General features: G+C 46.4%; 3 protein-coding genes and 2 long non-coding RNA genes across 6 annotated transcripts; 1 reads left to right on the forward strand and 4 right to left on the reverse strand.

Annotated features, from left to right (window-relative positions):
• The first annotated feature begins 19,998 nt into the window (after nucleotides 1-19,998).
• Nucleotides 19,999-22,157, forward strand: LOC127332118 (uncharacterized). The gene is made up of 4 exons (XR_007870213.2): nucleotides 19,999-20,192; nucleotides 20,270-20,644; nucleotides 20,758-21,455; nucleotides 21,694-22,157. It is a non-coding gene; the product is annotated as an uncharacterized lncRNA (long non-coding RNA).
• Nucleotides 22,158-22,440: 283 nt separating this feature from the next.
• Nucleotides 22,441-28,403, reverse strand: LOC127332117 (uncharacterized). Its single transcript, XM_071829387.1, has 12 exons — nucleotides 27,773-28,403; nucleotides 27,421-27,664; nucleotides 26,965-27,281; nucleotides 25,978-26,854; nucleotides 25,571-25,768; nucleotides 25,319-25,475; nucleotides 24,803-24,993; nucleotides 24,672-24,720; nucleotides 24,498-24,574; nucleotides 23,462-24,287; nucleotides 23,236-23,360; nucleotides 22,441-23,083 (listed from the first exon to the last, which is right to left on the reverse strand). The coding sequence occupies exons 1-4, from the start codon at nucleotides 28,401-28,403 to the stop codon at nucleotides 26,844-26,846; spliced, it is 1,203 nt and encodes a 400-aa protein (XP_071685488.1). The 3' UTR covers nucleotides 22,441-23,083; nucleotides 23,236-23,360; nucleotides 23,462-24,287; nucleotides 24,498-24,574; nucleotides 24,672-24,720; nucleotides 24,803-24,993; nucleotides 25,319-25,475; nucleotides 25,571-25,768; nucleotides 25,978-26,843.
• Nucleotides 28,404-28,962: 559 nt separating this feature from the next.
• Nucleotides 28,963-30,156, reverse strand: LOC127328442 (uncharacterized). Its single transcript, XM_051355040.1, has 4 exons — nucleotides 30,081-30,156; nucleotides 29,806-29,984; nucleotides 29,451-29,723; nucleotides 28,963-29,331 (listed from the first exon to the last, which is right to left on the reverse strand). The coding sequence occupies exons 1-4, from the start codon at nucleotides 30,154-30,156 to the stop codon at nucleotides 28,963-28,965; spliced, it is 897 nt and encodes a 298-aa protein (XP_051211000.1).
• Nucleotides 30,157-33,628: 3,472 nt separating this feature from the next.
• LOC139839338 (uncharacterized) lies at nucleotides 33,629-34,069 on the reverse strand. Its single transcript, XM_071829388.1, has one exon. It carries the CDS (start codon nucleotides 34,067-34,069, stop codon nucleotides 33,629-33,631), a length of 441 nt encoding a protein of 146 aa, XP_071685489.1.
• Nucleotides 34,070-42,263: 8,194 nt separating this feature from the next.
• Nucleotides 42,264-44,845, reverse strand: LOC127329932 (uncharacterized). 2 transcript variants are annotated; one of them, XR_011756774.1, is made up of 5 exons: nucleotides 44,762-44,845; nucleotides 43,738-43,856; nucleotides 43,441-43,496; nucleotides 42,551-42,733; nucleotides 42,264-42,441 (listed from the first exon to the last, which is right to left on the reverse strand). It is a non-coding gene; the product is annotated as an uncharacterized lncRNA (long non-coding RNA). The 2 variants fall into 2 exon arrangements; XR_007869057.2 differs by lacking the exon at nucleotides 43,441-43,496.
• Between the last annotated feature and the right edge of the window lie 18,821 nt (nucleotides 44,846-63,666).

Here is a 63,666-nt window from a genome sequence, read left to right on the forward strand (position 1 = left end):
TTGATACGCGTACAACACGCGTCCGTTGGGAACCCCAAGAGGAAGGTGTGATGCGTACAATGGCAAGTTTTCCCTCAGTAAGAAACCAAGGTTTATCGAACCAGTAGGAACCAAGAAGCACGTTGAAGGTTGATGGCGGCGAGATGTAGTGCGGCGCAACACCAGGGATTCCGGCGCCAACGTGGAACCTGCACAACACAACCAAAGTACTTTGCCCCAACGAAACAGTGAGGTTGTCAATCTCACCGGCTTGCTGTAACAAAGGATTAGATGTATAGTGTGGATGATGATTGTTTGCAGAGAACAGTAGAATAATTACAGTAGATTGTATTTCAGATGTAAAGAATGGACCGGGGTCCACAGTTCACTAGAGGTGTCTCTCCCATAAGATAAATAGCATGTTGGGTGAACAAATTACAGTTGGGCAATTGACAAATAGAGAGGGCATGACCATGCACATACATGATATGATGAGTATTGTGAGATTTAATTGGGCATTACGACAAAGTACATAGACCGCTATCCAGCATGCATCTATGCCTAAAAAGTCCACCTTCAGGTTATCATCCGAACCCCTTCCAGTATTAAGTTGAAAACAACAGACAATTGCATTAAGTATGGTGCGTAATGTAATCAATAACTGCATCCTCGGACATAGCATCAATGTTTTATTCCTAGTGGCAACAGTATATCCATAACCTTAGAGGTTTCTCTCACTCCCCCAGATTCACGGAGACATGAACCCACTATCGAGCATAAATACTCCCTCTTGGAGTTAAGAGTAAAAACTTGGCCAGAGCCTCTACTAATAACGGAGAGCATGCAAGATCATAAACAACACATAGATATAAATTGATAATCAACATAACATAGTATTCTCTATCCATCGGATCCCAACAAACACAACATATAGCATTACAGATAGATGATCTTGATCATGTTCGGCAGCTCACAAGATCCGACAATGAAGCACATAAGGAGAAGACAACCATCTAGCTACTGCTATGGACCCATAGTCCAGGGGTAGACTACTCACTCATCACTCCGGAGGCGACCATGGCGGTGTAGAGTCCTCCGGGAGATGAATCCCCTCTTCGGCAGGGTGCCGGCGGCGATCTCCTGAATCCCCCGAGATGGGATTGGCGGCGGCGGCGTCTCTGGAAGGTTTTCCGTATCGTGGCTCTCGGTACTGGGGGTTTTGCGATGAAGGCTATTTGTAGGCGGAAGGGCAGGTCAAGGGGCGTCACGAGGGGCCCACACAGTAGGTCGGCGCGGCCAAGGCCCAGGCCGCGCCGCCCTAGCGTGTCGCCGCCTCGTGGCCCCACTTCGTTAGCTCTCCGGTCTTCTGGAAGCTTCGTGTGAAAATAGGCCCCTGGGCATTGATTTCGTCCAATTCCGAGAATATTTCCTTACTAGGATTTCTGAAACCAAAAACAGCAGAAAACAGCAACTGGCTCTTCGGCATCTCGTTAATAGGTTAGTTCCAGAAAATGCATAAATATGACATAAAGTATGCATAAAAAATGTAGATATCATCAATAATGTGGCATGGAACATAAGAAATTATCGATACGTCGGAGACGTATCAGCATCCCCAAGCTTAGTTTCTACTCGTCCCAAGCAGGTAAACGATAACAAAGATAATTTCTGGAGTGACATGCCATCATAACCTTGATCATACTATTGTAAGCATATGTAATGAATGCAGCGATCAAAACAATGTAAATGACATGAGTAAACAACTGAATCATATAGCAAAGACTTTTCATGAATAGTACTTCAAGACAAGCATCAATAAGTCATGCATAAGAGTTAACTCATAAAGCAATAATTCATAGTAAAGGCATTGAAGCAACACAAAGGAAGATGAAGTTTCAGCGGTTGCTTTCAACTTATAACATGTATATCTCATGGATAATTGTCAATGCAAAGTAATATAACAAGTGCAATATGCAAATATGTAGGAATCAATGCACAGTTCACACAAGTGTTTGCTTCTTGAGGTGGAGAGAGATAGGTGAACTGACTCAACATAAAAGTAAAAGAAAGGCCCTTCGCAGAGGGAAGCATTGATTGCTATATTTGTGCTAGAGCTTTGATTTTAAAAACAAGAAACAATTTTGTCAACGGTAGTAATAAAGCATATGTGTTATGTAAATTATATCTTACAAGTTGCAAGCCTCATGCATAGTATACTAATAGTGCCCGCACCTTGTCCTAATTAGCTTGGATTACCGGGATTATCGCAATGCACATGTTTTAACCAAGTGTCACAAAGGGGTACCTCTATGCCGCCTGTACAAAGGTCTAAGGAGAAAGCTCGCATTGGATTTCTCGCTATTGATTATTCTCAACTTAGACATCCATACCGGGACAACATAGACAACAGATAATGGACTCCTCTTATATGCATAAGCATGTAGCAACAATTAATTTTCTCATATGAGATTGAGGATATATGTCCAAAACTGAAACTTCCACCATGATTCATGGCTTTAGTTAGCGGCCCAATGTTCTTCTCTAACAATATGCATGCTCTAACCATTAAATGAGTAGTAAATCGCCCTTACTTCAGACAAGACGGACATGCATAGCAACTCACATGATATCCAAGAAAGAGTAGTTGATGGCGTCCCCAGGAACATGGTTATCGCACAACAAGCAACTTAATAAGAGATAAAGTGCATAAGTACATATTCAATACCACAATAGTTTTTAGGATATTTGTCCCATGAGCTATATATTGCAAAGGTAGAGGATTAGAAATTTTAAAGGTAGCACTCAAGAAATTTACTTTGGAATGGCGGAGAAATACCATGTAGTAGGTAGGTATGGTGGACACAAATGGCATAGTGGTTGGCTCAAGTATTTTGGATGCATGAGAAGTATTCCCTCTCGATACAAGGTTTAGGCTAGCAAGGCTATTTGAAACAAACACAAGGATGAAGCGGTGCAGCAAAACTCACATAAAAGACATATTGTAAACATTATAAGACTCTACACCGTCTTCCTTGTTGTTCAAACTCAATACTAGAAATTATCTAGACCTTAGAGAGACCAAATATGCAAACCAAATTTTAGCATACTCTATGTATTTCTTCATTAATAGGTGCAAAGTATATGATGCAAGAGCTTAAACATGAGCACAACAATTGCCAAGTATCACATTATCCAAGACATTTTAGCAATTACTACATGTAGCATTTCCCAATTCCAACCATATAACAATTTAACGAAGAAGAAACTTCGCAATGAATACAATGAGTAAAGCCTAAGGACATATTTGTCCATATGCAACAGCGGAGCGTGTCTCTCTCCCACACAAAGAATGCTAGGATCAATTTTATTCAAACAAAACAAAAACAAACCGACGCTCCAAGCAAAGCACATAAGATGTGATGGAATAAAAATATAGTATCAAGGGAGGAACCTGATAATGTTGTCGATGAAGAAGGGGATGCCCAAGCTTAGACGCTTGAGTATTCTTGATATATGCAGGGGTGAACCACCGGGGCATCCCCAAGCTTAGAGCTTTCACTCTCCTTGATCATGTTGTATCATCTCCCTCTCTTGATCCTTGAAAACTTCCTCCACACCAAACTCAAAACAACTCATTAGAGAGTTAGTGCACAATCAAAATATACATGTTCAGAGGTGACATAATCATTCTTAACACTTCTGGACATTGCACAAAGCTACTGAAAGTCAATGGAATCGAAATATCCATCGAGCATAGCAAAACAGGCAATGCGAAATAAAATGCAGAATCTGTCAAAACAGAACAGTTCGTAAATACGAATTTTATTGAGGCACCAGACTTGCTCAAATGAAAATGCTCAAATTGAATGAAAGTTGCGTACATATCTGAGGATCAGTCACGTAAATTGGCATAATTTTCTGAGTTACCTACATAGAATTAGGCCCAGATTCGTGACAGCAAAGAAATCTGTTTCTGCGCAGTAATCCAAATCTAGTATGAACCTTACTATCAACGACTTTACTTGGCACAACAATGCACAAAACTAAGATAAGGAGAGGTTGCTACAGTAGTAAACAACTTCCAAGACACAAATATAAAATAAAGGTACTGTAGTAAAAACATGGGTTATCTCCCATAAGCGCTTTTCTTTAACGCCTTTCAGCTAGGCGCAGAAAGTGTATATCAAGTATTATCAAGAGACGAAGCATCAACATCATAATTTGTTCTAATGATAGAATCAAAAGGTAACTTCATTCTCTTTCTAGGGAAGTGTTCCATACCTTTCTTGAGAGGAAATTGATATTTAATATTACCTTTCTTCATATCAATGATAGCACCAACAGTTCGAAGAAAAGGTCTTCCCAATATAATGGGACAAGATGCATTGCATTCAATATCCAAGACAACAAAATCAACGGGGACATGGTTATTGTTAACATTAATGCGAACATTATCAACTTTCCCCAAAGGTTTCTTTGTAGAATGATCAGCAAGATTAACATCCAAATAACAATTTTTCAATGGTGGCAAGTCAAGCATATTATAAATCTTCTTAGACATAACAGAAATACTTGCACCAAGATCACATAAAGCATTACAATCAAAGTCATTGACCTTCATCTTAATGATGGTCTCCCAACCATCCTCTAGCTTCCTAGGGATAGAAGCTTCGCGTTCTAATTTCTCTTCTCTAGCTTTTATGAGAGCATTTGTAATATGTTTCGTGAAAGCCAAATTTATAGCACTAGCATTAGGACTCTTAGCAAGTTTTTGTAAGAACTTTATAACTTCAGAGATGTGGCAATCATCAAAATCTAAACCATTATAATCTAAAGCAATGGGATCATCATCCCCAATGTTGGAAAAAATTTCAGCAGATTTATCATGCAGTTCCAAAGCTTTTAGCAGTTTCAGGCAGTTTTTCGCGCTTTGCATTTGAAGTGGAAACATTGCTAACACCAATTCTTTTACCATTATTAGTAGGAGGTGCAGCAACATGTGGAGCATTAGCATTGCTAGTGGTGGTAATAGTCCAAACTTTAGCTATATTATCTTCTTTAGTATTATCTTCTTTTTCATTTTCTTCTCTTTCCCACCTAGCACGCAATTTGGCCATCAATCTTATATTCTCATTAATTCTAACTTGGATGGAATTTGTTGTAGTAACAATTTTATTATTATGATTTTCATTAGGCATAAATTTTGATTTCAAAAGATCAACATCAGCAGCAAGACTATCGACTTTAGAAGCAAGTATATCAATTTTCCCAAGCTTTTCTTCAACAGATTTGTTAAAAGCAGTTTGTGTACTAATAAATTCTTTAAGCATAGCTTCAAGTCCAGGGGGTGTGTTCCTATTATTGTTGTAAGAATTCCCATAAGAATTACCATAGCCGTTACTATTATTATAAGGATATGGCCTATAGTTGTTACTAGAATTGTTCCGGTAAGCATTGTTGTTGAAATTATTATTTTTAATGTAGTTTACATCAACATGTTCTTCTTGAGCAACCAATGAAGCTAACGGAACATTATTAGGATCAACATTTGTCCTACCATTCACAAGCATAGACATAATAGCATCAATCTTATCATTCAAGGAAGAGGTTTCTTCGACAGAATTTACCTTCTTACCTTGTGGAGCTCTTTCCGTGTGCCATTCAGAGTAATTAATTATCATATTATCAAGAAGCTTTGTCGCCTCGCCAAGAATGATGGACATAAAGGTACCTCCAGCAGCTGAATCCAATAGGTTCCGCGAAGAAAAATTTAATCCTGCATAAAAGGTTTGGATGATCATCCAAGTAGTCAGTCCATGGGTTGGGCAATTTTTAACCAAAGATTTCATTCTTTCCCATGCTTGTGCAACATGCTCATTATCCAATTGTTTAAAATTCATTATGCAACTCCTCAAAGATATAATTTTAGAAGGGGGATAATATCTACCAATGAAAGCATCCTTGCATTTAGTCCATGAATCAATACTATTCTTAGGCAGAGATAGCAACCAATCTTTAGCTCTTCCTCTTAGTGAGAAAGGGAACAATTTTAATTTTATAATGTCACCATCTACATCTTTATACTTTTGCATTTCACATAGTTCAACAAAATTATTGAGATGGGCAGCAGCATCATCAGAACTAACACCAGAAAATTGCTCTCTCATAACAAGATTCAGTAAAGCAGGTTTAATTTCAAAGAATTCTGCTGTAGTAGCAGGTGGAGCAATAGGTGTGCATAAGATATCATTATTATTTGTGGTTCTGAAGTCACACAACTTAGTATTTTCAGGAGTACCTATTTTAGCAATAGTAAATAAAGCAAACTAGATAAAGTAAATGCAAGTAACTAATTTTTTTGTGTTTTTGATATAGCAAACAAGATAGCAAATAAAGTAAAACTAGCAACTAATTTTTTTGTGTTTTGATTTAGTGCAGCAAACAAAGTAGTAAATAAAATAAAGCAAGACAAAAACAAAGTAAAGAGATTGCGATGTGGAGACTCCCCTTGCAGCGTGTCTTGATCTCCCCGGCAACGGCGCCAGAAAAAGAGCTGCTGGCGCAAAGTTGACGTGGGAGTTAGAGATCTCTGTGGTGTAACTTTTCTTCAGGTCCCCGGCAACGGCGCCAGAAAAAGAGCTTGATACGCGTACATCACGCGTTCGTTGGGAACCCCAAGAGGAAGGTGTGATGCGTACAGCGGCAAGTTTTCCCTCAGTAAGAAACCAAGGTTTATCGAACCAGTAGGAGCCAAGAAGCACGTTGAAGGTTGATGGCGGCGAGATGTAGTGCGGCGCAACACCAGGGATTCCGGCGCCAACGTGGAACCTGCACAACACAACCAAAGTACTTTGCCCCAACGAAACAGTGAGGTTGTCAATCTCACCGGCTTGCTGTAACAAAGGATTAAATGTATAGTGTGGATGATGATTGTTTGCAGAGAACAGTAGAACAATTGCAGTAGATTGTATTTCAGATGTAAAGAATGGACCGGGGTCCACAGTTCACTAGAGGTGTCTCTCCCATAAGATAAATAGCATGTTGGGTGAACAAATTACAGTTGGGCAATTGACAAATAGAGAGGGCATGACCATGCACATACATGATATGATGAGTATTGTGAGATTTAATTGGGCATTACGACAAAGTACATAGACCGCTATCCAGCATGCATCTATGCCTAAAAAGTCCACCTTCAGGTTATCATCCGAACCCCTTCCAGTATTAAGTTGCAAACAACAGACAATTGCATTAAGTATGGTGCGTAATGTAATCAATAACTACATCCTCGGACATAGCATCAATGTTTTATCCCTAGTGGCAACAGTACATCCATAACCTTAGAGGTTTCTCTCACTCCCCCAGATTCACGGAGACATGAACCCACTATCGAGCATAAATACTCCCTCTTGGAGTTAAGAGTAAAAACTTGTCCAGAGCCTCTACTAATAACGGAGAGCATGCAAGATCATAAACAACACATAGATATAAATTGATAATCAACATAACATAGTATTCTCTATCCATCGGATCCCAACAAACACAACATATAGCATTACAGATAGATGATCTTGATCATGTTCGGCAGCTCACAAGATCCGACAATGAAGCACATAAGGAGATGACAACCATCTAGCTACTGCTATGGACCCATAGTCCAGGGGTAGACTACTCACTCATCACTCCGGAGGCGACCATGGCGGTGTAGAGTCCTCCGGGAGATGAATCCCCTCTTCGGCAGGGTGCCGGAGGTGATCTCCTGAATCCCCCGAGATGGGATTGGCGGCGTCTCTAGAAGGTTTTCCGTATCGTGGCTCTCGGTACTGGGGGTTTTGCGACGAAGGCTATTTGTAGGCGGAAGGGCAGGTCAAGGGCCGTCACGAGGGGCCCACACAGTAGGTCGGCGCGGCCAAGGCCCAGGCCGCGCCGCCCTAGCGTGTCGCCGCCTCGTGGCCCCACTTCGTTAGCTCTCCGGTCTTCTGGAAGCTTCGTGTGAAAATAGGCCCCTGGGCGTTGATTTCGTCCAATTCCGAGAATATTTCCTTACTAGGATTTCTAAAACCAAAAATAGCAGAAAACAGCAACTGGCTCTTCGGCATCTCGTTAATAGGTTAGTTCCAGAAAATGCATAAATATGACATAAAGTATGCATAAAACATGTAGATATCATCAATAATGTGGCATGGAACATAAGAAATTATCGATACGTCGGAGACGTATCAGGCGACGCAAAGTGATCGGGCCGTCTGCGGAGACGCAAACCTGGCCCAAATATGCGCCAGGTTTGCGTCTCCGCGGACGCTCGGCGGTCGCGGAAAATGTCCGCGTTGGGTACATCCGGGCCCGGTCGGCAGTGACTAGGTGATACGCGTACATCACGCGTCCGTTGGGAACCCCAAGAGGAAAGTGTGATGCGTACAGCGGCAAGTTTTCCCTTAGTAAGAAACCAAGGTTTATCGAACCAGTAGGAGCCAAGAAGCACGTTGAAGGTTGATGGCGGCGACATGTAGTGCGGCGCAACACCAGGGATTCCGGCGCCAACGTGGAACCTGCACAACACAACCAAAGTACTTTGCCCCAACGAAACAGTGAGGTTGTCAATCTCACCGGCTTGCTGTAACAAAGGATTAGATGTATAGTGTGGATGATGATTGTTTGCAGAAAACAGTAGAACAAGTATTGCAGCAGATTGTATTCAATGTAAAAGAATGGACCGAGGTCCACAGTTCACTAGAGGCGTCTCTCCGATAAGAATAAGCATGTTGGGTGAACAAATTACAGTTGGGCAATTGACAAATAAAGAGGGCATGACCATGCACATACATGATATGATGAGTATAGTGAGATTTAATTGGGCATTACGACAAAGTACATAGACCGCTATCCAGCATGCATCTATGCCTAAAAAGTCCACCTTCAGGTTATCATCCGAACCCCTTCCAGTATTAAGTTGCAAACAACAGACAATTTCATTAAGTATGGTGCGTAATGTAATCAACAACTACATCCTCGGACATAGCATCGATGTTTTATCCCTAGTGGCAACAGCACATCCACAACCTTAGAACTTTCTGTCACTGTCCCAGATTTAATGGAGGCATGAACCCACTATCGAGCATAAATACTCCCTCTTGGAGTTACTAGCAAAAACTTGGCCAGAGCCTCTACTAATAACGGAGAGCATGCAAGATCATAAACAACACATAGATAATAGATTGATAATCAACATAACATAGTATTCTCTATCCATCGGATCCCAACAAACACAACATATAGCATTACAGATAGATGATCTTGATCATGTTAGGCAGCTCACAAGACCCGACAATGAAGCACAATTAGGAGAAGACGACCATCTAGCTACTGCTATGGACCCATAGTCCAGGCGTGAACTACTCACTCATCAATCCGGAGGCGACCATGAAGGTGAAGAGTCCTCCGGGAGATGATTCCCCTCTCCGGCAGGGTGCCGGAGGCGATCTCCTGAATCCCCCGAGATGGGATTGGCGGCGGCGGCGTCTCTGGAAGGTTTTCCGTATCGTGGCTCTCGGTACTGGGGGTTTCGCGACGAAGGCTTTAAGTATGCGGAGGAGATAGGTCAGGTGGCCACACGAGGGCCCCACACGACAGGCCGGTGCGGCCAAGGGCCAGGCCGCGCCGCCCTGGTGTCTGGCCACCTCGTGGCCCCACTTCGTCTCTCCCTCGGTCTTCTGGAAGCTTCGTCTGAAAATAGGCCCCTGGGCGTTGATTTCGTCCAATTCCGAGAATATTTCCTTACTAGGATTTCTGAAACCAAAAACAGCAAAAAACAGCAACTGGCTCTTTGGCATCTCGTTAATAGGTTACTGCCAAAAAATGCATAAATATGACATAAAGTATGCATAAAACATGTAGATATCATCAATAATGTGGCATGGAACATAAGAAATTATCGATACGTCGGAGACGTATCAACATCCCCAAGCTTAGTTCCTGCTCGTCCCGAGTAGGTAAACGATAACAAAGATAATTTCTGGAGTGACATGCCATCATAACCTTGATCATACTATTGTAAGCACATGTAATGAATGCAGCGATCAAAACGATGGTAAATGACATGAGTAAGCAAATGAATCATATAGCAAAGACTTTTCATGAATAGTACTTTCAAGACAAGCATCAATAAGTCTTGCATAAGAGTTAACTCATAAAGCAATAAATCAAAGTAAAGGTATTGAAGCAACAGAAAGGAAGATGAAGTTTCAGCGGTTGCTTTCAACTTGTAACATGTATATCTCATGGATATTGTCAATGCAAAGTAATATAACAAGTGCAATATGCAAGTATGTAGGAATCAATGCACAGTTCACACAAGTGTTTGCTTCTTGAGGTGGAGAGAAATAGGTGAACTGACTCAACATAAAAGTAAAAGAAAGGCCCTTCGCAGAGGGAAGCATTGATTGCTATATTTGTGCTAGAGCTTTGGTTTTGAAAACATAAAGAGAGCATAAAAGTAAAGTTTTGAGAGGTGTTTGTTGTTGTCAACGAATGGTAGTGGGCACTCTAACCCCCTTGCCAGACAAACCTTCAAAGAGCGGCTCCCATGAAATATTTTTATTTTTGTGTGGCACTCCTTCCAGCCTTTCTTTCACAAACCATGGCTAACCGAATCCTCGGGTGCCTGCCAACAATCTCATACCATGAAGGAGTGCCTTTTTATTTTAGTTTTATTATGATGACACTCCTCCCCACCTTTGCTTTCTCAAGCCATGGCTAACCGAATCCTTCGGGTGCCGTCCAACAATCACATACCATGGAGGAGTGTCTATTTAGGTTAATTAATTTGGGACTGGGAATCCCATTGCCAGCTCTCTTTGCAAAATTATTGGATAAGCGGATGAAGCCACTAGTCCATTGGTGAAAGTTGCCCAACAAGATTGAAAGATAAACACCACATACTTCCTCATGAGCTATAAAACATTGACACAAATCAGAGGTGATAAATTTTGAATTGTTTAAAGGTAGCACTCAAGCAATTTACTTTGGAATGGCGGAGAAATACCATGTAGTAGGTAGGTATGGTGGACACAAATGGCATAGTGGTTGGCTCAAGGATTTTGGATGCATGAGAAGTATTTCCTCTCGATACAAGGTTTAGGCTAGCAAGGTTATTTGAAACAAACACAAGGATTGTAAACATTTGAAGACTCTACACCGTCTTCCTTGTTGTTCAAACACTTTACTAGAAAATATCTAGACCTTAGAGAGACCAATTATGCAAACCAAATTTTAGCAAGCTCTATGTATTTCTTCATTAATAGGTGCAAAGTATATGATGCAAGAGCTTAAACATGAGCACAACAATTGCCAAGTATCACATTACCCAAGACATTTTACCAATTACTACATGTATCATTTTCCGTTTCCAACCATATAACAATTTAACGAAGAAGATTCAACCTTCGCCATGAATATTATGAGTAAAGCCTAAGGACATATTTGTCCATATGCAACAGCGGAGCGTGTCTCTCTCCCACACAATGAATGCTAGGATCCATTTTATTCAAACAAAACAAAAACAAAAACAAACAGATGTTCCAAGCAAAGTGCATAAGATGTGATGGAATAAAAATATAGTTTCACTAGAGGAACCTGATAATGTTGTCGATGAAGAAGGGGATGCCTTGGGCATCCCCAAGCTTAGACGCTTGAGTCTTCTTGAAATATGCAGGGGTGAACCACCGGGGCATCCCCAAGCTTAGAGCTTTCACTCTCCTTGATCATATTGTATCATCCTCCTCTCTTGATCCTTGAAAACTTCCTCCACACCAAACTCAAAACAACTCATTAGAGGGTTAGTGCACAATCAAAATTTACATGTTCAGAGGTGAAATAATCATTCTTAACACTTCTGGACATTGCACAAAACTACTGAAAGTTAATGGAATAGAAAAATCCATCAAGCATAGCAAAACAGGCAATGCGAAATAAAAAGGCAGAATCTGTCAAAACAGAACAGTTCGTAAAGACGAATTTCTAAGAGGCAACAGACTTGCTCAAATGAAAATGTTCAAATTGAATGAAAGTTGCGTACATATCTGAGGATCACTCACGTAAATTGGCATAATTTTCTAAGTTACCTACAGAGAATTAGGCCCAAATTCGTTACAGCAACGAAATCTGTTTCTGCGCAGTAATCAAAATCTAGTATGAACCTTACTATCAAAGACTTTACTTGGCACAAAAATGCAACAAAATAAGATAAGGAGAGGTTGCTACAGTAGTAACAACTTCCAAGACTCAAATATAAAATAAAAGTACTGTAGTAAAATCATGGGTTGTCTCCCATAAGCGCTTTTCTTTAACGCCTTTCAGCTAGGCGAAGAAAGTGTGTATCAAGTGTTATCAAGAGACGAAGCATCAACATCATAACTTGTTCTAATGATAGAATCAAAATGTAACTTCATTCTCTTTCTAGGGAAGTGTTCCATACCTTTCTTGAGAGGAAATTGATATCTAATATTACCTTCCTTCATATCAATGATAGCACCAACGGTTCGAAGAAAAGGTCTTCCCAATATAATGGGACAAGATGCATTGCATTCAATATCCAACACAACAAAATCAACGGAGACAAGGTTATTGTTAATGGTAATGCGAACATTATCAACTCTCCCCAAAGGTTTCTTTGTAGAGTTATCAGCAAGATTAACATCCAAATAACAATTTTTCAATGGTGGCAAGTCAAGCATATTATAGATTTTCTTAGGCATAACGGAAATACTTGCACCAAGATCACATAAAGCATTACAATCAAAGTCATTGACCTTCATCTTAATGATGGGCTCCCAACCATCCTCTAGCTTCCTAGGAATAGAAGCTTCGCGTTCTAGTTTCTCTTCTCTAGCTTTTATGAGAGCATTTGTAATATGTTTCGTGAAAGCCAAATTTATAGCACTAGCATTAGGAATCTTAGCAAGTTTTTGTAAGAACTTTATAACTTCAGAGATGTGGCAATCATCAAAATCCAAACCATTATAATCTAAAGCAATGGGATCATTGTCCCCAATGTTGGAAAAAATTTCAGCAGTTTTATCACAGGCAGTTTCAACAGTTTTAGCAGTTTCAGGCAGTTTTTCACGCTTTGCATTAGAAGTGGAAACATTGCCAACACCAATTATTTTACCATTAATAGTAGGAGGTGCAGCAACATGTGGAGCATTAGCATTGCTAGTGGTGGTAATAGTCCAAACTTTAGCTATATTATCTTCTTTAGTATTTTCTTCTTTTTCCCACCTAGCACGCAATTCGGCCATCAATCTTATATTCTCATTAATTCTAACTTGGATGGCATTTGCTGTAGTAACAATTTTATTATTATGATTTTCATTAGGCATAACTTTCGATTTCAAAAGATCAACATCAAAGTTAAGAAGACTATCGACTTTAGAAGCAAGTATATCAATTTTCCCAAGCTTTTCTTCAACAGATTTGTTAAAAGCAGTTTGTGTACTAATATATTCTTTAAGCATGGCTTCAAGTCCAGGGGGTGTATTCCTATTATTGTTGTAAGAATTCCCATAAGAATTACCATAACTGTTACCAATATTATAAGGATATGGCCTATAGTTGTTACTAGAATTGTTCCGATAAGCATAGTTGTTGAAATTATTATTTTTAATGAAGTTTACATCAACATGTTCTTCTTGAGCAACCAATGAAGCTAACGGAACATTATTAGGATCAACATTTGTCCTACCATTCACAAGCATAGACATAATAGCATCAATCTTATCACTCAAGGAGGAGGTTTCTTCGACAGAATTTACCTTCTTACCGTGTGGAGCTCTTTCCGTGTGCCATTCAGAGTAATTAATCATCATATTATCAAGAAACTTTGTTGCGTCGCCAAGAGTGATGGACATAAAGGTACCTCCAGCAGCTGAATCCAATAGGTTCCGCGAAGAAAAATTCAGTCCTGCATAAAAGGTTTGGATGATCATCCAAGTAGTCAGTCCATGGGTTGGGCAGTTTTTAACCAAAGATTTCATTCTTTCTCATGCTTGTGCAACATGCTCATTATCCAATTGTTTAAAATTCATTATGCTACTTCTAAAAGATATAATTTTAGCAGGGGGATAATATCTACCAATAAAAGCGTCCTTGCATTTAGTCCATGAATCAATACTATTCCTAGGCAGAGATAGCAACCAATCTTTAGCTCTTCCTCTTAATGAGAAAGGAAACAATTTTAATTTTATAATGTCACCATCTACATCCTTATACTATTGCATTTCACATAATTCAACAAAATTATTAAGATGGGCAGCAGCATCATCGTAACTAACACTGTAAAAATTGCTCTCGCATAACAAGATTCAGTAAAGCAGGTTTAATTTCAAAGAATTCTGCTGTGGTAGCAGGTGGAGCAATAGGTGTGCATAAGAAATTATTATTATTTGTGGTTGTGAAGTCACACAACTTAATATTTTTAGGAGTACCCATTTTAGCAACAGTAAATAAAGCAAACTAGATAAAGTAAATGCAAGTAACTAATTTTTTTCTGTTTTTGATATAGCAAACAAGATAGCAAATAAAGTAAAACTAGCAACTAATTTTTTTGTGTTTTGATATAGTGCAGCAAACAAAGTAGTAAATAAAATAAAGCAAGACAAAAACAAAGTAAAGAGATTGGATGTGGAGACTCCCCTTGCAGCGTGTCTTGATCTCCCCGGCAACGGCGCCAGAAAAAGAGCTTGATACGCGTACATCACGCGTCCGTTGGGAACCCCAAGTGGAAGGTGTGATGCGTACAACGGCAAGTTTTCCCTCAGTAAGAAACCAAGGTTTATCGAACCAGTAGGAGCCAAGAAGCACGTTGAAGGTTGATGGCGGCGAGATGTAGTGCGGCGCAACACCAGGGATTCCAGCGCCAACGTGGAACCTGCACAACACAACCAAAGTACTTTGCCCCAACGAAACAGTGAGGTTGTCAATCTCACCGGCTTGCTGTAACAAAGGATTAGATGTATAGTGTGGATGATGATTGTTTGCAGAAAACAGTAGAACAAGTATTGCAGTAGATTGTATTCGATGTAAAAGAATGGACCGGGGTCCACAGTTCACTAGAGGCGTCTCTCCGATAAGAATAAGCATGTTGGGTGAACAAATTACAGTTGGGCAATTGACAAATAAAGAGGGCATGACCATGCACATACATGATATGATGAGTATAGTGAGATTTAATTGGGCATTACGACAAAGTACATAGACCGCTATCCAGCATGCATCTATGCCTAAAAAGTCCACCTTCAGGTTATCATCCGAACCCCTTCCAGTATTAAGTTGCAAACAACATACAATTGCATTAAGTATGGTGCGTAATGTAATCAACAACTACATCCTCGGACGTAGCATCGATGTTTTATCCCTAGTGGCAATAGCACATCCACAACCTTAGAACTTTCTGTCACTGTCCCAGATTTAATGGAGGCGTGAACCCACTATCGAGCATAAATACTCCCTCTTGGAGTTACTAGCAAAAACTTGTCCAGAGCCTCTAGTAATAACGGAGAGCATGCAAGATCATAAACAACACATAGATAATAGATTGATAATCAACATAACATAGTATTCTCTATCCATCGGATCCCAACAAACACAACATATAGCATTACAGATAGATGATCTTGATCATGTTAGGCAGCTCACAAGACCCGACAATGAAGCACAATTAGGAGAAGACGACCATCTAGCTACTACTATGGACCCATAGTCCAGGGGTGAACTACTCACTCATCACTCCGGAGGCGACCATGGCGGTGAAGAGTCCTTCGAGAGATGATTCCCCTCTCCGGCAGGGTGCCGGAGGCGATCTCCTGAATCCCCCGAGATGGGATTGGCGGCGACGGCGTCTCTGGAAGGTTTTCCGTATCATGGGTCTCGGTACTGGGGGTTTCGCGACGAAGGCTTTAAGTAGGCGGAGGAGATAGGTCAGGGGGCCACACGAGGGCCCCACACGACAGGCCGGCGCGGCCAAGGGCCAGGCCGCGCCGCCCTGGTGTCTGGCCACCTCGTGGCCCCACTTCGTCTCTCCCTCGGTCTTCTGGAAGCTTCGTGTGAAAATAGGCCCCTGGGCGTTGATTTCGTCTGATTCCGAGAATATTTCCTTACTAGGATTTCTGAAACCAAAAACAGCAGAAAACAGCAACTGGCCCTTCGGCATCTCGTCAATAGGTTAGTGCCGGAAAATGCATAAATATGACATAAAGTATGCATAAAACATGTAGATATCATCAATAATGTGGCATGGAACATAAGAAATTATCGATACGTCGGAGACGTATCACTAGGTAAGCAAAAGATTTTTTCATTACTATTGATTGGCCAAAAGGACCATCTTTACAGAGATGGTTAGTCGAGTTAACCTAAAACTACAACGGCCGTACCTACTCGCCGTCGCGCGGCCTACACCGGCCTCGGTTACTCGCAGTCGCGCGCCCTACTACTGGCCGCCGGATGGGCCGGCGCCGTCGTCGAAGCGGGAGCGCTTCTTGCACTCCGCGCGCCGCGCACGCCGTCGAACGGACTGCTCGTCCTACCGCCTGGGGCGTTCGAGGGCCTCGGCCAGGGAGCTGTCCCACAGGGCCATCACCGTCGCAACGGCCACCTTGGTAGCCGCCGCCTTCGCCGTCGCCCGGGCCTCCTCCTCCTCTGCCGCCGCCTGGACCGCCGCAGCCGCCCGGCCTCCTCCTCCGCTGCCCGCTGGACCGCCGCCGCCACCGCGTCCTCCTCCGCCTGGACCGCCGCCTAGATCGCCGCCACGTCGGCGACGAAGCGGGCCCTGCCCCTAGCCGCCGCTGCCACAGCTTCGTCCCTGGCGGCGATGGCGACCTCCAACTCCCGGTTCTCCTGCTCGACCCGCGCGGGAGAAGGGCCCCTACGCTGGAGCGAGTCCAGGTCGGAGCACATTAACCCTCCAGCCATGGCCATCGCATAGCCGTGGGCTTCCTCCTCCGCCGCCCAAGCTCGACGGCGCTGGGCGTCCCCAGCCAGGGACTCGAAGGACGCGAGCAGAACCAGCTGGTCACCGGCGCACTCGAAGCGCATGGGCACGGGGACGTCGTCGTCCGCGATGTCGTGGATGACGGCGTCGGCCGGATGGGCCGCGATGGCCGCCCGCGCCTCCGCGAGCTCGGCCCTGGCGTCGGCGAGCTCGGCCATGGCGTTGGCGATCTCCGCCCTGGTCGCCGCGAGGCGCCCTTCCGCGTGCTCTGCCGCCTCCGCCTCCGCCGCCGCCACCTCCAGGTCCAGCTGCTGCGCCTCAACGCCGGCGGCGGCTACCTCGTCTTCCTCCTCCTCCGGGTGGATCTGGCAGCACATGTGAACAACATGCTCCCAATTCATGTGGTCGGCCATGGATGGATGGTAGCTTGAGGTGTGCCCGTCACCCCCGCCGGTGTCCACCATATATAGCCACGGCGGGGCGGGAAACGGCGTTGGCGCGCAGGGCGTTTCCCGCGCGCGCGAACCGCCGGCGAAACTTGCAATGTATTGGCGCGCGCGGGAACGATCGTCGCCGCGCGGGAACAGTTAATCGCCGGCGGCAGTCCTCGACGGGACGTAAAACGCCATTAGCGACCTTGACGTTGTCCCCGAGATAAAATATGCGTCCGCACCGCTGGAGCTACCCCGAAACGATCGCCCTGGCCCACAACGCGTCCGCGGGCCGGCGCAAACGGATATTTCGGACGTCCGAAATGCGTCGGCCCACTGAAGATGGCCTCAGAGAAACTTCAGGGCACGTCGTGAACGGCTCCTGGTTTCCGATTACGGGAATACCGCCTACATGCACTGAGCTCCAAGGCGTCTCCTTGCCGTTCTCGTGTTTGGGACAAGGACGGTGAATAAATGGCCTCGTGTTCGTGCATGTGATGCCTAGATTAATTGCCATTTCACTATCTCCGGGACGTCGACGACGAGTAGATCCAATCCGCCGGTTCAGTCTTTCAGAGGTGCTTATAGAGGTAGGGGTATGCGTGTGTGTGTTCATAGGGGTGAGTGTATGCGCGTATATGTGAGCGTCTGCGTTTGTACTGTGTTTCTCAAAAAAAAAAAAAAAAACAGCACAGCACCGGTGCGACCCGGATTCGGTGGACACGGTCTTGGTAGACCTGTTTTCTAAATTCGAAAAAACGTTATTGCAATGTTTCAGGAAAATTGAAATAGTTTCTGCATGTACATATAACATATTACATTGATACTTGCTCGATAAAATACGGCTGTACAAGGCCTACACGAAAATAGAAAACGAGAATTTGAATTACTTGGAACATTTAACTCCAATCGTTATTGTGTTATTTTGAGCGAGTGGAAATTTAGTGCATGTGGGCACCAGTTATTCTTTTTCTAAAAAAAATAAAATCATATTTTCAAATTTCCATAAATTCTGAAAAAATAAGGATGTAGGCAGTGAAGTATAACAGAAACATGCAAATTCTCAATTTGAAATGTTTTATATTCTGGGCTACACCAAAAATGTCAAAAGTGTGGATTTAAGTGATTTTTAAATCTCCACAAAAAATCATAATTTTCATTTTTGTGTAGCTAAGAATACAAAGCATTTAGAATTGAGATTTTAAATGTTTGTGAGATATACATCATTAGTTCATTACCTACTTTTAAGATTTTGTTGCAAGACGGGGCACTGATTAGTCCATAAATAGCCATGATCCTGACGGCTCCCGCCTCTGCGTCGGAGTCGCGGCCACAATCCGAGGCCATACAGGGCAGTGCCGCGCTAGCCTACCTGGCTCATACGAACTAGATTTAAATGTGCGCCTTAGCGCACGACCCCGTGAGGTTTGTGCCAATATTTATTTGTATAACAATAATAATTTTTTTGTTAATATAATATATAATACAATTCGTTGGTTTTAAGAACGAATTTTATGTATAATTAAATTATGATAAAGCAGATGCAGTAAATTTAGAATCACCTCTTGTGAGGTTTGTGCCAATGTTTATTTATATAACAACAATTCTTTTTTGTTAATATAATAATCAATTTGTAGGTTTTACAAACGAAATGTCTGTATAATTAAATTATGATGAAGCAGACGAAGTTACAAACAGAGCGGTAAATTTAGAATCACCCCTTGGTGTGCGTCCCCTGCTTTCACATTGACAAACATTTTCTAAATTGCTTTATAATAAGCTTAGAGAACAACATAGGCAGCAGTGCAAAGGTAATTACGGAAACCAGCACCAAATTGCACTTATTAGTCGACCAGACATCGGTGATAACACCTTGTGTTGCAAAAGTCATCAAACAAAAGAATCGAACATGCTATCAACAACCCTAAGGGTACTACAGAATGCAAAACAGTTTTTATAGAAACAACCTTGGCGCATGATCCCATGAAAATCACGTACAGGTGGAAGATGGTAAAATATTAGTTCAAGCCTTACAAATCATTGCGAATCACAGTAAATATAAAAAGAAAAACAAACTTTTATATATCACCAGAAAAAGAGGAGGAATATATATTGTAGCATTTAACAGTTGTTGATTCTATCGAGAGCAACAAAAGCAGGGAAGGAACGCTAAAGTCATTGTCCACATAATATCTGATTAACTTTGGTTCCATCTCAAGGTCGCTACGTTACCATTCCGAATCAGTGGTCTCATATTTTTGGATTCAAATTCGTAACCGGTAATTGTCTGATCGCTCCGAATGAACTGTGAAAATATGGCATAGGATATGATAGCAGTAAAATCCAATCTGACCCACCCTGTTTACATTCCTACCCATAGCTATATTGGTGGGCCGTAACTACATCTTCGATCTAAATATTAGCAGGCCTGTCGGGATTTGGCATTTTGGTACTGCCGATTTTTTTTTTTTTGAGAAGACGCGCTGCCGATCTTATCGGTTAACTCATGGGCGAAGAGGAGCGGAGCAATCTGCATCAACTCGTATGTTCCTTTCTCTCTGGTAGAAGCAAATTTTCTTTCTCTCAAAAAAAAAAAAAGCAAATTTTCTTTGCACGTGGCAATCTTGCCTCTCCACCGCGACACTGCCTACCCACTCTCGTTCCTCCCTTGCTAGCTCTCACTTTGGATTACAGCCCGTGACCGGCATCCTCCCTGCCCAAATCCATTGAGAAGCCGGTTCCCATAAACTGCCGATTTCATGGAACGTTGTCTTTCGCCTTCATATCAGTCTAATGAGGTTCTACTTCATTTGTTCTTGAGTACTTAACTCGGTTTTGGCATCGATTGTTTTACTAAATCATATGAGTTTTGCAGGCTTCCAAGAGGTTGCTGAATTCGTTCCTTGTATTATCGTCCCTTCTTTAATACGTAGTACTAATGAGAAGGCAAGACTCCAGCACGACTGAACTGGCGAGCTGAATCGGCGAGTCCCCGCCGGCCGCCGCCCCCAGCTCCCCTGCCGACCTAGCATCCGGCGACCTTCGGCCCGGCAGCCGTCGACCAGGGGCACCAGAGCAGTGAGCTCACAACCCGCCAAAGCGGCGACCCAACCCGCGCCGGACCCCGTCGCCCCCGTCCCCGACGACCAGTAGGCAGTAGCTGAGCAGCAGCGACCCGACGGCTCCACGCCTTCACTGGTCAACCTCTCCAACTGGATCTCTCCTTTCATCCTTCGATTCTTGGCAAGTGGTAATCTATTTAGGATTTTCTTGTTCCAGTATTAGCTGCGACTACATTCTCCTCAACTCAATCCCAAATTTCTAAAATCCTAATTGAGGATTTTCATGTTGTTTGAACTGCAGATTTGACAAAATTCCTGTTAAGTAGTTGATTGAATTGAGAGCTAGAACTTCGGAATAGGACTGAAAATGGGGAAAAAGGGCAATATTGCATCGTTCTTCAAAAGACAAAGAGCATAGCCAGTTGAGGAAGATACTCCCCCACCACCAGATTTGAGAGCCTTGTTCCAGCAAAAATATTTTAGCAAAACGTGGTTTTGATGTACTCTTGGTTCACAGATTTGAGAAATTGAAGAAGGTGAATGATGGGAAATCCTATGCATTATTAGGCCATGTAGGTTGGACCTTGCTCACCGCATAACAATGCAATCACATAATGTAGAGCCTTGATGTATCAACCAGGCCATATAGGTAATGTTGTAGCAGCAAAGGACAAGGAAAAGGTAGAAAGGAATCGCCCAAGGCTTAAAGCCTAAGTTGCAGCTGTCCGGTGGCTCACATTTCTGTTGTCCAAATTTTGTTTGGTCTTTCACACACTCCCAATTTTATCTTCAAGCTCCGCCACTGGGCAAGAGGCTATCGTGGGCAAAGCCGCTGGAAGAGGAGGTGATGTTATCTTGCTACAACTGTGTTGGTAGCAGAGGAAATAATATGCGAAGTCAGAAGGATCATATCATGGAATCAAATGCGGCGATAGCTTTCAAAGACATCTCCTGTTATTTTTTACAGGTTGACATCATCTGGTTGTGTTCAGTAACAAAGTAAGTATATAGTTCGCCTACACGTATTTGTAAAAAAAATGCAATTAATACCAATTCTTGAGACCATACAATTGTACTCTTGGAGTATTTGTTCTTTTTATGAATGCTTGGCTTGCATGTTTGCCTAACTAAGGTGGGCATTACTAACTAAGGTAGAACCTTATATTAAGATAGTTCAATAGCTAATAGAGAATCATCTAAGAAAGACACAATAATCACCACCTACTTACATATGCAGCAATATAGGCAAGGGAATTCAGGGAGCGACAAAACTCTTTGTCAAGCAGAAGCAAAATGCACAGCACAGAAATTGCTCTCGAAAGATAAGATTGAAGTAACCGAGATCAATATCGGTAAGCACCAGAAGGTGAATTAAGTTGATCCGCTACCAACTTGACCTGGACGAAGTTTATTTTGTGAAGGTGAGGATTTGGTGTGCCACCAGCTGGTATGTCTCTTTTTCTGCAGCTAGCACAGTTCAAGTTTCCTTCGCGCATGCTAACTGATCACATCAATTAGTTTTTATAGCAAGCGTACAGTACCCCCACAGTACATCACCAAGAGTCTAATATGGTGAAGGTTTCATGTAAGTTAGAGCAGTCATGGTACAATAAGAAAAAAAAAATGTTTCAGAGCAAAGTCAAGAAGGTAAAGGCTAAATATAAGGGAAAATGCAAACTCATGCTAGGCTCAAGTTATCAATTTTACACCCACAACCAGTACGGAGTAAAAAGGACGTACCCAGTGCTAAGAGCTCCCGCACTGTGCGGGGTCTGGGGAAGGTGTTAGTGGCAAGCCTTACCCTCACAAAGTGCAATGTGAGGAGACCGCGACTCGAACCTGGGACCTCTCGGTCACAGGCGGTGAGGCTCTACCGCTGCACCAGGCCCGCCCTTCACAACCAGTACGGAGTATCTAATAAAAAAATTAAATATTCATTTAGTATACCTATAAACAACCACCAGCTATTTTTTGTATAAATCTATAGACAACATCATTTTTTGTTGATTTAAAATCTGCATCTTGTATGTCAAATACTGAATACTTAAATTAAAAAAAATTAAAAATTATATTGGAACTGCCGAGCTACAACGGGAATTGATGGCTTTGGAACTCCATGGTCACACCGACAATGTCACTACACTCTATATTAGGAAGATTCCATTTTCATTGGCTCTTGAGACCTACCTGCAAGAAAAATGCAAACTGTATATTCTTGTATTGTACAACTAACATTAAAAATCCACATGGTTAACAGTGGACCATCGCATATGACGACAAAGCTGAGAAACGTCATGATCGAAGAGTGAATGGACAACTATTAGGAAGGAATTATTCAGCCACACCGATCAACTAAATCCAAAAATAGGAAGAACTAAACCAATTCCTATGGAAGGACACAGACAATATATTAGGATTCCTATGAGGATTTTAAATAGATGAGCTACTCAGTGAAGTGGTCAGGAATAATCCATACCATCTATCAACATGCCCAAAGAAAAATAGCAGTGAGGTGGGCATGATGGGAGCACACCTGTATCACATAGTCAACCACGGAAACCTTATCACCAACAGTGTCAAAAACTGATGCCACTCAAACCTACGCACTCGGGATCACACCTTAACATCTGCAAAAATAAAAACAGAAAAAAATGCGCTCATGTCGACAACAACAATGATGGAAGGGTTCTAAACAAATGTAAATTTAAATCTAGATAGTCGTATATATCACTTTGATATAGATGCAGATACTAAATAAAAGAGATAGAAGAGAATTTACTGTCATCTCATTCGAAATCACTTTTGACGGTGCCGAATTAAGAAGCCATGATTGCCACATGCTTTTCTACAAAAAAAAATAGGATGGCCCAGCCACAGCCCACAATAGTTTCCCCTTTTGTGCCACTGCCATTGATATGGTATCATTAAACTATAGCCATGATAAATTACATATAAATTACTCAAGGTATCATATTTCTTAAATTACGCAAGATAACATGTTTTACCAGAAGCACACTTTCTGCCATTTGCCAGTGCATCAGTATTCTGTTCGCGTACTTCTTGACTACTCTCGTGCAGGGGGCTTTTTCCCCGTTAAGATAGCATAGCATCTCAAGGAGGGTAATGGGCCAGATTGATGATAACATAGCTGGTGGGCGCAGCATAGAAATAATTTTCAAGATACCACGCTGCACAGGAGGGATGCTACCTAGCATAAAAGACTAATTGAGGCATGGAGTTCAATACAACATCATCATGTTCTATATAGCAAGGAAGTTGCCAATGTAGAAATAAGAAACAAAACAGATCCCGAGAGTATATAGGGAGAAAATGAACTCCAAAGGTTTCTTTGTAGTGTATCTCGTGGTCGATAAGTACTATGGAATATTTCTTTAAGAGAACACATAGAAGCTTTGCATATAGTTCAAAAACATTAAACATTCGTTATCACAAATAATTTGAGCAGGCAGATGATGATAGCTCAACAATCTGATTTAGTTTGCTTACCTTTGGACAGTTCAAACCAACAAATGTCTGCAAAAAATTTATAGCTGGAAGAGCATCCTCCTTGCTACCATTTAATATGCTACTTTTAGAGAAGCAAGCAAAATTGCCCACTGAAATTTTTTAAGCACGATAAGTCAATAACAGGTAATTTACTAACTGGTATGCAACAGAGAGCTGACCAGAAGAAAATCTGTTCAGTAGCTGGAGGAGAGGGAAAAATGATCGTAGAAGCCGCACTAAAGTAAACATAGGAGCAACAACTGCTAGCCGGAGGGACAAATCCATCAATCAGAATATCCACACTCCCGCCAACATTTGAGCCAGCTGATGGAAACAAAAAGTAAAGAAGGGCAGTTAACAACATACAACATACTACATCAGAATTAGACAGTAACAAGACACAAGATCAGTTTGGAGAAAATAGATGAAACAACAGGTATGTTACCATCAATTTGCTTATTTGGTACAGTAAACAAGAAACCACATCATGTCAAAAGATTACAATCAACATATATAAATATCAAGATTCTATACCAGATTATTGCAAATAGGTGTCATCTATTGTATCCTCAACCCCCCTCACCATTTCTTCTTTCCCTTCCAATCTCCCTCTATAGGAGGGATGAACAGAACATAACAAATTAGCAACAGATGTGAAAATAGACAGAACACATTAGCAAAATCAGACATGAACATGTGAAAATAGACCTGAATAGTTCATTGGATGCCTTCTTGTTTTGATGGGTGGTACTATTGCCTACATAGAGTGAATTGGTAGTGAGTTCTTGGTATGACTAACCTGGCCAGCCTGAAAATATGGAACTGGGAAGAAAATGTACCTTTTTTGGCTACTGTAATAGATGGCCTTGAATTTCCCTTTTCTTAGTAGCATTGCAATATCTAAAAACTTGCCATTCGTTACTCGAAACAATTTCAAACTCCATCTCTACGATTAGTAAGGCACTATACCTTTTTCTTTTTCTTGAGTAGCCATTCTACCTTCCTCAGAAAAACATCCAGTACTTACTGCCTGCATCAAACCAGAAGAAACAGTCCTCAGTACACAGGTTTGCTAACTATAGGAAAACTAATTGCATATCAGAACACACTACTCATAGTGCTTCCGTAAGAAAGTAGAGCGTTGTCATGTAAGAATACTCTGAATCAGCATGAAACAATTTAGGATCCAAGATAGCTTATTAGATAATCGAAATGAGCAGATGCGTAATGAAACCAAGATGTTCCACAGCGCAGAATTCAATGATGTAATACAATATCTTAAGTCATATATGAGGAGCAGAGCATGCGTAAAAGAACTAAAATGTCAGAATCCTAAACCTTCATCTATGTCATACCGTTGTGGCAAAGATACTGAACCGATGAAAGAAAAGATGCCATACACTTTAGCAGGGATAATGAGCTAATAAAAAAATTACCATCTAGTATTCAGAAGTAGGCCAACATATCCTGAGATAAAAACATCATTATCAAGAAACCTCCTTCACAGATAACCTGGCGGTCAGAAAAATATTGTTAGGAACATTAGAAATTGCAGGGCAAACTAACAAATCCAATAAGTAATACTCAATGGATCATCTAGTATTCACCTTCTCTTGCGTCGACATTCAACATTCTCTTGTTATCCATAATGGGGCAGCCACCTTGGAATAGTCAAGTGGACAGAGCACCTGGGCTCGTCTCTATCATTCATGACAATGAGCTAAACCTTCACACCAGCCTACCCAGACCCAACCAAACCACCAGAGTGGAAGGAGCCATACAAACTATCCTACCACTCCTCAGACCTGAAAGCACCAAACATACTTCATATTATTTGAATAGAAATACCCAATTTTTTATATACAAATCTCAAGAAAACCGAGCATACCAACCTGTAACCTAGTGGATAGAGCAAAACATGCACTTTTTCCTAGAAATCTTAATGAATCATGGGAAGGAACTTGCTCACTTCCTGCTAGATGGATGCGTGCTTAATCACTAGGTAATGAATTACCTTGCTCTTCTCGGCTGCGAGGTAAGGGCTAACTCCCGGCAACAGCCTACACATAGAGCGGAGTAGATGACCATCAACCGAGAGAGAAGATACAGAGGAGGTTGTCTCCCTTTGCAGGACCAGCTGCAAAAATATATGTGACGAGAAAAATTATCAGAAAACAACAGTGAAAAAAGAAGAAAGCCAAGGCACTCAGTGAAGACGAATGAAATGGAGGCGCACGATTGTATCTCGGCAATGAGCAATGATTCACACCTGAAATTTGAATAATTGACTAAGAAGAGAAGAAGCTCACGTGAGGCTTTGTACATTCCATCTATTATAGAAGATTATGAGTAAATAAGAGAACAGAAACACCAGTTCAAAATAGGCTAGTAAATTTTAATACTCCTAAATTTAGAGCGACAACCATCCCAATATATTATTTACAGCACTCATATTGATAAGAAGACCATGGCCTAAAATTATAAATCAAACAACACTGGTAAGACAAAGATATCAGACATAATTATCGAAAAGCCCTCCTAAATTCGAACAAAAGAGGAAGAGATTGCAACAGCGATTATTTTTTCATTTCATGCCCATGTGGTAGAATCATTCTCCATCCTATGCTGAAAAAATGAAACAACCATCTTATTAGCTACAATAATCATTGTTCATAATGTAGCAAGTATCAAAGTCAATCAATTTAGCATAACATCCAAGTTTATGCAGGTAGAATCGTTCTCCATCCTATGCTGGTAGCACGGGCAGAGCCCACCAGCCGCCTCTTCAAGCGACGGCAACGCGGGCGGCGGTGGTGTGAGCCGCGGCTTGCGCTTCTTCCGCCGGCCACCAACTGCTCCTCCGGCGGCGCGCTGACCCAGCTAGCCACCAGCTGCACCTCCAATGATGGTATGTCTCAGGAAGCATCAATGTCAACCAATTTAGCATAGCATTCAAGTTTCTGCAGGAAGATGGGTATTTTGTGTGTGTGACAGAGAGAACCTGCAGGTCTCCTTGGAAGAAAAGGTGGAGAGGGACAAGTTGTTGTACTGCTGGCTGGCGTCCTCGTGCGGAGGAATCCAGGCACTCCAGCACAACGCATCGGAGATGTGCAGCACGGGCGGATCTCACCAACCGCCCCTTTAAGCGATGGCAAGGCACGTGGCGGCCTGCGCTGCTCCCCGCCGGCCACCAGCCACTCCTTCAGCGACCTCACCATAAGTGGCGGCAGGATGTGCTGCTCTCTAGGTGTTGCAGCAGTGGTTCGTGCACCATGCCAACGAAGATGCGCGTGTGGTAGAATTGTTCTCCGTCCTATGCTGAAAAAATGAAACAAACATCTTATTAGCTAAAATAATCATTCTTCATAATTTAGCAAGTATCAAAGTCAATCAATTTAGCATAAAATCCAAGTTTATGCAGGAAGATGGGGATCCTGTCATGTGTGACAGAGAGAACCTGTAAGAAGAGGTGGAAGACAACATGTTGTACTGCTGGTCGGCACCCTCAAAGACGATGAAGTGTCGGAGGAGTCCAGGCACTGCAGCACGATGCACTGGAGACGTGTAGCACGGGCAGATCTCACCAGCCGCCCCTTGAAGCAATGGAAACACACACTGGGGCGGTGCGAGCGGCGGCTTGCGCTGCTTCCGCCGGCCACCAACCAATCCTTCGGCGGTGCGCTGATCCAGCCAGCCACCAGCTGCTCCTCCGACGACGGTATGTCACACGAAGCATCAAAATCAACCAATTTAGCATAGCATTCAAGTTTCTGCAGAAAGATGGGGATTTTGTGTGTGACAGAGATAACCTGTAGGTCTCCTTGGAAGAAGAGGTGGAAAGGGACAGGTTGTTGTACTGCTGGCCGGCGTCCTCATGTAGAGGAGTCTAGCACAACGCATCGGAGATGTGCAGCACAGGAGGAGCTCACCAGCCGCCCACGGCAGCAGTGCGAGCGGTAGCCTGCGCTGCTCCCTGCCGGCCTCCAGCCTCTCCTTCGCCGACCTCACCACAGGCGGCGGCGGTATGTGGTACTCCTCCTGTTGAGCCTGTTGAGCCCACGGAGGAGGCAGGCCGGAGGAGATCGAGAGGGGCGACCTCCTGAGGGGACCCTCCCTAACCTTGCTCCCGCCGTAGCCCTCCTTCCACTTAGTCGAGAAAGACGTGCAGGACTGGATGTGGTGGTGCGAGCGGCCGCCGGGCTTCTCCCGCCGACGACGGCATGGCCTCGAGCGGCTTGATGAGGAGATGGGGCGGCGGCTGTTTGACCAGGAGGTGGAGGGACTGGAGAGAGAGGGGATTGGGGAGGAAGACGTGAGTGGGGATTGGCTGCCCACCACGTCCACTGACCCTATGCCTACAGAGACGTGTGACCCATCTAAAACCAACCCCATGAGACTGACGAGTGGATCCGGCCGAATGTAGGTCCCACATGCAGCCATAGGAGGGTAGAACTTGGCTGTTGCATGGCTTGATCTAGGAAGGGGATGAAGCCCACGCGCCCACGCCCAGCCAGGAGACGCGCTGCTCGCCTGTAACGGACGGCCAAGATCCACCAAACTGACACATGCTGACAAGATTCGACGGCTGAGACTCGCTAATCGCTGTGAGACCCCCTATGGGGGGCATCTATTATACCTTTAGATTACCCGCACGGCCATCAGAACTACGAGTGACATTCTTTTTTTTTTTTTTGAGAACCCGCAGAAGGTCTACGTGTCATTCCATTAAGCATCAGAAAGAGGTGTAACATTTACAAGAGCGCTTGCATGAGCTGTAGCAGCCACAGATGGTTGCTACAGTCGTCATACAGGCCAGTGGCGAAGGACGAAAAGATTTTGAGGTCGGGCGAACTTAAAGCATAAAAAAGATTGATGCAAAAAACTAAAATTTTATCGACACAATAATATATTGTACGATCCTAAGCATAATTACTTAGTACAATGGTAATGAAAATATACTTTGACAGAATCACACCTACAAAGCGTACCATATGAAGCTTTAGTGTCGTCTTGAAGTTCCAGGCAATGGCAGAGCCCTACCTTCCTTCTGAAAATCTTTTTTAATTTCAGAAAGATCAAGACTTTTGAATATCCCTCGCTCGATGTAGCACACCATCAAATCATTAAGCCAACCATCAGACATCTTGTTGCGCAACTCTGTCTTGGTAATCTTCATAGCTGAGAAGACTCTTTCAACTGTTGCCGTCGCCACCGGTAAAAGCATTGCCAACTCAATGAGGCGGTAAACTGTAGGAAACATGGTGTGCCTATTAAGTTCAACCATCCTTTTAGCTAGGCTTGCAATGTCAAGACAATCTCTAAAATCTTCAACTCTCGTCATATGAACATGGAATAGCTCAAGGGCATCCTGTATATGCCCACGCTCATAATCAGCTCATAATAAATCTCTGTAAGGCGAGCAAGCTTATTCACATTAAACCTAGCAAATGAGTCTCGTGGATCAAGACAAGAAAAGTTCTGAAGAACCTCTAAAGATGCCTCATTAAAACGATGATCAAACTCAGTGACAATAGAGTCTATAGCAACGTAGAAGGTGTCAACACGATAAAAATGATCAGTGGTGACCTGGTATTTTCCTCCTTTTCTTGTTTTACCCCATCTTGTTACCATGGTATCCATACTTGGGATTATGACTTCATTTTCAATGCAAAATGATTTGACCTCTTCAAAGAGTGACTCCCAACCATGATTCCTCCAATTGACCAAACGTGTTCTCACATCCGTAACCAAAGAGATTGCCTGAAATGATACAATTAGAAATTTCAATCAACAAAATATACATACTGAAAGTAGAAAATGTAAAATATTATCCATCACATACCTCAACAATATTTTGATCCTTCTTTTGCAATAGAAAAGAGACATCATTTGTCATACGAAGTAGTTTTAACATCATCTTCATGATGAACACAAAGTTAAATGTCTCCATTTTATGAACATAACCTCCTACCTTAGTTGGATTACGCGTGTCATCCTCAACAATGCCCAAAACTTCTATCACTGCATCCCACATTGAGTTAATACGAGATAGGGTTGTGTAGTGAGAACCCCATCTCGTATCTCCAGCTCGGCACAAGTGTGTTTCTTGATTTTTACCTCTTCCCGTGGGCATATCACCATTCTTGATCTTAGCCAGATGAATCTCTTTGTGCTTATCAAGCAATATATCCATCTTCCTGCAAGATGAACTACAAAGATTGGCAATACTAGACGCATCATCAAAGAAATCTTCAAGACCTTTGCAACATCTCGATAAAGCAACAACTATCAACTGCAACTGGTGGGCAAAGCAATGAATATAGAAAGCATATGGGTTCTCATCACGGATTAACTTCTGAAAGCCATTAAATTGGCCTCTCATATTAGATGCTCGATCATACCCTTGCCCTCCGGGCTAGCAAACGGAAGAAGAAGAACTGTATTCGTCGGTTACGTCGTGCAGACGGTTTATTTACAGAAGATCAACAGGAGCTAAACCAGATGACAAGGGAGTTTTACAAAAATTTGTATACTTCAGAGGAGACATCGGGTATGGCGGAGGTGTTGGATTCTGTCCCTGTTTCGGTAACACAAGTCATGAATGACAAGTTACTGTCACCGTTCGAAGAAAAGGAGATCAAAGAGGCTTTGTTCCAGATGTACCCACTGAAGGCGCCGGGACCTGACGGCTTCCCCGCCCAGTTTTTCCAAAAGCACTGGGATGTATGTGGGGCTGAAGTAACAAGCGCTGTTCTCCGGATTCTGCGGCGTGAGGAAGATCCGGAAGTGATCAACAAAACGTTTGTGGTGCTTATACCGAAGGTGGCATCACCAGAGGAGTTGGGACAGTTCCGCCCCATCAGCCTATGTAACGTCATATACAAGATCGCTTCGAAGGTCTTGGCGAATAGGCTGAAGGTTTTCTTGCCAGAGATAATCTCAGAGGAACAATCTGCCTTCGTCCCAGGGAGGCAGATTACGGACAATATTATCACGGCATATGAGTGCCTCCACTTCATGAAGCGAAATGGAGCCAAGAAGCATCAGCACTGTGCTCTGAAACTCGATATGAGGAAGGCCTATGACCGTGTTGAGTGGACATATTTGAGGGCGATCATGCTGCGTATGGGTTTCCATCGTCGTTGGGTGGACTTAATTATGAGCATGGTGACATCTGTATCCTTCTCGGTGCTGTTCAATGGCGCACCGTGTGAGGAGTTTCGCCCATCGCGCGGTCTCCGCCAGGGCGACCCTATATCCCCATACCTGTTTTTGCTTGCAGCAGAGGGCCTTTCTGGCCTCCTAAAAAACAGCCGTCAATCATCAGTGTTAGAAGGAATCAAGGTGGCGCCTACAGCTCCTGCCGTGAACCACCTCCTTTTTGCCGATGATAGCCTGCTACTTGTGAAAGCTTGTGTGGAGGGAGCGTTAGAGGTTAATGCTATTCTGGAGAAATATTGCAAGGCTTCAGGCCAGCGTGTGAACCGAGATAAGTCATCTGTTTACTTCAGTAAAGGATGCACTGAGGTTACTAGACAGGCTGTGAAGAATACTTTGAACGTTCCTAATGAGACTCTGAATGAGAAATACCTGGGCATGCCCTCCGACGTGGGGCGATCCAAGCATGGGGCATTCAAGCATCTCAAGGACCGGATCTGGAAGAAGATTCAAGGGTGGCTGGAGCGACTACTAGCTTCTGGTGGTAAGGAGGTGTTGATCAAATCGGTTGCTTTGGCAATTCCAACTTTCTCCATGTCCTGCTTCAAACTACCACGAGGTCTGTGCTTGACGATCAATGCTATGTTGCGAAGTTTCTGGTGGGGTAGCAGAGATGGTAAACGCAAGACCTGCTGGATATCTTGGGAGTCCATGTGCACGCCGAAGGCCTCGGGTGGGATGGGTTTCCGTGACATTGAAATTTTCAACTTGGCTATGCTTGCGAAACAGGCGTGGCGAATTCTTCAGAACCCTCAAACTCTTAGTGCGAGAATCCTGAAGGCAGTGTACTTCCCGAGTGGGGACTTTCTGGAGGCTCCGATGGGATCTACTCCATCACAAATATGGAGGGCCTTGGTTGAAGGCAGAGATGCAATGAAAATTGGGTTGATTAAGCGAATTGGGTCAGGTGAGGAGACTAATGCATGGAATCACAACTGGCTTCCACGTGATCGCATGCTTCGTCCGCTAGCCTGCCTGAAGGAGAACCCGCCGATGCTTGTATCGGACTTTATTGACCCAATGTCGGCCACCTGGAAGCCGGAATTGTTGACTGAGTTCTTTCTGCCGATGGATAGGGAGGCCATCCAGGCGATTCCTTTGAGCACCAGGAGGATGAATGATTGCTGGGCGTGGCACTATGAAAAGACCGGAATCCTGACTGTGCGGTCCGCATACCGCCTGCTAGTAGAAACAAAGAGGAGACGGGAAGGCTGGTTAGAGGGTAGACCAGATGGCTCGAACCATGCTGGCGAGAGCAAGGCCTGGCAGCGCCTCTGGAAAACCGAAGTCCCCTCAAAGCTTCGGGTGTTCCTTTGGCGACTTGCCAGGCATTCACTTCCGACTGCTGATGTTAGGCGGCATCGGCACATGGCGGAGAGCAGTATGTGTTCTATCTGCGGGGCCGAAGATTCTTGGAGGCATTCCCTGATAGATTGCACAGTGGCGAGATGCGTATGGGCTCTTGCCGACGAGGGCATTGTGGAGCATCTATGCAGAAATGAGGATACCAATGCGAAACAATGGCTCTTCACTATGATGGAGTCCTTGTCCAGGGACGACTTTGCAAGAGTGGCAGTCACCTTGTGGGCGATCTGGTATGCACGTCGCAGGATCATCCATGATGAGGAATTCCAGAGCCCCCTGTCTACTCACTTGTTCATCGAGAGTTACCTCCGAGACCTTGCTATCTCGACCAAGGTTAGTAAGAAGATACCGGGAGGAACTGCCCAGCCTACGGCCCCAAGGTGGATCCCTCCAAGTGTAGGTTGCGCGAAGCTAAATGTCGATGCGGCCATGTCCAAGCAGGATCGGGGTGGAGCAGTCGGCGTCGTTTGCAGGAGCGAGCAGGGTGTGTTCCTAGGGGCCTCCTCGCTCACCGTCCCAGGAATTGCTGATCCCACGGTTATGGAGGCGATCGCCTGCAGGGAGGCGCTAGCGCTGGCTAAGGACATGGGGCTCCCCCGTATTACCGTGGCTTCCGATTGCCTGACAGTGATTAATGCGCTGAAAACTGAAGGGTTTAAGGGGGGATACAGTATGGTTCTTGATGAGGTGAAGGAGGATGCGAGGTTACTCGCCGAGGCCTCCTTCCGACATGAAAACAGAGCTTCTAATGGCGAAGCTCATCGTCTGGCACGTTTTGCTGTTTCTAGTAGTGTGGGACGTCAGGTGTGGCTCATCCAGCCTCCTGATGGTCTTTGTATCTTGAATAATGTTATTATTCAATAAAGTGGCGTGCTTAAACTCAAAAAAAAAAAAGCTACGCAGTCCGTCCTACTCACGATCGATATGGCAGCGTTTCTTCATCGTATGTAGCGTAGCTGCGTAGGTATACAAACTTTTTTGTCGCTGGCTTAGGTAGGGCGGGCGCCAGACCTTGCCCTACCGGGAGCCTCGCCACTGATACAGGCGGCACACACACAACCCCACCTAGGGACTCGAAGCCACTACTCTCGCGCCATCCTACGCCGGCAAGCAGTCCACGCGGCCCACTCGTCGGAGATTCGCTGGGAGATCTCCGCGGCAGTGCTGGATTGTGCATCAAACACACGGGCGTTCCTCTCAAGCCACAGAGAGCGGATCACGAGAAGGATTAGGGAGTTGAGAGTCTTCCTATCGGCGACCCTGGTGGCCAGCTCCGCCTGGGGCCACCACTCACGGATGGTGGACGTGGGTGTTGGCGGCAGGGGGCTCCATCCGAGTAGCCTGAAGGCTGATGCCCAAACCGAGGTGGCAAGGGGGCACTGGAGCGCTAGGTGATCGTACGTCTCGGCCGCCACATTGCATAGCGGGCAGATGGCATGGTTGGCCAGGCCATGCCGCTGCAAGCGGTCCGCTGTCCAGCAACGATACCACAACGCCAGCCACCCATGGAATTTATACTTCATGGGCGCGAAGGAGTGCCAAAGCTGGTCAGCACCTGGAAGCGCAACCTGGCCCGCGAAGAATGTGCAATACGCAGAACGGGAGGAGAAGGTGCCATCGGACGACCACTTCCACCTGAACCGGTCACGTTCACCAGGTAGGAGGCGGACGTTAGCGGCAGCAATGGCAGCCCACAAGCGGAGGAACTAGACGACGGCATCAACCGTAAGGGTGCCCACAATGTCGCGCACCCAAGCACTGTTCGGAATGCCCTCCCGCAGCACCCTGGAACGCCGCAGACCTGGGCGAACAAGCCGTAGAAGCTCCGGCGCAATCGCTGCCACCGGCAGGCCATCGATCCACGGGTCTTCCCAGAAGAGCACGCGGGAGCCGTCGTGTACATCCACAATGATGGATGCCGTCGCGAGGCTCTGGGCCTCAGAGCGCACGGAGAAATCCAAGCCCGACCACGGCTTATCCAGGGATGTTTTTTGGAACCAAATCCACCGAGCCCGAAGCGCCGCATTAAGCCACCGGAGGTTGTGCAGCCCCAAACCACCAAGGTGCTTAGGCTTGCAGACAGCCAACCAGGAAACAGTGCAGTGTCCACCCCGCGCATCGGCTTTCCCCACCCATAGGAAGCCGCGACGCACCTTGTCGATGGCACGTATCAACCACGGAGCAACGTCCAGGGCCATGAGGTGGTAGATCAACGATGCCGTCATGACAAAGCGGACATAAGCCACACGGCCCTCGCGTGTCATCAGTCTAGCCTTCCAGAATGATAGCTTCTTGGTGAGCTTATCCAGAATCGGCTGGACATCGTCTTTCCGAAGCTTGGCAAGCGATAACGGCAACCCTAGGTACTTGGATGGGAAGGCACCTATCGGACAATCGAGAACCATGGAGGCTGTCTCACGCACCTGCGGCGAGCAACCAATGGGTAGGGCCACGCTCTTGGCGTAGTTAACAACCAGCCCCGAGGCTCCACCGAAGCAAGTCAGGACCATCTTGACAGCGGTGAGCTCCGCAACCCCTGGCCGGGCGAAGACCACCACATCATCAGCATAGAGGGATACCCTGTGACGTATGCCAAGCTCACGGAGGCTCTCCAAGATCCCACGGTCCTCCACCGCACGGAAGAGGGCTGACAACACATCCATGGCTATGCTGAAGAGCATGGGGGAGATCGGATCGCCCTGTCGAAGGCCACGGCCGTGGCGGAACGCATCACCCGGACTGCCGTTCACAAGGATACGCGTGGTCGCAGAGCTTAGCAGCAAGATCACCCAAGAGACAAACCGTGGTCCAAACCCCCGCTGCCGGAGCACGCTGACCAGGAAAGGCCACGAGAGGCTGTCAAACGCACGCGCAATGTCTATCTTGAGGAGCAAGGACGGGATCCGTGCACGGTGCAGCGTCCTGGCGGACTGCTGGATGAGGACAAAGTTATCATGGATGCACCTCCCGCGGATGAACGCGCTCTGGTTGGAGTCGATGAGCTCCGGCAGCCTCAGCGCGAGGCGCCGAGCAAGAACTTTGGCCACAAGCTTGGCGAAGCTGTGGACCAAGCTGATAGGCCGAAAGTCCTTCAGATCCACAGCGCCATCCCTCTTGGGGACCAACGTGATGAGTGCGCCATTCAGAGCCTCGAAGCCCTGGCCTTGGTGCCGGAAAATAGCACCCATGGCAGCCATGACATCGAGCTTGACAACCGCCCAACAACTCTTGTAGAAATCCCATGAGAAACCGTCAGGACCGGGGGCACGGTTGGATGGCATCCCTTTGATAGCCGCCCACACCTCCTCGATGGAGAACTCGCACTCAAGCCCAGCCAGATCAGACGGGGGCACGCCAATAGCGCTGAGGTCAAGGTCATGCACACGAGGCTGAGCCTGGCCAAGGAGGTCGGCGTAAAACCTGGTCACGAACACTTCCTTCTCCTCTTGGGAGGAGGCCACCTGATCGGCATGGCGAAGGGCCGGTATAAAGTTGCGGCGGCGACGGGCAGAGGCGTAAGACCTGAAGAATTGCGCGTCCGCTTGCCCCTCTCGAACGCCAATCGTGCGGGCTCGCTGCCTAGCGATGGTGCAGTCCAGCGACGCTAGGCCCAGCACCCTGCCCTTGAGGCCACGCCGGAGGTGGGCCTCCGCAGACGAAAGGGCCCTGTGCTCTTGGGCCCGGTCAAGCTGTAAGATGAGCTCATTGGCCATCAGCAGCTGGTCACGGATCGAACCGACCCTCCTCTGGCTCCATCGCAGCAAGCCTTTGGCCAGGGCTTGGAGCTTAAGGTCGAGGACACGGAAGGGGTTGCCAGCAGCATCCACGGTGGCAACACTATCCCACAACCTTTTGACCTCCTCCATGAAACCATCCATGCGGATCCAAACTCGCTCGAACCAAAAACGGCGGCGAGAGAAGAACTGAACCGAGGTGGACATATGGATTGGACAGTGATCGGAAAGGGAGGAGGAGAGGGCACGAAGGGAGGCCTCAGGGAACATGTCATCCCACTCCACAGAAGCAAACCACCGATCGAGCTTCGCCATTGTGGGGGATAGCCTTTCGTTGCTCCACGTGAAGCGGCGCCCGAAAAGAGCGGCCTCCTTGAGCTCTAAGTCGTTGACAAAGCGTCGAAAACGACCAAGGGAGCGCCGATTGACGATGCCATTACTTTTATCGCGCACTTCAAGGATGAGGTTGAAATCACCCACAACAGCCCAGGGACCTGGCGTAGCATGCCTAATCGCGCGAAGCTCGTCGAGGAAAACCGGCTTAAGGTCATCAGCCGTGGGCCCATAGACCGTTGTCATCCACCATGGATCGGCCCCGTGGGCCGAAAGCTGAACCGACACGGAGAAAAGGTCCACGCGGGAGGCAGTAACCTCAACCTCCGAGGAATCCCAAGCCACAATCAAACCACCCGAAGAGCCAACCGTTGGCAAGTACGCAAACCCGTCGAAGCGGGCGCCTAAAGTTTCAGCGATGATGAAGGGGGTTACAGACTCGAGCTTAGACTCGGACAAACACACGACGGACGCCATGGCATCCTCCATGACAGTCCTGACCACACCACGACATGCAGGGTTGTTAAGCCCGCGCACGTTCCACACTCCTATGCTAGTGTTAGGTACATCGATGAGGACAGGTCCACGTAGCAACCAGCCACAGAGCACTACGCCTGAGGCGCTGCAGCGCCGCCAAGAGCAGCCTCGTCCACCCCTGGGCAACTGATGCCGAAAAGCGAAGCGAGTGCGGCAACCTGCTCCGGCCCAAGGGGGGAGGCGAAGATTGCCGCGTAGTCGTCAAGCTGGTCAGCCGAGAGCCGCTCCCCTTCGTGGCAAACACCGAGCTTCTGCATGAGCAGCTTTTGCGCCTTCTTGATGGCCGGGGTAGAGATGCCCTTGCACTTGGCATCAAGGCGGCGGCTCTGGCGCACCAACGTCTTCCCACTGCGAAAAAGGCGTCGACGGACGATCTTAGGGTCCGGCAGCGGCAGGAGCGGGTCCTCCAGGTGGCGGCGGAACTGCTTGAGCAGGTCGACCAACATGGCCACGTCGCCAGAGCTCATCCCAGGAGCCGTCGAAACGTTGGCGCTGGCGGGGCTCAGCTGGCCAGGCGAGGGGCTGCGGGGCGGAGGCCCAGCATGGGAGGAAAGCGGCCCAACATGGGGGGTTTGGAACCCAGCATCCGAGGCAGCCCCACTCTGCGGGACAGCAGCAGGCGGTTGGCCGCAACCGGAGGAGCCACATGCGAACGAACCAGACCGCGCGATGGTGGTGGGCCCCTCCGAGGATCCGCGCGGAGACAGGGAGCCCTCTCTGCGGACCGCCAGGAAGTCCTCAGCCGCCTGAAGAGCAAGTCTGTTCCCTGCCAGGAAGGAGGCAGACGCGACAGCAGTCCCACCGACAGGGATGTCGTCAACCTTATCACGGGGCACAGAGATGGAGGGAGAGCCCCTTTGACCCGAACCAACCGCAGCAGGATCGACGCAACCCAGGCGCGTCTCACGAAGGCCAGGGTATGGGCTGTGCATGCGGAGGTCAGAGGCGGACCACGCGTCGCTTGCACACAGGCTAGCAGGCTGCCCCACATGCAAGCGCCCATCGGGAGACGTGTGCACCGACCCGTGACCGCCATGCAAGGCACCTTCCACCATGCACGAGGCTAGGGCAACAGGAGCAGCAGAGGGGGTAGGGGGATAGGGGCAGCCATGGAACTGGCCGCCGGCACCCAGCGGCCGTCCGCCGGAGCAGCAACAGGAGGCTGGGCCACTGCCATGTCCTGGCAGCCAGGCTGAACAGCATCGCCAGGAGGGCTAGAGCGGGTAGAGCGGCCCCGCCGTCTCCGGTGCGCGCGGTGCTGCCGACGCCTACGCGGGGGAGCACCGCCATCGGGACCATGACCCTCGTCGGAGCCCGGCCGGGCTGCAGAGCCACCATCGAGAGCCGGACCGGAGCCGGAGTCCGGCGGTCCACCAATCAACCAGCGAACCACCCAAAACCGCACGCGATACCAAAGCATCCGCGGCGATTCCGAGCGCGGCCGCCGGCGACCATCCGCCACCTGCAGCCGAAGACCCGAACCTGGCTCGGGCACGGCGAGCCACCTGACCGCTGGGATAGCAGCCACATCGTGGGTCCACAGGGCCAGGCGGAAGCAAGACATGTCGGAACGGTTTGCCGTCTCCGGCGCAACCTCATCGATGACACCAGAGCCCTCGAGAAGCTTGGTAGCCGTCCGCTCAGACCATGCATGGGCTGGGATGCCCCGCATCTCCAAGTCAGCCAAGAAAGGTGTTTCGCGAAGCGCAGCACCTGCCTGGCGCGACCATGGCTCGAGGTGGAGGGAGAACTGGGAGTTGGTGATGGATTCAGCACGGACGATGAAGTCCCGTACCTCAATGGACTTGCAGAGAAGCAGGAAGTCCGCCGGCTCGAAGCACCTGATGGAGAAGTCCAGAGACGAGAGGTTGAGGCACGCTCTGAGCTCCGCCACGGCCATGTCCATGGAAACATCCACCCGCGCGCCCACCACAGTGACCATGACGGCCCTGTCGAGGTCGACCTCCATCTGCAGCATCCCTTGGGATGGCAAGATGTAGCACAGATCGAGACGATCCAGCGGAGGAGGCCCCGGCAAAGCCTCAGCCGCTGCAGAGGTAGGCGAGGACGATGGGGACGGCGGGGCGAAGGGCGCCGAGAAACTGACAGGGCCTGAACTGCCCATGTCGCCGTCGGAGGAGGTGACCACGTCCCTCCAGATCTGGCCGTCAGCCACGGAGGACAGAGGCCGCGGCGGCAGCGGGGGAAGGCCAGAGCCAGATCCACCAGAACCGGAGGTCGGCAGGGGAGGGCGAGGCGGAGGTGCACGGGCCGCCGCGGCAGCGGCAGCGGCTCCACCCACTGGCATGACGAAGGGGCGGCGCGTCTCGCCGGAGCGGCGCTGCATCGGACGGACTCCGTGGGCGCTTGCAGTCGCGGGAGGTGTGCTCGGTGCCACCGCAGCGCATGCATCTCGTGGCATTGGTGCACTGAGCAGAGATGTGGCCCTCCTCACCGCAGTTGTAGCAGCGCCCATGGAGGGCGGCCGGGATCCTGCTCGCAAGGCCCCCTGGTGGCCTGGACGCAGGGAGAAGCAGGGGTTCACGCTGGGGGCGGTCATCAGCAGGGGCGCGCCTGGAGGTGCGGTGGCGGCGGGATCCGACAGCCTGCCACCCCAGGCCAGGCCCGGGCGCAGGCGGGCGGCTGGGCCCAGCTCCCGCATCCCAACCGCGAGAACCAAGCTGGTGGCCTGGCGGCGCCACAACAAGCGATCGGAGGGGGGGCGCGGGCTGGGCACGGGAGGTCACCGAGTCAGCGCTGAGATCGGAGTCGGACAGCAGGACGTGACAACCCATGGCGGCAAGGATGAGGGAGGGGCAGGCAAGGAGAAGGCCGGCGGAGGGACGGCGGCGGCGGCGCTAGGGTAGGTGGGAGCTAGGAGCTACGAGTGACATTCTTGTGCTGCGGGATTAAAGCTTCACTAGATGACCCGTTGCGCTATCGCGCAAATGGCAGAATCTAACCTATAAGTCTTAGCTTATTTTAGTATTAAGAATTATCTTGGAATTTAGCTGATCACAAGTGTCGTCTGTGATGGAATTGAATTGCATGCACAAGTTGACTTGTGACAGTTTCATAAGACATATTCAAAGCTTGAGGATCAGTCACAATTCATAAGTCGAACTATATTCAAATCCAGCTTCGAACCATGCCATCAAGCTTGAGGATCAGTCACAATTCATAAGTTCGACCTCAACTCCTATAGTTGAATTGAATTGTGACAGTTTCATAAGACATATAGGTTAGATTCAAGCTTGAGGATCAGTCTATAGAAGAAAGAAAAATAGCCTGACTAATACAATATTGTTCAGTAAATGGAATTGAATTGCATGCACAAGAGTCGTCTGTGATGCACAAGTGAGTTGACCATTCCACCTGCAACAAAAACCTAATAACCCGTTTAGTCCTTGGAAATTGTACCCCAACCTCCGATTTCCAACTCCTCACGAAATGCCCCATCTATATTGAATTTCACCATGTCAGTGGGAGTAGGTTTCCTACGAACACATTGCGATTAAGATTCTTCTATTCATAAGAGAGAAAATTACCTTGGGTCTTCTTGATACCTTCTTCTTCCTCAAACCTGCACACATCGTGTTATCGTGTTTAGAAAAACATCCGTTAGCAATTGAAAACCAGAGTGCTGGAGGTAGAGAAAAGAGGAGGCCCCCTGTCCACAGGCTGCAGCTGATGTTGGCTACAACAGGCCACACAAATGCATGCGCTAGAATTTACCGCCACCGCCTGACAAAAGCCTGCCGCCAAACAAGTTTACATATTATTAATGAGGCCAAAGTTTTCTTCATCAACTTACAGGCTGACCAAGCAGAAAGAAATGCATCATTTTATATATAGTTCTTGATCCATCCACATATTGTACTTACGGCCTGCAACATAATTCTAGCACACTTCCTTTCTAGCATATGATGGTTGTCTATAAAGTAGCAAACCCAATGAATAAAGCAGGGTCGAATAAAAGAAACGATGTAAGTTTAGTAAAGCCATCGCTGGCTTACTCCTGATCAAGTACCGCAGCTGGCAAAGTAGCTATAAGAATGACTTCAAAATTACATTTGATTTGAAGGGCTAGCCCACAACAATGACAAAAGGGTTGTGGTAATAACAAATATTTCAAAGCTACAGACTATGAAAGTTCATGCTTTCTAATTTCCAATATTATGTTTATATTATTGTATAAACTTGGTCAAACTTAAAAAAATGTTGACTTTTCACTAATCGTTAGATGCCTTACATTTTGGGACGGAGGGAGTACATAAACATAAGCTACCTATATTCAGTTATAGGGCCACAAATAATAGTCACTCTCCCAACTGAAGGGAGTGATGATAATATTTAAGCGGTGACCTGCTCCCATTATTTAACTTGACCTAATGGCACATCAAAAATACTCCTTAAGCACACTGTCATCACTCAAAACGCAGGAATGATGCCAAGATGATGGGTGTTGTTATAATGAGGGCATCGTAAACATCTTGCTTCCCTCAAAAATAATTGATGGATCATTTTTACCCAAGAAGTATTGTTATAATGAACTAAAATACAAGGCAATGCACCTGAATACCAACATGGCTTAGTAAAACCAGTGCCTCCAAGAAATGAATTCTGATCTTGAAGCTGAGATGGTTTACCTAGAAGAACCATAAAGCAATAATACTACCATAAGACAAAGCTAGAATACTCTAAGCTAGAGTACTACCACGGGACAAAGCCAAAATACTCTAAGCTAGAATACTACCATAGGACAAAGCAATAATACTGTGAATAAGTTTGTACTTGTACACTTTATGAGTAAGTAGATGCTGTCACAAGCAAGTATCAGACAAATCTCTAGCTACTGACGGTGACGAGCTGTGTAGAACAATAGACACACCTTGATAGTAAAACAGAGTAATACATGCAATGCTAAAATGAGAAGAACATATATGACCGTAGAAAACATGAATAATACAAATTTAAAATGAAACTCCTCATTGCCATAATATACTTGCTGTAATGCTATAACACGTGAGAACAAAACTGGGGACTCTATATAAGAGAGAACCAAACTTATGCATGCAGCATGTGGAATCCAGTACATCCAGATTTCATGGATGTGCAAGCACCAAGGAGTAAAATTGCATAGTATGTGGGGTGATCATCAGCAGCCCACAAAGGCCATTGAGGCATGTAGATTATACTAATTACCTGACCATCCAACATCCTTCCATCATGTTTGACGCCTGAAGGTTTTCCTTCGTTGGTGCCTTTACCGGCTGTATTTTCTATTTCATCTGCATGCCAAACATGGTGCGATTAACATCTAACTTCAATGGTTTACATATTACATGGAAATTAACAAAATATACTAAAACAGACAATTTATATAAGTTGGGGTAGAACCTTCAGCTGGTGCTTGTCTTTGACATCTTGCTTAGCAAGTGCCCATATCAGTTCAGGGTCAATTTTAGACTGTCAACAAGTGACGAAGTCTGAAGTTGATGCTTCTAGCCTACAAGCATGCTCAAATCCTCAAGTCTTGTGCTCTTTTCGAATATTGGCCCACTCTGTAGATGCTATGAGTAACTGAAACAGAACATGTGCAACCTCTTCAAATCTATTTCGAAAGATACAAAACCAGATCAGCTAAAGCTTCTACAACACAGATTAATTATAATACAGTGGATTATCATCAATAGCACAAAATAATACCTCAAAATCCCTACATGATAGGCAACTGGGAGTATCATTCAATGGCACCTATTCTACCAAACTAACCAGCGGTGTGACAAAAGTTTTCATCAAATAGTGAGATTGGACGGTAGAAAAGCAACAAAGTGAAAGATCAAACCGTCAGCAAGGGGTGTCGCTGAGCTGCTCTAAGAAGCTGAGTATCATGGCACCCTCTGAACTCTAAAGTGTAATAATTCATGAGGAAACCATATTAAAGGTTATTGTTGGGGGACTACTGACACTAAATTTCATTTGTTCTTTATAATGGATAATTGTTTACTAACAGTCCTAGGCCAGAGATATTTTTGGTAAACTCATGTTTCTAAAAAATAATGTACTCACCAACCAAGAATGGACTATCAAACACAAGGGTAACCCACATAACCTGGAAAGCTACAGGAAATATTTCTCAGAGCATGAATAGCATATAACATCCTGATACATACAATGACATTTTCTGTGCTTTATATACTTAAGGAATATTTAGTTACTAACAATAAGCACCAATTAACCAATTGCTCGGGTTAAACTTGATTGTGTTCACAAGAGAGATAAATCACCTTGGTCTTCTTCTCCACCATACTCTTTATCTAGAATCTGCTCTTCTTTCTCAGTCCTGCGCACATTGTGTTCAGGAAAAGAATCAATTAGCTAGCAATTGAAAATCAGAGTGCTTTACTCAAGAAAAAGAAAAAGACCAGAACGCTAGAGGATGACAACTATGAAGCACCTCAATAACAAACACACGGTCGCAAACCATCCTAAACCCAAGGCCTAATGCGGGTTGTGTACATATAATTTCAAGCTCAGATATGTCACAAACAAATTTGCACAGTTACTTGTTTATGATTAATTACCTCGTTTGAAGATACGGTATCTACAACTACCTGCTTGTGTCTGATCTGAGAGGACTGCACCACCAGCGCACGGGACGCAGAGGCCACATCAGTAAGTAAACCTGATGATGTCTTGCTCCCTTAAATCAGATTGTGAGAACCATTTTCTTAAAAAATAGAAAAGAAGGAACATGATGCATTTTCTAGTAGAGCCATAACACTTAATTAAGATGCACAGGGACAACAATAATAGGGACATAACACTTAATTCAGATGATAAATAAATAAGTACCAAGAAGAAGGACAATCATGGCAAAGGCTTGCATTATGTAGAAATGAAGATTTTCTTAATCTACATGCACTACTTTTATTTCAGTATACTAATGTAATAGTATCAATGAATTACAAAGAGCAAATAAAATCGGTAAAAGAATTATAGGTCATATATTCATAACGCATGTAGAAGGTCATCTCTAGTAATATGGATTGAGTTGGAATCTACATCAAATGAAGTAAATATAATTATGCATGTCAAGTACAGTACTGCTCCAAAATACTCTACATGTCAAGACGGGTGAAATATCCAGTGGTCTACTTTCCAAAAGAAAAACGTGAGGCAAATGGATGATTCTTACGCTAACCACCATGTTCATGCATCATATACGAATTAGAAGGACACATTGGTACACTTCTCAAAGTATTAATGCATGAATGGGTAATCAAATTCTTAGAAACGGTACATCAATAAATTAGATTTGCGTCCAGCTTTCAAAATATAAAGCCACCGATTTGTTTTCCAATGTTTGCTGCTTAGAGTTCATAACTTTGAAACATGTAACGATGTATTTGCTGCTGGAGATAAATCGGGGAATGCAACATAAGCCTTTCCCACATCGAATCACTATTTTATTGTACATAGTAGTTTAACCAAAAATATAACCATGTAGGGGAAAGAAGATAGCATGGATTGTAACAATCACTATAGAAACAATCAAGACCGAAACAAGGATAAAAAAACAAAAAGGAAGGAACAAAGATTTCTCACCTCACCATGCCATCAAGAACTCACGCCAAGCCCCGGCAGCCACCCTCCAGTACGCTTCCCTGCCTGCAGCCTGAAGAGAGGAGATGTAGAATTTGAGAAAAACTATTGTGTGGACACAACAAAGCATAAGACACACGAAAAGAGAGGTGTGGAAGATGACCTGTTGCGCTATCGCGCAAGTGGCGGAATCAGTAGATGAGAAAACTGCAATTCCGAACTCAACTATATCCCCATCCTTTAGCTCCGTTTTGAGGCAACACATGTTCTCCATTGACCGAAAGAAATTTCCAATGCATGCCCATTCTTTTGAGGCAACACAAGTTCTCCATTGGTTATAACTATAAGCATTTGTATCATGCGAGTGATTAAGAGAATCAAATATGATAGTCAATGTAGGACCACAGTTTCTAAATACCCAGTTTAACACACATGAAGTCATGAAACAACCACATAATCAAATATCATTGCATGTCTTTGTGAACAGAGCAAAATGGATAGAAGGAGTATGAGCCTATAATGTTCCAAAAGTCAAATTCCAAAAATGAAGTCCTTAAAGAATTGAACTATAATACAAACATGTATGCATGCTATACATCAAACAATTTTGCTATCATTGGTGCCTCTACTGGAAAAACGATTCGTTCAACTTTTTTAACTACCTTCTACCACTATCTCTCGCTGGTCACTGCTAGTGGTGGTCTGATGGTCGATGCTATGAAGAAATTTCTCTCCTGAAAAAGGAATGAAAAATCAATATTGGTAGCTCGACATGAAGTGATTGAGAATTGGACAATAAATTTCAAATATATAAACAGCTGCTCCATTATTATACTATGTTATTTTCCGTCTTTGTAGCCAGGACAAAAGTATAGAATTCAATTTATTCCTACTTATAGTCAGCTAAGTTTAAGAGTTTATTGTAAATGTACCTGCCACACGGCTTTTCTTCAACATTCATGACATATTATTACCGGCAGTCAGCAAGTTCACCGGCCAAGCCTTAACAATAGAAGACGAGAAGATATTATAAATACAAAAGGTAGAACATATGCACAAAAAGAGAGAAGCACAACGAAATAACATCTGTAACAGAACAATAAGACCAGTATATACATTGAATTTATCTACTTATTTGTGCAAGCAAGCAGAAGGTGTACCATCAGATTACTCATAACACAGTACTTCAGATTACCCCACAAAGAAGTGTCGAAATCAGATTACTCATAACACACTACTTCAGGTTTATGAGTAGCTGAAGTGGACACACGAATGCAATGCACAAAATTAACACCTTCACACTTCAGTTTAAAGGACATATCAACAGACGAAAAATAGAACCAAGCATTATTGGTTGTCAACGTCTTTGTATTGAGAATACAACGAATATAGAAAATTGCCTTATCTGAAAGCAAATATATGATGGAAGGGTGAGAAAGAGAAATTAAGACTCGCTTCATAGAGAAATGGAGCAGCATCGTCAGACATAACCAGGGAGGAGCCATAAAAGCAGCAAAAATCCTTGTAGAGAATACCCATTCACTTTGTTTATTTGTTAAAAATGGGAAATCAATCCTAAAGTTACAGATTTGGTTATTTTTAGAATAGACACATTCTTCAGTTATATACATAAGAAAAATCACTATACCGATCCCATATAGATAATCTAATCACAATACTTGAAAGCTGACAATAAAACTCCTAGAAGATAATCTGAATTCTGTTTCACATGTTGCAATGACACAATATTCACTTAAGAGCAATTAGAATGCTTGTCGAGTCAAAGAATTTTAGATGGAACTCACCAATAACAAACTGAGATATAAAAATGCCTTTGCCAAAAGTCTCTGGTTCACACGTCCTTCCTCCCATTGTACATGGTGCCCTCGCCTACCAAACTCATGCCTTTCGCAAACGACGTCCTTAATCTGTACCCTTGTTCGCCACCTGAATATGGGTGGAGATCAAGGAGAGGATGAGTGCAAGGAGACACAATCCGACCCAGGCAAGACATCGAGCAGAACCAAATAAGCCGAGACGCATAAAGTAGGAAAGAAAGTCATTCACCATGGATCTCCTCTAGCTTCCTCATATTAATTTTCTCTCCATTCCCAAATATGGAGACTACGTTCACAAGTTCTTCTTTTCTTCTTCAGACCTGCACGCATAAAAAAACATCAATTATCAATTAAAAGTCAAAATGCTGGATGGCGGGGTTGTCAAGCACACTTCTTAAAAAGACATGAACAAAGAATTTAACATCTTACAACAGCTTCCAAAAATCATTCACAAACCTACAAACCAGTACATTATTGTATAGAGCAGTTGAACCAAAAATTCGACCATGTAGAGAAAAGATACGGACTGTGAAAATCCGACCATGCCAAAGCTAAAAAAAGGCTGTAAATCATCATCAACACCATCAGTTGTAATGAGCTGATAACAGACTAGCCAAATCGATAAAGAACTCTAAATGAGGACGGCGGTAGAGGCTCTGGGAGGCGGTAGCGCGGCACGGCCGCATCTGCCGCTGAACTGATGAGGACGGCGACCGACCTATCTCCCGAAGCCTGCTTCGTCGGCCGCTAGAGCGCCTCTTCCTAGCTCCATCTCTATCCCGCTCCTTTTGTGTGCTTCTCCCTCCATCGCGCCATTTTCGCCTTCACCCCCATAACGCCAAACAGACAACAAGCCGTGTAGGAGAACAAAGTGGAGGTGAGAGAGGGGGATGTTCCCAGTAGGCACCATCCGGGAAGAAGCGATGAGGTTGGAGTGCAGGTGGAGAGGCGGCGGCCACGCCGTGAGGAGGGGAGAACGAGGCTTGCAACTTAACAAAATTATACACCAGTATACCTACAGATGTGCATTTATATTCAGAAGAAGAAAACAAAGCTTGTGTTGAGATAGCATTAACTAAAAGAACTGAAAAACATTGCTAAGAGAATACTCACATGTTTGGCTTCCAGCAAATCTATATTTTCATCGTGCAGGAGTATTCCGAAAATTAGTAAATTTGCATATGTCAATCCAGCTTCCTAGAAAGTCATCTAGCAATGCTTGAGCGCAAAATCAATTTAGCCTCCAAACTGGCCTCGAAAAAAGAGTTGGCAGAAAAGAGAGAGGATACACATATTAGTATCAGTACACAATACTGTATAGAAATAAGTTCAAATGCGGGTGCAACATCCAAATTAACTGGCGAGAAGTGCATGAAGAAACATACTTATGATGTTTTTTTAGCCCAGATTCACCTAATAGCCAAAAGCCTAGTCAAAACAGGCACCCAATATTAACCTAATTAAGATAGAATTATGTTCTGAAATACACAAAAATTTCTTAATGTTTACGTGTGAGTCAAGCACAGATCATAACATCATATTTTAGGTTGTAGGACTGCAAGACTACATGAATGGAGAAGGATTGATAATTTTTCATTTTAGAAGCCACACTAAAACATGTACAACTTAATGTATGTGTAATTATCCCACAACTAAATGAAATATATTGAAATGAACATATTCAACATAACACGCAAACCTCGAAAGACATGTACAACTTAACTAAACGAGCATTGACACTATGGTAATTGTTTAGCACAACAAAATTTATATATACCCACTGGAAAATATATTGGTATGCCTCAGAGCAGATCTCCAACCGATGGTTTGCAACCTGTATCATCAACAAACATCTCACTCCTGGTTAGAGTATGTCATGTAACAGAGGTCAACCTTGACAAATGAAACATTTAAGATAACTGTAGGAAAATCCACCGTCATGGTGGTCAATTATGTCTAGCTTAGAACATTTTTTTAGGACAGAGCTTAAAACATTTAATTAGTCTTTGTTCTAAGCGCTATACGAATCTCATATCCAATTGTATAAAGGTATTTTGAGTGCCTACACACTTAACATCGCATGATATATTCCATAAGACATGACACTATTAGTTTAGGGACCAAACAAACTCATAGGCAGCTTTCACAACAGTCGGGGGATTAACATGATGAGCGGTCCTTCAAAGTCTACATATTTCTCAAATTCTTTGTTTTATGGACCCAGCAATCAGACATAGGGCATTCTCTGTATCACATAGTTTCAGCCAACAAATGTTCTTTCCAAGTGGAATTTCAACTGGACACTCGCATGCCTGTGTAAAAAAATCTTCAAATCACAAGAAGTTACGACCATGTATGATGAAATAGATCGATTATTATAGTCCATTACTCAAGCTATCAAATGCTTGGTCAGTAGCACGTATTGCATACTATAGATTCTAGGGAGCAAATAGTGCCAATGTACATGAGAAGAAAGAGGGGAAATAGAGATGGGGAGAATGGGTAGACCTGCAACAACAATGGACTCCACGAACACTAATGCTGTGGTGTAAGAAACTCCTGGACATCCAGAGTCTGGCTGCAAAATAGAATTAAATTGGTGAGGAAGGAATAAGATGGACAGATGTACTCTAAAATAGGAAATATTTCTAGAGGCCCTACCGCGTATGCTTGGGAACTACAGATCTCTTTGCCATGTAAACAGGAAGGAAAAATAAGAAACAATAGAAAAAATCTGGATGCAATCACTATCCAACATGATATATGGAAGCAGAACACTAATGCTCAATAGAACTACACCTGCTATCCTGGATGATCACAGTGAGAATCATTCACAACGCACTAAAAACACAAACCTTAAAATTTTCTGTAACTTCAAAAATTAAAGATCTCGTCAAACTGAACACGACCATAGGCATCACATAGCGACCAACAACAGTCTCTGAAGTAGAGAGCGACGGAAGCCCCAAAAAGAACAATAACATATGATTTAGTAACTACCAAAGCATAAGCGCAAAAAAAAAACGTAAATAAACTAACAAAAGTCAATTTAGATTCGTACAACAATGCCCCTGCCCAGATCTACCTAAAGATCGGTAAATGATCTAAAGAAATCAAATTCCAAAAGAACCTCGTGCTATATGCTGCACAATATGTATATAAACTACAGAAACTTTTTTTCGAGTTAAAGGAAATATACCATTGCGCTCCACAAGGCACGAATTTAGTCACTCCACCAGGCGCTAAAAACACAAACCTTAAAAGTCAACACGAACCTTAACACTAAGTTGGGGATGTAGACTACCAGACCTAATATGAAGGTTATTTCTTGAAGTCTCATATCTTCACAATTAACCTGTCACAATCATATATAGAGCTTTTCTTTTTTAGTAAGCCAAGCAGAAAAAATTATCAGCTATTGAATCCCCACATTTTCACATCTTAATTTGCTTCTACATCCAGCGAAACAACAAACTGGTAATTAGTGTCCAGTGGAATCATTCAAGATTCAGAGCTATTCAGAACTTACGCCATTGCTGCCATCCTTTTGATGATGCCCAGGATAATCTGGAGGCTCCAAATAAGCTCGCATCAACAACCAGCGCCTTGCAAACTGACAAGGCCTTGAAGCTCTTCACCTTTAGACCAACCTACTCAAGAAAAAAGCAAAAGTTAAACCTCAAAAGCATCAGTTGGTGGCTGCAAGATTTACTACTACACTAACCACATCAAATCAGCAAGATTACAGCAGAAATAAAAACGATATATTTAGGATACACTAAGATGAGATTGTAGAACCACCTGATCTCCATATTATAAAAATACCACAACCCAGCCGGCATAAGCTCCTATTCTCTTCATCTCCATATGCTCCTCAACCAGTACGGTTCATACACAGCTTCTGATTTTCCACCTCTCAAGAAACATACCTCAATTCGGGAGCAAAAATAAGTTGAAGAAATCTCATAGTAAAAAAGAAGGGTCTATAAATGAGCAAATAGCACCTCTCAGTCTCAATCTCAGTCCAAATCTCACACTGAGCCTGCACTACAACCAGAGAAAACGTATTAGCCTATGTGAACAATTCATTGAATCAATTAAACAAATTCAAAGCAGAATACATCAATCACGTCATCTCCTCCCAGCCAGGAAGAGCACACCCCCTGCGTGCCATCCTCCTTGTGTGCATCTTCTCCCCGTCGCCAACTCCGTCGGCGCTCACCCCACTGCAGCGACTTCGACCTAGCTCCTCCGCAACGCGTGAGCCGTCTTAGGAGCCCTTGTTCCGCCACGAGTCACCGCTGACCGAGGAAAAACTGGGGAGGAACTCCGCCAAGGATGTTGGCGGGGAAGATGCAGACGACGCCGGGGAGGAATGCTGCCACGGCCGCCTGCCCGTCCTGACCTTAGGCCGCGACATAGGTGTGCGACGCGCAGTGGCCCGATGCGCTCCTTCCTCGCCAGAACGCCGGTACGGCCGCCTCCCCGTGGCGACATCCGAAGAGGAGAGGACGAGGCCGCGACGTAGACGAGCCGCGCCTAGCGCCTGCAGTCGCCACCGCCGTGGATCCGCCCCGCGCGAGCCCGTCGCCTCCGGTCGTCGCCGGAGCGGATCCACCCTGCGCCGGCCTATCTCCGGCCGCGCCGCGCCTCCGATCGCCGCCGCCGCGGATCCTCCCAGCGCGATCTCGGCACGCATAGCCTTCCACGAGGGGAGAGGCGGCGCGGCACTCGCCTCCATCCAATCCAACGCCTTCTGCGGCTGGGAGAGTGCCCTCTCACGCTTCTCCAGCGCCTGGGGAGTGGCCTCTCCGGCCTCACGCGTGGCTGCAGCGGGAGAGAGAGGTCGGCCGGCGATTGGGGAGGAGAAGAGACTTGGGTTGGGGAGGAGAGGAGGAGCGGGGATTGGGGGGAGTGGATTGGGTGTGTCCCCGATCTAGGTTTTCACCGTTCAGCCGCTGTAGACTCAAAGGCGACGCGAATTAACACCCGTAGCTGCCTCTGACCATTGGGCCCCGCATATTGCTGAACCCACGCGTCATAGACTCGTTGGGAAGATGAGCAGGTGAGGAAAAAACTCACCGATCGGACGGCTGCTGTGAAAAGTGGGACTGAGTATTTACTGTAGAGGGTGAAACGGGTGGCTCAGATCGTTTTGCCCCTCTCAGGTGCCTTGGATGGCTGAGTAGTCTTTGAACATTTATAGGAAGAATCCGCACCTAAAACCAACACCACCGAACATGACCGATGGACTCTCTACGTGACATATATCTGAGTTTGTTGATCTTTGGACAAGGATCTCTGAGTCTGAGGTCAATCTTGTGGAAGGCACGTGGACGACATCACATGGAAATTCACATCCTCGAGGGAATATTCAGCGACATCGGCATATAAAGTCCAATTCAAAGGCATGGTTCACTCTTACATGCTAGAGACGGTAGTGAAGAATTGGGCTCCTCCAAAATGCAAGCCTTTCATTTGGCTAATCCTTCAAAATCGAGTATGAACGGTCGATCACCTCCAAAAGTGTGGGTGGCTAATTTGTGGCGTGTACAACCTTTGCAACCAAGAGGATGAAACCATGGTTCATCTCTTCTTCAAATGTTGATACACAATCTCTTGGTAAAGAAACGGTGGGAGCCGATTATCTACAATAATGACACTAGAAGAAAATCCTTGACATCTCTCATCATTCTCACCTCATGCACTATTAGAAAAAAAGCCTTCCATCCCAACCCATTAGTCCCCAAATAGTTTGACCCGGGACTAATGAGGTCTTTAGTCTCGGTTCTGCTGGTGAACCGAGACTAATGCTACAGTCCGGGACTAAAGGGTACCTTTAGTCTCGGTTGGTAACACCAACCGGAACTAAAGGGCTATGGTGGGCTGTGGCCGGCGCAGGCCTCTTTAGTCCCGGTCTCGGTTCGTAACACCAACCAGGACTAAAGGTTATTTTCTGGTTTTTACTTCCCACACACTCTTTTTAACTCTGTAAAATCGAAAAGAAAATGATACAAAATTCAAAAATAAAATCTTTTGAGATTCCTGTATGTTACGCAACCTACTATTAGGGAAAATTAAGAAATTCGAATTTTCACCTTTTTGCAAAAAAAGTTTGAAAAATGGTAAAATCGCATTAACTTTCACATACGACGTCGGAAAAAAGTATAATATATCAAAATCATCGTGGGAAAAAGTTACATCCAAATTCACCCGGTTTTACGCGGTTAGCCAATTTTTAGATTCTCAAAATTCCAAATAAAAATACGAAAGTAGGAAGATTTTAGTTTTTTCTATAAATTACGGATTTTATAATTGTTTTTTAAAAAATTAAAATTAATAATTGCATCCTGCATAAAGATTACTATTACTTTTACCCAATTTTTAGATTTTCAAATTTTTAGGTTTTAGGTTTGGCAAAAAAATATTTAATTTTTTTATTTTTTTAAAATACAAATTAAAAAGTTAATGTTTATTTATTTATCCAAGTTTATTATTACATCATTACTTTTGTTTATTAAAAGAATTATTTAAAATTCAAATAATAAATAAATGTGACGTCGACCAACATGTTAATAGGATTGATATGAAACTAGTTTCACATACATGTGCGCGAAGCACTTGGATGCGGGACGGAATGGAACTCGAAAGTTAAGTGTGCAGTGTGCTAGTGTGGGAGGATGGGTGACCGAGCGGGAAGCGTGACCACTAGTAATAGCATCTCCAACAGGCGCTTTAAAAGCCCCGCGCGGAAAAAAAAACCGCCGGTTTGCCGAGCGCGGGCGCTGCCGCGCTGCTCCAGCGGAGGCGGGAAAAAGGCGCGCGCGCTAAAGGTTTTGCCGCCCACGCGCGAAAGGGGCCAACTGCCATCCCTCCCACGCGTCAGTCTCTCTACCCGCCTCTCTCCCTCCCGCGCCGCTCCGCCTCCGCCCGTTCCGCCTCCGCGCGACTCCACCGTCGTCCCCTCCGCCTCGCGCGAAGATGCCTCCGCGCCGCCGCCCCGCCTCCGGCTACCACGGCGTTCGGGCGCGGCCGAGCGGCCGATTCGACGAGGAAATCCGTTTCGGCGAGGAGAGGATCCGCCTTGGCACGTTCGAGGCGGCGCGGGCGTACGACGCCGTCGCATGGCGGCTGGGCCGCTCCCGCCGCGCAATGAACTTCCACGACGTGTTCACGCGGGAGCTGCCGGTGATCACGCGGGAGCAGCAGCGCCGACAGCGGGAGCTGGAGCAGCGCCTCCTCATCGCCGAGCGCGATGAGGCGCTGCGCCTCGAATGGGCGCGCCGCTTCCCCGAGGACGTCGCCGCCACGGAGGCCTTCTATGCGCAGAAGGAGGAGGAGAAGGAGGCGACGAAGGCAAAGAAAAAAGCTAGCCGCGACAAGCGCCGCGCCGAGTTCGCGGCGAGGAAGGCGGCGAGGGCCGAGAAGGTGGCGAGGAAGGAGGATCAAAAGAAGAACGACGCAGGGCCGTCGACCATCGTCCTCTCCTTCTCCTCCTCCTCCTCCTTCGAGTGGACAACGACGCCGGTGTCGGAGACGACTCCGAGCAGCTCCGACTTCGACTGGGAGTCGGACGAGTAGTTATTTGTATTTTCGTTCTATATGTCGCATTGTATCGTTGAACTTTTAAAATATATTCGTATTTTCGATCAAATTTTCATAATTTGTTTGATTTAATTTTCAAAAAAACGGTCGGATTAGCAGTTTGTGCCGCGTGCGCGCTGCAAAATAGAGCCTCTGCCGGAGGTGCGTTATTCGCACAACAACGCGCGCTGCAAAATAGAGCCTCTGCCGGGGGCAAATTCGCTATCACGCGCGCCAGCGGTATACAGCGCGCCGAATCGCCGGTTTACAGCGCCAGATTTTACAGCGCCTGTTGGAGATGCTCTAAGTAATTTGAGTAGAGATAAGTGTAGTTAGAGATATAGACTAAACTATGCAAATAACTGAAATAATAGAAATTCCGAAAAAATTAGAAAAATGAAGTGAAAAAAATTTTAAAAAATAAAATTAGAAAATCTGGAGATATTTTCGCCTGACGCGCGGAACCACGTAGATGGACCTTTAGTCCCGGTTTGTAAGCAACCGGGGCTAAAGGGGGGCATTTAGTCTCGATCGTTTAGTCCCGGTTGCACAACCGGGACTAAAGCCCTTATGACCCGAGACGAAATGGCCTTTTTCTACTAGTGATGGTAGCTTTGGAACGGATGTAATGTGAGTATTTTTCGCAATATTTCAACCATGCATTGTTTGTTATGCAAAAATTCAAGTTGAGGTGGCTTTATGGAGCACTGCGGGCGCAAAAACATTGTGTTTTGTAATATTTGTAGAGAACTTCTTTTGAAATCAATGAGATGAGGCAAAGTTTACCTCCGTTTAAAAGAAGCAGAGGATAAATTGTCGCAAGTTCCAGCGATGCTTGAAAATTCTTACACGCCATTTATCTAGCTAGGGAAAGATCGCGAAGATGTTTGGGTATGCATAACATGATTACTTTTACCACAGAATACGTACCGTGTCATAACCCTAGGTTATAACAACTGTTAAACCATCAGGAAAGTTCAATCAGAAAACACGCGTGCATATATATGCGGTTGTTTATTCGCTTTCATTTGATCTTATTCATTTGCTCTGGACATCAACATGCGGGGTCCTGTGTAGAGCTGGCCCGTCGGTCCACACGCTCACTTACAGAATGTCGATTCCATCACTGTTTCTGTCAGGTTACTGCTGTAACGTACTCCCTTCATCTCAGTTTACTAGTCTTTTCCTTATCCTTAGGTCATCAATTTGATTTATATAATTTAAATTATATAATACAAAAATTATATCATTGGAAAATAGAATATCTAAACTTTCTAATGATATAATTTTTATAACATATAACTAATGCTAACTTGATTAAATTTGCGACTTAAAGGTACGCTCACGTCTAATAAACTGTGAGAGATGGAGTACAAAGCTGGATGCTGGTGGTGCTGGTGCATGGATAAATATCCACATCCCAATGAAACGAGACGGCGAGAAAATATCTAGACCTGGTAGGACACTTTTCATTTCACTTGCTATCAGATGGAAATACCCGAAAATCAATCTAGCCCAGCATATTAGACCATTAGTAAGTGCATAAATAATACAGTACTTCCTCTATCTATAAAAAAATGTTATAATTTTAGACAATTTTTTATTACTTCGGGTTCTGGTATTTTTCCAAGCTAAGCGCTATCAAGTTTGACTAAAATTATAGTGCAAATGTAAAAAAATTATAATACCAAATGCACATAGTATGAAAATATAGGCTGTAACTATGAATGCTAATATTTTATTTTAAACATTTAGTCAAGCTTTACAAAGTTTTGACTAAATTTAGAAAGTGAACTAATTGTGAACATAGGGAGTACTCCTACTTGTTTGGTACTACTATTTAGGCTAAACAAATGTCTAGGTTCATTGAACTTGGGTTCTAAGTTTTTTTTTCTCCTTTTCATCTGTGTGCATGCAGGCACATGCGCATGAGGCGAGATCGGCAAGTCACTTACCGTTAATTTCTCGGACGACTCCGAAACAAAAGTTAATGCCAGTGTCACTGTGCAGATATTTGGCACTATTCGTAGGAAGTGCAGGAGTTTCAGAGAAACTTCGGCCCCCCGGGTTTCAGATGGCGGCATGCCATGCATCATATTGTTGGATAATTAGGCACAATTTCCATGATTAATTCCAGAATATTAAGCATGACGACAGTAACTACTAACATGTGAAACTCGAACATACTAGATGTAGTGATCAACATGAACAGTAGCATAGCAAACAGTACTACATCCATCGCTAAACAGATCGAGATATGTCGCACGTACCGATCTGGTGGAGGTGGCGGTGGAGGTGTAGCAGATGATGTCGCTGCAGTAACGTTGTTGATGACAACGTTGTTGACGACGGGGAAGACGGGTCGAAGTAGATGGCGTTGAAGACGACGGTAGGCAGCACCGCCCGACTTGGACGGAAGGCGACCCGTGATGAAGAACTTGAGCAGTCGCGCAGAGCGCTTCCCAAAAACCTAATTCGCCCTCTCCCGTACAGGATCGCAAGGACGAGTGGTTCCGGAGACCTGCTCTCCCGTTCGCCGATGCACGTCGGCTCGCGGGATGGAGTAGGCTACGATGGCGGCGCAAGCAGAGAGAGGTGGAAACCCTAACTCGTGTATTGGATGTGTTTCTGCGGTAGCCGGGCAGGAGATTATATAGGCTCGGGAAACCCTAGGCAACCACGTCGCACGAACGTTTCGAGTCGGTTACAGATAGCCCACGATCCGGGAGCGACCCGAACCGACTAACTGCGACGCGTCCGTCTAGGACTCTGTTCGTTTTCCTGAGCTGCAAAAAGTAAGGAAAGTCTCGGCTCGAGGCTCAATCCACTCACCACGAGCGCGGCGCGCGTCGCGACGTGTCGAGTCGAGTCGAGTCGAGTCGAGTCGAGACGAGCGAGCGAGGAGGAGGAGCGCGCGTGTAGCACTCCTATTCTCACTCACTTACTAGTGGTGGAACAACTCACCTTATAAGGTGGTCTAACTTCCTCCCAACTTTCCATGTGGGACTAAACTTCCCACCTCTTGCCACTCCCTAGTGAGCTGCCACCAACTTGGGCTCAAACTCACAAGGCTGCCACTATGTGGGCTTTGAGATTTATAGGAAAAACTGAAATCTAATTTGGGCCACTAAAAGTGGGCCCAATATTTCAACACATATCGCCCACGTACGCGGTTGGATGGAAACTTTGCCGTTCTCGTGTTAGGTAGTGGCCTGCCAAGGACGTACGGTGAATGAATGAATGGCTTTGTCTCGATCGTCAGGTTTCTCGGCTGCATGCGATGAGTAGACTGCCAATTCACCCCATCAGGCGTGCCTCTTCGAAATAGGCTTTCGCCCCGCTATATTAATATAGCAACGAACAGATATAAGATAGCGACCACCGCTGGCGCAAACAGCACAACAAAGCCCAAAAAAAATAAAAAAAGAAGAAAAAAGAAAGAAAGGATGACAAAGCCGGATCGACGAAAACGCTGATGATCCGCAACCGCTACACCCTCCGGAAGATTCCCACCACGAGCTTAGCCCTCCGAAGCGCCGCATACCAAAGCAGCACCTTCAAGAAGGGATGCGACGATGACGCCGCTGCCGCCCGGACAAGCCTAGGGTTTCCCCCGGTATGCGGAAGGGCAGTGGGAAGGGGAAACCCCGACGCCCCTCAAGAGGGAATGGTGGCGCCCGCGAGCGTCACCGCGTCGGTGTCGGCCATCGACAAGGATTTCTCCCGTCCCCCAAAGGCCCACGGCCCCGGACACTCCGTCATGCTCCGCCAACCTCGCCGCCCACCAACTCGCGCCACCACGGTCACGCAACCACCACCGCCGTCTCACCGTGGCCCACTGACGAAGACCGATGAAACCGGTAGGAATCACCCCGAGCCGAGGGGAGCCTGGACAGCAGCCACGTGGGAGGACGCCACCTCCACCGCCAGCTGCGGTGACAGACCGGACGCAGCTACAGGAGCAAACCAGGCCCCTCTGGCCCGGCCGAGCCCGATGGGCTCGTGAAGCTCCCGTGGCCGCGCTGCAGTCCACGCGCCGCCGTCCTAGCCACACACAGCAGGAGAATCTCCACCAGCCGCCGGGAGCAGACCTAGGATGCCAGACCTGGCCCGCCCAAGCCCAGATGGGGCCCAAACAGGCCCAGATCTGGGTCAGGACCGAGCCGCCGCGCCGTTGCTGACCACCATGCCGCCCCGCCGCCAAGAGGCTGCGCCGACGCCACCATGCCACCCAGCGCCGCCGCCTCCCGCAGAGCGCGGCCCGCCGTCGGAACCTTGCCCATCGAGATGCACGCCGCCGCCGCCGGGAGATCCCGCGTCGCCGCCTCGCGCGCGGGTAGGAGTGTGGCCGCCGCCGCCGGCACCGCGCGGGACTTTGCCCGGCGGCCTGCGCCGACGGCGGCGAAGGGGAGGAGAGAGGGAGAGGGGGCCTGGCGGCGCTAGGATTTGGGGTTCGCCCGTCTCCGCCCGCGGGGGAGCGGAGCGGACGAAACGTTTTCCTTCCCAGCCACCTCCTTCCATGAACGAGTTTGCGCGTTCGATGCTATGATCAATTCCTCACATGAAACCGGTACGGGGGTGTAGCCAGCCGATAGGGTGTGTGTGCTATCTATTACTCGTACTGCGTAACTTGACTGGCTTGAATCACATGGAACCAACGCGTGTTGCCATTTTCAGCTCAGCGTGGCGGTACCGCCCGCACCCCGCAGTGACCCAGAAGTTCGGCACTATTTCCTTGCCATGTAGTACACACTTCGGTGTGCCACAGACGGAGCCAGGAATTGAACTAGGGGGGTCGAAACTAAGCTCTAAATTTGTTTTTTGACAGAAAAGGGCAAATATATTCATTAAAAGAGGTTCAAACAGATTCAATTTTCATATTTCATCAAGTACAACAACATTGGTCTCCGAATTCCGGGATCGGCAACCACATTTGCTAGATCAAAAATTTCAGGAACATTTGCCTACAACATTGAAAAGGGAAACTAAAAATTACCCCGGATTTCTACCTTGTAATGATGCAAGCAAGTATCAAAACTCAAGAAAAGGGGGAAATCAACCTGTATGCGTGCCCTCTTGCGTGATTCCTCATCGCCGCCGGCATCCATCGAAGAAGCCAGCCGTGAAAGTTCAAGAAGTTTCTTTGTTCGATTGGCTGAAATCAATGACATATATAAGGAAAATGCAAGGTCAGCACTAGCTTTGTAGCAAGATACCAGTTTCCTTCTCTTCATGCTGCCAATGAAGCAAAACAAGAATCCCTAGGAAAGCAACCTTGGTCTTCTCTGGTCAATGCAAGCATCTAACTATCCTGATGGATGGTTGGGTACTTGGGTGTGGATGGATCATGGATGGATGCAGAGACGGTGAACCAAGTGATGATTGTGGCAAAGAAGCAACAGCATGAGTATCATCAATCAACGCCAGCAATTCCCGAAGAAAAATAATCACATCAATGCATGGCCGAATAGCAAGAATATAAGCTGCAAGTTCGAACCTTTATTCATTCCTTGGACGAAATCATATATACTAGTCAGGTCAGGCAAGGGGGTAACGCGGCGGCGCGGGGAAAGGTGGCTGCGGGGCGGAGAAAGGCGCCAGCGGGCCGGGGAAACACGGTGGGGCGGAGGCGAAACGCGGGGCGGGGCGAGCCACGGAGCAGGGCGTGGCGGCGGCGGGGCATGTTGCTGTGCGGCGCGGCAGGGGTGTGCTCGCTCCGCTCGTCGCTCGCTTCGTTAGTCGATACCTGTTGGGCTTAACTGGGCATGCGGGGTCTTGTTTTTTTCCCAGAAACTGAGGGGGGTCGAACGACCACGCTCGATCCGGTGGTGGCTCCGCCCATGGCCACACTGCCAAGGAGTCAATCCGCCAAGATACCGCACGTTCCAACGTACGCACATGACGCCCTATCACGCCCGCGCATTACATGCACGTACGCGCACGTCGTCGTACCATGGATTTCATTTTCACTGAGATTTCAACATAATACACTGAATTTCAGTGATTTCGGTGGACACCGAAATAATTACTTTTCGGCCAAGATATTTCAGTCATTTCAGTAATACACATGGATATAAAAAAATATTCAAAAAAATTCAAAATTTTAGATATTTTAATTAATCTCGATAGAAAATTTCACTCTTTTTGCCGAAATGAAAACCGAAATCAGCGAAATTCACTGAATTTCGGCGATTTCAGTAGGGGCTGAAAAATTTTCCGAAACTAAAATTTAAGACCCATGCCTACACCTACCAGCTAGAGATTATTCTTTCTCTCGGTCCAGATTTTCAAAATCTAACAAAAAAAACAGTTGTGTTATCACCGAGAAAACTTTATATTAAATTATACCGGTATTTTTGCGTGAGCTAGAAGGAAAATAAAGTACCTGCGTAACGTGTTTCTAACAACACGCCCATGACCAGCTAGACACTGAGATTTCCCTTTAGATTTTCGTGTAAACACATCTCAATGTGCATACCGGCATAGACGAACCTAGAAAATTTTTGAAGCCTGGGCAAACAAACTTGGTGGACTAAATTTTTATCAAATACATATGAAATTAGAGAAAAAATAGGCTTACCGACCGGCTGGAAGCCTGAGCGACTGCCCGGGCAAAAGGATGGTAGATCCGCCTATGCATACCGGGAAAGCTGCTAGACCTATATGTACATCATGAAAACACATAAAGCATTCGTGTGCATTTTCATACGGTACAGATTAATTACACCATATGGTAACAACGTTTCCTTGGCAGATTTACTATTTCCGGGACGCCTCAAAAACAATAATCTGGTGCAGGAGACGCGGCACGAAGCAGTATCGCGGAAAGTTGAGGTCGCGTAGTTGGAGAGCGCGAAAGGTCCCGGCTGTTCCATCCAATCGCGGCATACCCCGTACGCAGCGGGGGCCCGATAGCGTGCCGGCCCATTTGCCGTTTCTCGTGTCTCCCCGGCCCTGGCCCGGGCCCGTCTTGGAGGGACAGTGAATGTGCTGCCGCGTTTCATCCTGGGTCGGTCGTCATCAGGTTTCTGCTCTGGGATTCGGCCTCGCACGCGCACAGCTCGGCATTTGCTAGTGCGGAAACGGGACCTCATCCTGACCATTATCTCCTCTCCTCTGCTCTCCGTCAGCGTCGCCGCGCCCACGGACCACACCACAGTCCCAGGCCAGCCAGACACACAGGGCAGCGCCGCGCTGGCGTGTCTGTGGATCGTACGGACTACCCGCCCCGGCAAACAGTGCGTTCAAGTTCGAACAATCAACGTGCTAGCAACGTCCCAGCCACCTCCCTCCCCCCAGGTCTCAGAGCATCTCCACTGTCTCCCCGACGAGGCCCCCAGGACCGCGTTTTATCATCCGAACGGCGAAATTCGGCCCAGTCGTGCCCCCGGTTCCTCGATTTCGTCCGGATTTGGGCCTAAATTCATCCGGCGATCCCACACCATCCCCGGCCCCCCGGGGAGCGCTCGGGTAGTCCGGACGAAACGAAAGCGCGGGAAAAACGCCGAGGAAACTTCCCGCGTGTCTGGTGGCTCCAACTTGTCGGCGAGAGACACCGATCGTCGTCCTCATCGCATCGTCTTCCGCGCACTGTAAAAGCCTGCCGCCGGTCAGCATTCGCCGGCCGCGTAGCTTCCACGCGGCGAGTTAATGTCGTCGCCTCGGTTTCACGCGCGCCTACCACTATTTATCGCCGAACTACCGCGTCCGCCCTGCATTCACCTCACTCGCCTACCCACAAATCTTCCCCGAACTCGAACGAACCAGCAATGGCGAACGACGGTGCGGCCAACAACGGCTTCGGCCGCCGCTCTCTCCACCAATGGGAGGGACGGCTCCTCCACGCGGCGGGCTACCCGGCGCCGCCGGACTTCCGCGCGCCGGGAGGATGGAGGCTTAGCGTGGGCGGCGTGCCGATCCCGCCGCCACCGATGGGTCGAGCCACGCTCGAGGCGGAGATCGACGCGGTGCTCGTCACTCTCAGTGACGAGCAGCGCGCGGATCCACGCTTCTACCTGACAACTACGAAGCATGGACCGAGTTCTTCCGGCGCAGGTACGAGCGCGAACTCGCCGCGTATGACGGCCCTCCTCCTCCTCCGGCAAGGAACAACGCCGCCGGCCGCCGCCAGTGGTGGAGCGCGCCTGACCGCACCCTCTCGAATGTGCTCGCGCACATCGAGGGCGGGAATTTCCCCGTCCTGCAAATGCCGCCACCGGAGGCGGCGACTCTGTCGCGCCGGCGCGGTACCTCCTGGCTGCCGAGGAGGCTGGCGTCGTCCTCCTCCTCGTCTGGGTCAAGGTCGGCGTCCAGGTCCGACGGGTCGACGTCGGTCTTCGTTAAAAAGGAGTCGGCGTCTCCGTCGACACCGGCGCGCGTCAAGAAGGAGCCGGCATCTCCACCGCCGACCAGAGGGCGCAGCAACAACGCCCTCGTCATCCGCGACCAACCCTCCTCGCCGTGGAGGAAGTCGGCGAAGAAGGAAGCCGCAGCGGCCGCCGCCAACCAGCTCGCCGAGGAGGAGGCGAAGCGCGCGGAGGACGCCGCGGTGGCGGAGGCGATCGCCATGTCGCTGAAGGACCTGGTGCCCGCCGACAACAGCCTCCCTATCGACGCCGCACTGGAGTGGTCCAGGCGCGACTGGGAGCGCGAGAAGACGGAGCAGCAGCGGCGGATGCTGGATCTTGCCGTCGCGCGTCAACTCGCCGCCCGCGCCGCCGCACCGTCCTCCGCGCGGAACGCCGCGCCCAGGGAGGTGATCAAGCTCGAGGAGAGCAGCGACGACGACATCTACCGGCCGTCGCCGCCACGCGCCGGCGACGCTGGCCAGGGTACGAGTCGCTTATACGAGGCGCCGCCGCCCCAGGATGACGCCGGCTCGAGCGACGACGATGACGACGGCGGCTACACATCCTTCTACCACCATTTCGGCATGTAGGAGGACGCTTAGTTTATGTTTTAGATTGCCAATCGCCGAATTCAAATATATGTACGAATTCGGCCTAATTATGTACGAACTCGCCTCTATATGTTAAATATCATTAAATTTCGCTTATGTTTAAACGAACTCCCAATTTTGTCAGAATTCGCCTTATCATCCTGGGATCGCGGCTGGGAAGCTAGCCCTCCCCACGCCATTTTTTCGTCCAATCCGGACGAAATTAACCCCGAATTTCGGCGTGGGGAGGCCAAACGAGTGGGGATGCTCTCATATTGCTGCTTGTGCTTAATCCGGAGAAAACTGGAAAATAAAAACACCGCAATGTGCAATTCATTGCGCAACTGCCAGGCTGACATGGCGACTGATGCTAGGGGTTGTGGTTTGCTAGCTTAGTGCTCATTGAGCTTTGAAACTACATCGTGATTTATGCAACTCAAGAGTTGTAAGTTGGATTGCAGCGAAGATTTTGGACATGTTTTTGATTAAACAAACGGAATGTTCATTACTTACATTGCATATGTTTTCTACTTGTAGAACCATGATAC

The sequence above is a fragment of the Lolium perenne genome, chromosome 4 (assembly GCF_019359855.2).
Source record: "Lolium perenne isolate Kyuss_39 chromosome 4, Kyuss_2.0, whole genome shotgun sequence".
NCBI lineage: Eukaryota > Viridiplantae > Streptophyta > Magnoliopsida > Poales > Poaceae > Lolium > Lolium perenne.

Bases quoted from the DNA above. Each gene is read 5' to 3' on its own strand.
- LOC139839338 (XM_071829388.1), bottom strand. From the start codon at position 34,069: ATGAAGTATAAATTCCATGGGTGGCTGGCGTTGTGGTATCGTTGCTGG.
- LOC127328442 (XM_051355040.1), bottom strand. From the start codon at position 30,156: ATGGATATATTGCTTGATAAGCACAAAGAGATTCATCTGGCTAAGATC. The intron at 29,985-30,080 runs GTAAAAATCAAG...TGTGGGATGCAG, and splicing joins TGATATGCCCACGGGAAGAG to TGATAGAAGTTTTGGGCATT. The intron at 29,332-29,450 runs GTTCTTCAGAAC...GGGCATATACAG, and splicing joins TTAATGAGGCATCTTTAGAG to GATGCCCTTGAGCTATTCCA.
- LOC127332117 (XM_071829387.1), bottom strand. From the start codon at position 28,403: ATGGCTGCATGTGGGACCTACATTCGGCCGGATCCACTCGTCAGTCTC. The intron at 27,665-27,772 runs GTTATCTCTGTC...TCGGAGGAGCAG, and splicing joins TCTTCCAAGGAGACCTACAG to CTGGTGGCTGGCTGGATCAG. The intron at 27,282-27,420 runs GTTCTCTCTGTC...TCATTTTTTCAG, and splicing joins TCTTCCACCTCTTCTTACAG to CATAGGACGGAGAACAATTC.